Below are 64,250 nucleotides of genomic sequence, written 5' to 3'. Positions count from 1 at the left end.
TGGACACGACTGAGGCACTAAGCACAGCACAGCCGCCAGGTCAGAGTCCACGTTCTGAGGGGGTCTGCTGTTCTCCCAAATACATCCAAGGGTGCTCTCTGAGCCTTGAATTTCTTGGGTTCTTTTCCTTTTTCCATTTTCCTGCGCCTACTGACTCCCCTCCTTCACTCTTCCCAGCCTCTTGGAACTCGTCTCTTTCTGCCTTAGGATGAATGAAATGTCGCCCCTTTTCTTTGTGTATCTGAAGGCTGGGGTTAGTGGAGATTTTAGCACTGCCTAGTAGAGGAGACAAAGTTCACTAGCTCTCCCCAGCTCTGGGGGCCTTCCTGCTGGTCCCTCTCCACCTACTCCTCTTCCTCTGCCATCCGCCCCTTCCCGGCAATCGCTGCTAAGTACCCTACTTAGTCTCCATTTCTTCCAAGTCACCAGGCCTCTCTCTAGTGGTATCTGCACCTGAGGGCTCCAAGACTTCTGGGTGCTTTATTAAAGCAAAGCAATTTAGGTCTCTCAGGCTCAGGCTGGACACACTTAATGGAGCTCAGCGGCCTCACTCCCCAGTCTTCTCAACAGAAAGACGACCCACCTCAGCAAGGAGGTGGATCATGCCATTTCCTAGCAGGCAGAAGTTGTAACTCCTGGGTGTTTTCAACACAAGCCTTTTCCCTTCCTCCAGTGTTGAGAGCATGTAGGACAGAGTCAAGGTGTTATAGAGGCTGGAGACACCTGCACACCCTGCTCCCAGCTCTGCTGACAGCAGAGGAGCCTGTGAATGGCTTGCATCAGGTTTGCTGCTGGATTTATTCCTTACCTTGGTCCTGGGAGAGGCCAGTGGCTTGGCAGTGGTGTGCTCCTCACTAAAGAGAAAACTTGGGTGGCTGAGTGGAGTTAGTGATCCAAAATCTCAGGGCCAACCCTCAGTGACCTTGGGCGAGTCCTAGACAAACAGGACAAACAGAAGCATGGCAGCCTTCCCTTTATAATGACTGCCCTGTTTGCAGGGGGTTGCCCTCGCCCTCGGACACACAGTCAGACCGGCCACCTCTCTGCCTCTGACACGTAGTGTGCACTGGGCGAAGGAGGCGTCAGGGCAGTCTCTTCCCGAGAGCCAAAAGGACAGAATGCAGGGCTGCTTCCAAGTTTGGGTTTTGCTTTTCTTCTTTGTGGCCTTGCTTTCCCCTCACTATTCATAACTCCTTAATGGAAGCCAGGTGGTCCCGCATCCCCATCCACGCTCCCCACCAGCTACCCAAGCAGAATCCAGTCTATTAAGATGTCCAGTTTGGAGAGCCAGTCACTCCCTGCTGGAAACGACCATGTAGTGTGGCTGGACTGGAAGGGCTCAGGTCGAGGGCGATTGTCCTTTCGTGATGCATAATTTAACAGAGTCTCTGAGAGGGGACAGAATTTTAGTCCATCTGATTCCATCTGTGGTACAAATGGCTTAAAAAAAATCAGTAGATTAAGGATTAAGTTAGAGAGTCTTTATGCCTATTGTCATGCATGCTGTTAGTATCAGTTCATTGTACTGTATCATATTTCTTTCCTCGAGAAATAAATACAAGGAAAAATCATTGCATATCAGGGATTGGCAGAAAGGTTACGACTTCTCATGATTTCTGGGTGAAGAAGGGCTCTGTCACCTTTGAGGGGACTCTTGGCTTTTTGGTGGCCCAGCTTTCCCACCCAGAAAACGCTGGAACACTTAAGGCACGGACTACAGCTGCGTCTGTTCAAATCTGTGTACTTTTGGATTTAGATGACATTTTCAGAATCCATGCTTTGACACACTTGGGTGCCCACGGGGGATGTGAAAGGTCCAGAGGGCACTGCCCATCTGTCTTCATTTTGCACAAGTTGTAACTGAGGCCCCGAGGTTCTGTGAACAGGCTTGCACAGGCTGACCCCAGCCTCGGGTCCTGGGACTCCAGGTGCTGGCTCCTTGCCCCACTTCTGCCTTTCTGATCAGAGGGCAAAGCAGATTGTGCATGAGTGCTGAGTGAAAGGTGGGCAGTGTCCTCGTGGTCGAAAGGTGAAGAAGACATAATCAGCTCTGCAATCTCGATTTATGAGGCATAGATCTTTGCTGCCTTCATTCTGTAAAATCGCAGAGGGCCAGCGCTTCCAGCAACAGAGTAAAGAGGATGCTCTGCACTCATCCTCCCCCTCCCTTTACCCAGTGCATCACCCCTTAACGTCCCAGACTCCTCTGGATGGATCTGCCCTTGGACGTTGTCTGAAGGGGAGGGGAGGGGGAAGGAAACGAGAAGGGTTGAGCCCAAGGGGCAGGAGGGAAGGAGGCAAGGGGCAGTGGTGTCCAGGAGAGGGGCAGCCGGGCTGGAAGGAGCCCCATGGGGATGGGCTGCCCTCCTCTGCTCAGATTCCCGGGGAGATGGGGCCTTTGGGGCCAATCTCATCACTCCATGGGGTGGGCAGACCCTACTACGGAGGGTCAGAGGGTGCCCAGCCGAAAAGACCCATTTCCCTACCCAAATACCAACAATACTGGGTAGTTGGTCTAGGAGCTCGAGTCCAGATGGATCTGTTTTTGGATGATTCTCAGGAAGGAAAGACTGAGATTGCCTTCAGGGAGTATGCAGGTCAGGACCATGGACAGCGCCGTGGGGGCAGCGGCACTCGCCCTCCTGGCTTCCCAGAATATGGCAGGCAACGTCGCAAGGGGTCACACTGCAGGGCCACAAAATACTTCACGAGAAACTTCCTCCCAGCTCCCCTGAACCAACAAGCCCACCTGGCAATTAAGTAATAACCTTTACGGTGAGGTCCGGCCAGCTGGGCAGTCGAGAATGCAGGAGAGACGAAGGCTTTCCCCTTGTGGCTTCATTTGTGATGGCAAGGGAGCATCTGAACATCTTCCCAGTGAGGACCAGGGCTCCACCTTCTATCAGAGAAGAGGGAAAAATGATGCTTCAGCACAGTACTCAGTTTCTTTGCTTTTAGAAATTTCAAAGAAAAAAACGTGGACAAATTGACTGCCTGGAGCCATGGTTGAAATGCCCTTCTTTCCTCCAAGGCTCTGAAAAACTAGTAAATATGAGAAACTCTTCGGGGAGCCTCCATAGGCAGATCTGAGGAGATGAGAAGTGGAAAGTGAGGGAGTGTAGCCAGACTGGGAAGGAGAAGCTCTCTATGGCCAAAGGGTTAGTGTGTTCTTTCTTGACGAGGGCCAGAACCAAGGCATCAGGTAAAAAGCAAGAGCTGAACAAGTCATTGAGCCAAAGAAGTTGACTGAACCCGGTCTCTCCTGAAATCAAGAGCCACAGGAAGTAGTGGGAAATGCATAGTCAGGTAGTTCCTGGCAGGATAGAGCAGTGGTTCTGGGAGAACCACTTGTGGGGTACCCTTGCTTGTAATGACCTTCTACCTGTACTCGACAGAGGAGAGCAGAGGTGTGCTTGGTTGCATTTAAGCATTCAGGGACAAGGCAGACCCCCCATCCCAAACCTTTGGGTGCCCTTTCTACTGCTAGATGATGACAGACAGTTTCCAGGACCCCCTGATGGAATGGTGTGCTGATGGTGGGGAAAGGGAACACCCAGAAATTGTTCTTCTGGTTTGTGCCCTTCCACAAGGGCACACCATGGTGCCCATGGCGACAGGTGCTTCCTTAGTGATGAACTCTGGGACCCCAGACTGAGTCACCTCAATGTGTGGGCGGTGAGCAGAGACTTGGGGGTCAGTCATGGTCGAAACCAGGGAGACTTGGGGTACAGGCCTGGGGAAAGAGGTTGACAGAACAGGAAGGCAATGGGGTTATGGCTCTGGTTTAAAAGCCAAAAGTCAAATGGCTCCTGCCAGTGGTTTTCTAGGTTTGGCACAGGAAAATGGTGTGTTTTCCATTTTGTACCAGCTGGCGACTCTTACTTGCCTGGAACATATCTTAGAGTGGTGGAGTTTGACGTCACTTGGGTCATGGATTTCTCTGGGAGCTGACAAAAGTCATATTTGCAGAAAGACAAACATTACACATAATTCCAGTGTGTTTATGGACCCCTTGGCAACAGCCCCCAGCCCCCTTCTCCCTCTGACCCCAGACCCTGATTTAAAAACCACTGTTTTTGTCTGTTTTTCTTTTTACACACCAGAGAGTGTATAGGAATCCTGTAAGGAATTGGCCAGGCACCAAAGTAAAGATGGGAATATTGGGATGTGCCCTGAGGTTATGCCAAAAGGGGATTTTCTGGGTGGAGGGATACAGTGAGCTTTGTGAGCCTCTCCTTCATGGGAAGACTGTTTTCCATAGGACATGTGGCAAGATTCTATTTTTTCCCCAGATTATATTCATCTCTCCATGCACTGTGGCTGGAAGACAATGGGTAGTTGAGACAGAAAGAAGGATACATGTCTTCAATAGCTGCTCCAATATTCTACCACCAATTGGATGCTAGGCTTGGGGATGTGCTAGCTGTGTGGTGAGTGCAGACTGGAGACTCTGTGAATGGCAGTGGCTGGTGCCAACTTAGCAGCAAACTCACTCTGACAAAATGGATGGAAGGTGGATCGCCTCTTCCCAGCCGTGAGGCAGCTGCACATGTGGAGGGAAGATGACACAGCTGAGGGGAGCGCCTGCAAAGTTAGAGGTTTATATGCAAATGCGAAAAGTGTCAGACTGATGACTAGAAAAGATGGACTGTGATAACACAGATAATGCAGAAGGACTGTGGACTTTGATAAGGACTTTGATAGGCAGTCCACAAAGGAAGAGACAGGAGGGGTCCCAGGCTTCTCCAAAGCACTATTAGACCTCCTGACTGCCTGGGGGATCCAATTCGGAAACTCTGTGGGTACATTCTGTTGTAGAGTCTAGTGGTTCACACTTGCGATGAACTTGATCCCAACTGATCCGAAAGAGGCTTTTAGCAGCCCCAGAAGGCAGCACCACAGGAGTTGTCAGGGACTGCAGTTCTCAATGCCTGGGGTCGCTCCCGGTTTCCTGCCTCATTGGACAAGCCTTGTCCCAGGAGAGAATCCTCTGCCCACCTTCTGCAGGTGTGTGGGCGTGCTTTCTAGAATATTCTGTTTTTTAATACCCTCCCCACCCTTGCCAGAGGGTGGGCATGGTCTGCAGACTCTCTTGACGATTCTCATAGAGGCTTAAGCTCCTTTCTGATCTATCCAGTGAAAGGGCTACACACCGACTGCCCAGAACATGCAGCATTTGTACAACGGGACTGTGTATTTGAAATCAGGACTGTTCTGGAAAGTCCAGCATGGTTGGGGGAGGGTCCCACACCTTGGTCCCGGGGGCCCTCCAAATCTCATCCCCCCAGTAGAATGGGCTCTTTTTGACCTGAGTCTCCTGAGTATTTATCTGTGTACTCTCATGAGGCGCTGGGACAAACAACACACGAGACTCCGAAGCTTGCCAGCAGTCGTGGTTGAATGCAGGTTCTCTCCGTGTTGATATTCATTGAATTTCGAGAGGTTGTTCTTTGGGTAAATTATAAAAATGGCCCCTCCTTGCTCTTCCTCTCTTCTCTTCCATAGCCTGTGAACTTTGTGGTTTCTGAAACATTAGCTGGCTTCCTGCAGGAATATTATTTAAGAATAGACAGGAGTTAATGCTGTTCTAAAAAGGGTAACAGTTTAAGACACCACTTAAAAGGGTGCTGAACTACAGAATTTTAGTGTGGCCAGACCATTGGCTTTCTGTGAGACATGATCAAAGTAAGGAGGGCTGGGGGACGGTTCTAGACATGCTGCCCCCAACATCATGGCTGGGCTGGGTTGGCCTCTGGGGCGCTGAGCCCAGCCACGGCCCCCCACATCTGAGACTGGCCAGGTGGGCAGGGCTGCTTAGTCTTCTGGGTGGTCCAGCGAACTCTCATCACGAAGCTGGACCCAGGTCGTGAAAATTCGTGGGGGTGCAGAGAAAGTCAGCTGGGCTGGCTGCTATCCACAAGAAAACTCATTTCCTCATTCATCCATCCAAAATTCTTTTCACTGGCACGCCTTTTGTTTTCTTTCTGTGTTAGGCAACATATTTGTACTTTAATGTGGCATCCCCGGTTATACGGAAATGGTAAAAACCTCATCTCTGCCTTTAAGGTCATGGCTCCTAAACCAGGCAGTCAAGTTGGAGTGGAATTACAAAAGAACACAAAAGCAGGATCCTGGAGAGAAGCGAAGGGGGAGGAGCTCTGAAACCACAGGGTGAGGCCCTTCACCCTGCTGGGCTGGTGGGGGTCGGGACAGGCATCCAGAGAAGGGGGTTTCTGCTTTTGGTCTGGATCCCGCCCAAGCGAGGGCTGGAAAACCTGAGTGGAGGTCACCTTTCCAGCAGAGGGTGCCCACCACTGGGCTGGAGAAGCCTGACTTGGTTGTGATTAGGGCTCGGGGCTTCGATCTGGAAAATTGGAATAGCAGACCTGGAGGACCAGGTTGGAGCATCCAACGCAGGACCTGGGCACCCGGGATACAAGGCAGACGCCTGGCTCTGTGACCTGGGGCCCAAGGGAATCGGTTTGGGAGCTCTGTGCGGGATGAGAAGCCTTGACTGTGTGGTCACCAGGTGGGGGGTGGGGGTGGGGAGTGACCTGCCCTCGGGGATGTGTGGGAGCCTGGGGATCAGTCCTGGGGCTTTAAGGTCAGGACAACCGCCTGGGTGGGTCCAGGCACGGAGCTGTGTGGCCCAGCGACCTAGCCATCGAGTGTGGGCACCCCTCCCTTGTCAGTCTGCAGGCAGGGGACCCTGAAGCTAAGCCTGGCCAGATGGGCAGCGGGGTAGGAAGGGCAAGGCCGGGGCAGGGGTCGGAGGGGGGTCGGGAGGGAGGAGAACTGAAGCGACTCCACCGTTTTCTTCCTGGCGCCTGGCTTGGCTTGGCCCCAGACCGGGGTGAGGTAACAGTGTGCGCAGGGGCCAGCTGCGGCGGGGGTACAGGGCAGCGGGGCTGGGCATGCAGGGGGCCTCAGAGGCCCGCCACGCCGATGCTGCGCAGAGCTGGACGCAGAGCTGGGTGCCATCCGGGTTGAGAGTCGCATGGTATGAAAACCGTCCCCTGCAGACAGACGCTTAGCCCTATGGTGGCTGGTGATAGAGTTGACTTGTCAGGGGAGTTAGCTGATCACAACTCGGACCGGGCTGGACCCTCCATCCTTCTGACGCTAGGCTGTCTGCGACCCGGCTGCTCAGCACAGCGCCTAGGAGGTGACGGGAGTTGACAGACTTTGGGTCCACAATCGTGGGCCCCTCTATCTTGATTCAATCCAACCCAGCCCATTCAGGGAGGACGTTTCTGCCTGTGCCTTGTGCGCCTTGCAGCCTGGGAGCTGATCCAGAGTCTTGATGCAAAGCATTCTAGTTTCCCACTCTGGCTGCCCTTTGATCTGCCTCTGTATTTCTGTCCCTACAAGGCGCTTGGTCCTGGACGGACCACAGCTTGACCCAGTCTGTCTCCGATCCAACTGTGCTCTTGGCTCTAGCTTCATCAGTGGCATGTTTCACAGCCAGCGTTAAATCTCTGCCAGAGGCACATGTGAACGTGTTCAGAGCACAGCCTTGTGTAGCTGGCCTCCGTGAGGAGCTTAGGAGGAACAGAGTTTTAAGGATGATAACTGTGTCTCGAGGTGAGAGTTACAGCTTGGGATCAGAGCACGTTCGTATGAAACCATGGATATGTTTTCTATGTGCAGAAGCACAGACAAAGAGGGGTTAGAGGAGTATCAGGTTCTTGAAGTCTCCATAAAATCTGGCTTATCGGGGCAGGTGAAACTGGTCTGAACTGGCATTTGTCTTCATGTTCTGAGGCTCCAGCAGCCTCTTCCTTGTTGACCACCCTGCAGGGCCATATCTCTGCTGGCCTCATATTACGTGCTTCAGGGTTTTCTGAGTAAACTGGAAACTGTGCCCAATACTCTTGTCACGTGATTGCTCTTTCACCCTTATTCTTTGATGCAACAGCTTTCCTCTTATGGTACCCCAGAAAAGCCCACAGAAATGCTAACTTAAATGAGAAATGCCTTCACTCTCTGATAAGGCCATTCATCCCGTAGTACAAGTATTAAATTTCTCTCCTTTGGCAGTCATGGGCCTTTAGGGTTATTCAACTACTTTGACTAAATATTTATGTGTGTATGTGTATATATATATATATTTCAGCCTAAAAAACCCATGGCAAAAGCAGAGGTTTATAACTGCAGGTTTGCAACTGATTTCACTGCCCTGATTTAAACACATTTTGCTGTACCAATTCAGTAGTAAAAGATAATTCAAGAGATTCGTGAAAAATATTTTTTGGAGGGAAGAGAAGTTAGTGTTTCTTAAATATGTTCAATCCAGCCCCATTCTGCAGATGTGTGCGTCTCCCCAGTGAATACCCTGTGAGGCCTGGACTGTTGGGATGATCCTTGTCTTTTGCTGGCAGCCCCAGGGAATGCCAGAAATAGATAGCACATCTATATTTAAAATGTATCTGGAGTATATTTAGGCTGTAACGGAGACAGGAGAGGAGCTGTTTGTTTCCTGAGATGACTGCCAGCTACTGTTGATGGTACTTTCAGCTCCTGAACACCTCCAGGTGGGCTTTTATTTCCAGGAAATGGTTGGTGTCTTAATCATGATGCCTGACTTTGCCCACGAAAATAGAATTGATATTTGGGCGTCTTCATCTGTGGCTTCTCTCTCAGATGCCGATGGGCCTACTTTATTTGGAAAGGAAGAGGACGGCTGGCCTAGCCCAGTCGGGGCCGCGGCTGAGGACAGTCGGTGAGAGCCGGCTTACTTCTTCCTGGCCGCTGGATGTGAAAGCAGTCCTCCTTTAGAGGGCCGGGTTGCCCTGGGATTTCCGGAGAGGGCTTGTCCTTTGGAAGGGGCGTGATTTCAGAAAGATACACATGTTGAAATTTATGCGCGGAGATGTTTATTTATCGGGCAGGGAGGGGAGGACATTGCCCAAGTGTAAAAGAGAACCTCAACGGCCCCCCAACGCTGCATACAGCGCCCTCCCCTCCCCCCCCCCCCCCCCCCCCCCGCGGCAACATAGGCACGACCCCGCTTGCTCCCACACAGGCAGGTTTTCCCCTCTGTGAGTGAGGAGGGGTTGGTCCAGCTGTAGACGGGGTTGAGGCTCTCCAAGGACACAAGGACTGACGATGGAAGAACAGCCGTGGGCCTTCAATGTGGGCCTACGTGTTTCTCCATCCCCGCTTCAGGCTCCTGCGAGAGGTGCCCACCAGCCCTCCTGGGATGATCGTTTACTGTTGGAATCCGTTCTTATTGCCTGGAGCCCGTACCCTACCGGTTGTTAAATATTTTGAACATCAGCTCGGCCCAGCTCAGAAGGGAACTGGGAAAGGAAGGAAGAGCAGTTTAAAGGATGTGAATGGGTCAGAGGTGACACTCTCAGATGGGAACAGTCCCAGTTGTGACAGCCCTCAGTGGGAGGCGGATAGGATGGTGAGGGGGGAATTGACCGGACAGCCCCGAGCAGGCGTCAGGAGAGTTGAACCTTTAAGCGCCTTTCTGGAAGCGTCCAAAGGTGGAAGACACATTGACACATTGACCCGTGAGACCTAGGGAACAGAATTAGGCTGGAAAGGGAGGTGAGGCCAGGGTTCCGGAGTTCATGGGGACGGTGAGGCTAGGAGGGTGCTGGAGGGGACACAGGGAGCAGAGCTGGAGCGTGAGTGGCTTGCCGCGATCCCGTGGGTCCAGCTGCCCTGGAGGCCCTGTGGGGCGGCAGATGCGGCCCGAGTGCCCAGCCCTCTCAGCTGCGCCCCCCACCCCGCCCCCACTCCTTTCTAGCGCCAATACTGGGGAGCTGGCCCAGACTGGACTGCGTCCTAGGGCTGTGCCCTGGCTGAGAAGCCCGGCCCCGCCCCTTTTGCTCATCACCTCCTCTGCATGGCCCCCATTACTCTGAGCGTTCAGGGTGGACCCCAGTGGAAATGACTTTGTGCACTTTGCTTTGTCAGTGCTGGGAACTCAGAAGGATGAAAGGTCTAACCTGCGTTGGACCAGTGATACCTCAGGTCTTTCACTCTCCTTGCCATCCGCTTTGATGTGTAAAAAAATCCAAGCCTGTGCATGTTTTGCTTTTTCCTATCACATTCACTGCATTACTTGCAGGCAATGTTAAGAGAATTTCTATAAACAATCTGCATTTGACTTTAGGATGTTCTATGTGTTTTTTCCCCCCTGAGCAAAATGAACTGTCTCCTTGCCTTCGGGGGAGTGATATTCTGCTATGTTTTGTTTTGTGATGTCACAGCAACACAAGAGGAAGGTGAGCGGTGCTTAAGTTGAGCTTGGTTAAGATGAGCATTTTCCTGTCCATCAACTGCAAATGGGGAGCTGAAAGGGGACGCTAATTGCAAAGTTCCCTGTTACCACTTATCTTTGGGTGTGCCTTGGGTTGGCAACTTCTGATGGTGTCCTTTGTTAAAAGAAACACTTCATGTTTAATGAGCTATCATATGCTGCTGGTTAAGGCTTTTCAGTTTTTCACGTGTAAGTAGCCAGTTCTCCCAAAAAGATGCTTCAGTGCCTTAGAGGGAAGTAAAGGCTGAAGACACATCCAGGTGTCTGAAGGCTCCTTGAAAGTTGGTTAGTGAGCCTTTGGGGGGAAGGAAAACTAACCTCCTGAACAGGGGTCCAAGTTCATAACACTGGGGCTGAGCATGTGACTTTGAGCAGAGGGTCAGTGCTGAAGACTCTTTGGCATAGCCAAAGAGACGCCCAGTGGAGGCAGGGAGATGGGGAGACAATTGAAGTGAACACTTCACTGTCACCTCGTGTTTATTTTTGTCCTGGTAGAAGTCAACCTCATTCATGAAGAGGCAGAATCTGTGAAATGACCTATGAAAAGAGACTTCTGTCTCTGCACTGGAATCTCAGCTAAAGCCTTAAAGTTGAGGGCAGTGGGCTAAATAAATAACTTCACATTCATTCAGAATTTACCAAAGAGGACTCATCTTTGAACACCTGCACCCATAAACCAGGTCCATCCATCTTATTGGAAGATTGGCATTTATTGTGAATTATTTTGAAGGGATATTTGTAGGAGTAAAGCCAGCTTTGAGTCTTCTCCTCAGGGAAGGGAAAAGAGGAGAAAGTGTCACTTTTTTTTGCTCTCATTCATGAGCCAAATGAAGAAGACTCAATAAAACCACCAGAACTTCTGCTAGACTTCAGTGTTACCTGCTGGAAGGGTGACCATGTCACATTTCCTTGCTGAACGTCGGTTGGGGTTCAGAAACTTGTTATCTTACTTGTCTGAGCACAGAACTCTCTAGAAAGATTGACAGGTGTCCGCTGGAGGAGTCTAGAGGTAGGAAGCTGGCTGGGGGTGGCTTACAGGAGGAGTCTAGAGGTAGGAGGCTGGCTGGGGGTGGCTTACAGGAGTAAGTTCAGTGGCTGAGCAAGCTGTACTTGCACTGATTGCTTTGAGGGGCAAGAACGTATTCCCAAGGCATCAGGCAGACGTGGAAGCAGATCTGGGCTCCAGTTGTCTTGAAGGGATCCTGTCCAAGAAGCCTATTTTCCTGGGTTAGCAGACCCCAGAGATATACTGCCAGGGCAGGACTTAATGGGTCTGGGGTCCTAGGGGCTCAGCCAGGGGGAGAACAGCTTGCTCCAAGGAGGAGCCCTAGCTGTGGTCTTCAGTACACCCTGACCTGCTTGCTGTCTGCAAAATAAAGTCAGCGCTTAGGTGACGGAAGCACATCAAGGCACTGAAACAGCGCCAATTAAGTAAAATTCCTTTGATCTTTTCCTTCTCATCCCTTTTGTACCTGGAGAACCAGAGAGCAGGCACCAGGCGTGTTGAGCTGCTGGGGCAGGAGGTATTGTTGTGAGAGAAGGCCAGGCAATGACCCCTCCACAGGGGCTGATCCCCAAGCCTGAATTCAAGCCTGAGCTGAGTGGAGAAGTTTTAATTGAACGCAAGTTTAAAGCCTTGACTTAGAATGGTCTGGATTAGAGTTTAAAATTTCTGAATATGGGATCAGATTTTAATGGTTGAAACTGACTTGAAAGTGATGGAATCTGACCCAGGCATTGGTAGGGGAAAAAACAATTTCTTGATTGTATCATATACCCAGTTAAACCCTGTATAAAAAAAGAACAAAAACAAAAAACCAAAAAATCCCTGTATTCCAGATGTACAGATGGAGCTTGCTATATTAGCTTACTGTTAGCTACACTGGCTTTATTTTGAAGACCTACCAAGAGAATGGTTAGTTTCAGGTGGGAAATGTCTCTCTCCACCTGGTATTTAAGGGCAGGCAAGAATTTGCCCGAGGGGAACAGACCACAGTGCTTTCTAAGGCAAGAGTATCACAGGGAAGACCCATTCCAGACCACACTACCCTCTCGAGAGCCAGGAGAAGACGCTTTCTGGGATCGACTGACCTTTTTCCAAGATAATTTTCAGCCCTTCTCCATGGACTCACTTGCGGCACCTCCCTCCCTCCCCCCCATCCCCCCGCCTGGCCCCCTTGCTGGCATTAGGATGAAAAATTCAGTGCTTGCCAAGTCTTTTCTTTACAGGAAGGACTCACTTTGAAGGGTCAAAAGGATCAAACTGAGCTCCTATGACAGACAAGAGCCATTGATGCCTTTGGGAACTTTTCTGACACCTTCCACTTAAAATCCCCCAAGAAGAATCCAGAAACTCTCATTATCTGTATTCATATTAAGAATCAGAAGCAGGCAAGGTGTTTTCTCATCAGCGCCAAGAGCATGTTCTTCTCTGAATTCACTTCAGGAACCTCACACTTAAGCACACGCAAACAAGAAATATGGAAGCCTCAACATTATGGAAGCTTCCTCTGTGAAAAATCAATCATTTATGTTAATGGTCCTGGTTGATCTCTCTTCTGTATATTGCTCTCCTTGACCATATCCCAACCTGATGACCATTTTCTTTGGTGTGTGCTGGCAGCTCCATATTAAAGACTCAAGGGAATGTTTTCCAAAGAATAGTAAGGCATTGCTAAGGTCCTCAAGGACTGTTTGTGGGGCTGTTCTTCTTTATTCTTGTCTTTGTAGATGACAAAGCATTGCTTGAGTCATACTTCCTCATTGCAGAGGCAGAGGCAGGAGAAACAGGTGAATAGGGTTTCAGAAGCAGGGATCTTGGGTTCTCTTTCCAATGCTGCCATGGACTTCCAACAAAAGTTGGAAGGCTCAAAGCTGAATTTATTATTAGGTAATTTAAAATCTAAACAGAGAGACCTGTTACATGGAGGGTATTAGAGCCTTTCTGGAAGCTATGTTTATGTTGCCTTTTGTTTCAGAAGAAGACAGGGCTTAAGATCCAAATTCTAGTCCATAAAACCTTTTCCTTAATTTCAAACTCAACCATTAAAATGTGGCTTTTGTTAATTTTACTGTTTTTTCCTCTGTAGCGAGACAGATCTCTCATTACTAATCTCATATTTTAAATTGCTTTTAGACTGAGCTGAACTTTTTTGGGGGTCTGTTTTGATGTTATGAGAAAAGCATGGGAGACATGCTCTGGGCTCCCAAGAGTAAAAAAGGTGGCAACTGGAGGAAGCACAGCAGTGTGTGTCCAGTAAAGACAGTGGAGGAGACCCAGTGGGTATCTTGGAAGTCCCTGGTTTTGTAGGAGCTGTAGCACAAAACTTGTAAAAGCTTTTTATTTTTTTGTAACTGGAATTTCCTACTGAGGATTCAGTTCTGTTTTTCTCTCATCCTGGAGAAAACTCAGACACGGTTCTAAGAGGCTAGGTTGACCAAACTTATACCTAGCTTTGACCTAGTTGATACCCAAAATTTCCATAGCAACTGTCCCAAATTAATAAATCACCATTACTTTTAAATGCAGGAGTCAGGACCATTACTTCCATTTTTTTTAAATTTAAATTTATTTATTTTAATTAGAGGCTAATTACAATATTGTATTGGTTTTGCCATACATCAACATGAATCTGCCACGGGTGTACACGTGTTCCCAATCCTGAACCCCTCTCCCACCTCCCTCCGCATACCATCCCTCTGGGTCATCCCAGTGCACGAACCCCAAGCTTCCTGTATCTGGCATGGAACTTGGATTGGTGATTCATTTCTTATATGATATACATGTTTCAATGCAATTCTCCCAAATCATCCCGCCCCCTCCCTCTCCCACAGAGTCCAAAAGACTGTTCTATACATCTGTGTCTCTTTTGCTGTCTCGCATACAGGGTTATCGTTACCATCTTTCTAAATTCCACATATGTGCATTAGTATACTGTATTGGTGTTTTTCTTTCTGGCTTACTTCATTCTGTATAATCGGCTCCAGTTTCATCCACCTCATTAGAACTGATTCAAATGTATTCTTTTTAATGGCTGAGTAATACTCCATTGTGTGTATGTACCACAGCTTTCTTATCCATTCATCTGCTGGACATCTAGGTTGCTTCCATGTCCTGGCTATTATAAACAGTGCTGCGATGACATTGGGCTACACGTGTCTCTTTCAATTCTGGTTTCCTCGGTGCATCACTTCCATTTTAAGCAATTGACAATGAAGGGGAAGTCAAAACGCAAGGCTGTGGTGAGGTCTTTTGAACAGAGATGTCTCAAATGGCCACAAAGTCAGGGCAAAGGTCCCTGGAGACAGCCGTCAAGCTGGATTCATGCTTAAGCTCCCTCAGTTGCCTTACCAGGATCAGAATCTTGCCCAGCCCTAAAAGTTGCTTGGCCAGAGGATGGCTTTTCTTAGATACTTTTATTCTTCCAGGAGGGTACACACTGCTTGGCATGTCTTTAAATGCTCACTAGAGTGGTCCACTTCAAACAATAGCCTACGCAGATTCACTGCTCTGCTGGCTGTCTGAACTTCAATCGTCCTGCTCTCTGGGAACGTCTTCCCAACAGGTCTGACAGCCGTGAGGATTTGGTGCTGGTTGATGACTTTGCTGGATTCATATTGTGCCCTTCTACTGGCTGTAGCTTGGCTGGTGGCTGAGGCTCCTCTTCTCTTGTTTTAGGGGTCTCTGCCCTCACTAGCCCATGGCTGAACTATGCAGTATGCCTCAGTGTTGCTCATGTCAGAGTAATGACATGTAAGGGACATGTCCAGATGGAAGTAGTTTGTGAACAGTAATTTTTGAGAGCTCAGAAATTTTTCTATCAGATGGTCCTTAGCACTAGGAATCACAAGTCTGCACAAAAGCAGAATTTCAGCTCTTTTGATTATGTACCTTTGAGGCTGTCTCACACAATTCTGAAGCAACCAGTCAGTACAATTAGCCACTCTTTTAGCAGGAAGCACACAAACATAATCATGCCTTAAGTAGTCCAGGGACAGTGTCACTTGTTTTCTGTCAGTGAAGAGGAGGGAGAGATTCAGCGACAGCTCAAGATAACATCTGTTGGCATAGATTTTTAAGATTTTACAATTCAGTGCCGGCAGTTGAACAAATATTTATTGAATTTCTATTACAAGCAAGGAATTAGGCTAAACATTGTGTGAGACTTAAGGATGAATGAAGCAGGATGATAAGATACAGTGAAAGGAAATGATGTCAAAAACTTAAAAAAAAAACTGAATTAACCTGAGAAGGATATATGTATATATATATATATATGAGGGAAAACTGCAGCAGAATTCTTGGATAAAAGCATAAGAATAAATATTCCTTATGAAACTCCTCTGGTTATTCTTGACGCTGAGAGTGTCAATGAAATATCCAAAAGGAGGGGAAGAGCCACAGTGGTTGTGAGAATATCAGGTATCACAGGAGCACCTCAAGTAGGGAAGGAGGCAGGAGCACACTTGTGGCTCAAGTTGGTGGATTGGACAGACATGCCTAACTTTGCTCCCTCCTGAAACACCTGTGATGTTTGTGGAGCCCCAGAGCGAGAGTGTGGAGGGCCATGTCACATGTTTAAATATTGAAAAGTTTATAAATCAAGCTAACTATTGTAGTTTATCCTTCTGCCTTGACAAATACACCCTCATAGTGACAAAATTGAAATGTATTTGTATATTCATGCCAAATAGCCTCGAAGCGCAGTGTCAAAATTCATTTCACTTTTGTCAAAGCCGTGGCTTGCTTTGAGACGAGGCAGTAGTGCACACGTGTGAACACATTTGGCTCTATACTCGGCCTTTGCAAAGAGCCTTTTCTTGGCATCCCTCATGTCTAGGGTGAACACATTAGCAGTGCAACCTGCTGGACTGACCCAGAAAGGAACCCAGGCAGGTCCTAGACATGTTCTGGGGCTACTTGGAAAGGGAATATGGGGGTCTTGTATACCCAGAATGTGATCCCAAAGGGGATGGTTAAAGGCCCTGAGTGAGCATACTGCTTGCTCTTCCCTCTTTGGGATGGGAGATGCTCAGAGTCAGACTCCCTCTTGCCCAGATCTGAGGCAGTACTGATGGGGATGAACCGGAGAAGAGCCCAGAGTAACAAAATTTCTGAAACTGGAAAACAAGATGAATAAGCAGTAACAGATTTAGCAGACACAGGAAGGCTCACTCTTTAACCAACAGCAGGGAAAAGGAGGAATCAACCTGGTTTAACTATGAAATCCCCTGAAAGGTTTGAAATTGAAAGGTTCAGGGACTTCCAGAGGTGATGATCTCCTATAAGAAAGAGGAGTTGTCTAAGAGCTGGTGAGACCCCTGTATTCTTTCTTCTGTTCCATACTTCTGAGATAACTACCCTTCTATCACTCAGGAAATAGACCACCCTTCTTAACTAGAATGGGAAAAAAGTAGGTCTGTGGACCAGCAACAGTCAGGCATCATTGAAGGCAGGATGCCAAACTGAAAAATTCAAAATATGTCTATAGGATGTAGATCCCTGTCTCACCTCCAGGTGTCTACCCCCATTCTGCTTAGGAATACTGGAATCCAGGCCAAAAAAAAAAAGGAGTATTTTGTGTGAAAAATATGATTGAGTCTTCATAGTCAATAGATTCCTTCATGGGGGCAAATCTTCTAGGTAGCCATTTAGTTCTGCATGGGAGCAGACAACCAACAATTAGCAGATGATGGAAAAAGACTTGCAATAGTAAAAGCAAAAAGAAGCCTTCTGGAAAAGAAACCAATTGTGCATGAAAAACTTCAAGCAAATAACATTCTTGAAGAAATTTTTTTTAAGAAAAGATATAGTACTATCCATGGCTGAAAAACAGTCTCCCATAAATTAATATACTAAGACTATAAAAGAGCTTTTGGAAATAAAAACTTAATAGTGAAAAAGAAGATTCAATAATCAGTTAGAAGATGACATTGAAGAAACCTCTTCAGTTCCCTACAAAAGAATCAGAATGATGAGACTCTTCTCAAAGACACACAGATATAGAAAATTGTAAGATACTAGAGCAAAGGCTACAAAATTCTGGAGGAAACCAAAATTTTCAATCAAAAATTTTATACCCAAACATGCTATTAATGTGAGGCTATAAGAAAGCAATTTTCAGACATTGGAGCTCCCCCCCCAATCTTGCCTCTCTATAATGCTTCTCAAGAATTGATTGGAGAATGGGTTCCATTAAAAAAAATTAATCAGAAGACATGGTGTGTCAATGCTATGTGCTCACTGTACCATTTCTTCTTCCCAACACACAGGAAGATTACATATCCCAGCATCCCTTGAGGTTGTATTGGAGCCATGTGAATGAATCCCGGATAGTGGAAGGTGGGAAGAAGGGATGTCACCCCTCCGGGTATGGGAATGTCCAGAATGGTCTTCTGGTCTCTTTCCTTTCAGTGGTTATTACTTTGAGGCTTTGAGTTCTGGGTGGGTTTTTATGGGATGGAGAGCCACTTGATCTGCACTGGACAGACATGAGTGAGAAATAAAAAATTGTGTTGAGCTATTGAGATTTGGATTTTGTCTATTGTAGCAACTAGTATGGCTTTCTCACTCTCAGAGAAAGTGAATGCTAATGTAACACAAACTGTGTGGCATTTGCTCAGTGGCTCAGTGCCCCATGGTGGGCAGCAAAGGAATTAACAGAAATTGAGAAGATGGGGACCCAAGTTATGCAGTGGCAAACATTTGAAAAAGTCACTTGCTGTAATGTGGAATCCAGCAGCCCAAGGAGAACTGGTTGAAAAGAAGTTCAAAGTTGAAAGTGGGTGTGATGGTACCATTCAAGCTTAATAGGTGCCATGTGGTTGTCATTAAATTGGGAGAAAGATGTGGAGGGGAGGAGGAGGCAATGAAATAAGTCTGTATCTAGAAGGCAGGCCTATGCTTAGAAAAGAATTTTGTATATGGTTTGTGTCTATGAATTTGGTCAAAAAACAAGTACATTAAAAACTTTGGCTTTTGATGGAAGGAATTATATTGGCAGTGAGTTGGTGGCTCCGATGGTAAAGAATCTGCCTGCAATGCAGGAGACCTGGGTTTGATCCCACTCCAGTCTTCTTGCCTGGGGAATCCCATGGACAGAGGAGACTGGTGGGCTACAGCCCATGTGGTCACAGAGTCGGACACGACTGAGCACTAACGCTTTTCACTTTCACTTGTTTTAAAAAAAAACCTCAGTTTGTGAACTAAAATAACCCCTGCAGCACAAACTTCACAACCAGAAAAGAGGATTCAAGGGCTCCCAAAGGGACACGCTTGACAACACTCTCATCAGATACGACCAAGGAGACTAAAAATCAAGAGTCTCCCAAAGAGCAGAGAAAAGGGCCACAGAGAATAATTGCTAAAGGAGTTCCTTCCAGAGGCGGAGTCACAGGGCTCCAGCCAGGAACTTCCCTGTCCCCAGGGTTGGGCCCTCCCAGTGTAGGAAATGGAGAGGGCATTGGCACCCTACTCCAGTACCCTTGCCTGGAGAATCCCATGGATGGGGGAGCCTGGTGGGCTGCAGTCCATGGGGTCACTAAGAGTCGGACATGACTGAGCGACTTCACTTTCGCTTTTCACTTTCATGCATTGGAGAAGGAAATGGTGGCTCACTCCAGTGTTCTTGCCTGGAGAATCCCAGGGACGGAGGAGCCTGGTGGGCTGCCGTCTCTGGGGTCACACAGAGTTGGACACGACTGAAGCGACTTAGCAGCAGCAGCTGCAGCAGTGTAGGAATGGATTTCAGAATTGGTAAGGGGCGGTGACAATCTGAGGTCTGCTATTCAACACTTTTGCTAGAAGTACTTTTTGTCTGTAAGCTAAATTTCTAGTTTGTGTTTATACAACTGATGAGTTTTGATTTTAGTTCATTAACAAACCAAGGGGATTGGAACCAATGGAGATTATTGATTGCTTTAGACTGTCTTTAGTACACACATTGGAAGAAAAATAAAATGCCTTGGTGATAAGTTGGGTAGATTTGGCAGACATAATGCTAAATGTTCCATATACCACTTTTTCTGACACATGGAAGACTATGTATCCCAATCCCCCATAGGTTGAGGTCTTATAACTTGAGTTCTGGCCAATGGGAGGTAGTAAACCATTTCCAGGCCTGGCCCTTAACAATCATGCAGCTGTCTCTTCTTCATAGGCAACTTTGGAGACCCTTGTTATGTTATGGATGGCCTACTTAGTGGAGACCAAGCATAAGATGCATGGCTACTACGACTGACGGTGAGAAGCATTCTTACTGTAACAAAATGTAGTATAAAAACTGGGAGATGCAATATGACAGCAAAGCATGCAAAACCCCCAGGATGAATGGAGTGGACCATGGAGTGTCTAGGTCTCCAGTCTAGACAGGACAGGTCTGAAGGCTCTGGGAGAGATTCCCCCAGTGAGGTGAAACTGATGGAATACCCAGTGTGGTGGATACATGCCATAAGGTCCTGCTAGAAAATCTGAAGTTGAGTTACTGATACGAACATGGAAACAAAGGGGTGGAAGGAAGACAATAATTAGCTCCAGGAAAAAACAAGATGGGTTTCAGAAAAGAGAAAAAACAAGTTGCGTTTGCTGCGTGTCTTACTTATCAATAGCATATAGACTCATACTTTTATAAGCAGGGCCGTAACCATGTTGAGCAGGAGGAGATGGGGATGGAGAATGTGTAGGTGTTGGTGGGGGGAGGGGAAGGGAGGAGGAGACTTCGTTATCGTATTAGGAAGCCAATACATTGCCTAAAAGCAAAGCAAAAATAATAATAACAGCACGTTATTCATAGACATGCACGTTTTCCTACTGAAAGACCCATTGCCTAAAAGCAAAGCAATAATAATAATAATGATAACAGCACGTTATTCATAGACATGCACATTTTCCTACTGAAAGACTCAGCTCAAAACAACCATTTCTGACAATTTTAAGCCCAACCAGTTTCAGTGGTGAATTTCTTGTAATAGTTGCCTTGATGGTGGGTGTTCTTTAGCCAAGCTATTAAGAGAAATGAGCCCGGTTGTGGTGGAGGCCTTAAAATGTCCTGACAATCAAATGACTCATGACCCTATTTATCTCCATTGTCCTTTTTGCTTCCTACAATCTCTGATCTTTGCAGCTGGCTCAAAAAAATGATGTCTCTCTCAATCATTTCTTCTCAAATAAACCCCAAATCACAACTATCATTCTTTGCTTGCTCTCTGGACAATGATGTAAAACCAGTCATGGTGTCTCAGCACATACGAATAATTGTTGCTGTAGAAATCTTGCTCCCTGGTTTTCTTTCTTTCTACTTTTATTAAGTTGGGTGAACATATTATGGTGCATGGGTCAAATCTGGCCCGTCACTTCTTCTGGTGTGTGGTCTGCGAGGTGAGAATAGTTTCATATTGACCTCTCCTCATTTCATACATACATGAAGCAAAAACAGTGGCAGTAAGGCCAGAATCAGAGAGACTGAAATAAAAGGGACCCAGAAACTTAGTCTGTAAATGTATAGAGCCAAGTGCTAATCAATTAATTTCTCCAAGACACAGTTTTGTTCACGATTTCCCTCCAGTGTCTAGTGCAGTGCCTGTCACAGAGTCAGTGACAGTAAATGCTCGTTGGTTTAATTGTCATATAGCATCTGGTATACAACAACAGGTTCTTGGCAAATGCGTGCATGAATAAATAACGGGGTGAACAACAAGTAGTTATTCAGTTCAGTCAGTCGAGTCCAGTTCTTTGCAACCCCATGGACTGCAGCATGCCAGGCTTCCCTGTCCATCACCAACTCCCAAAACTTGCTCAAACTCATGTCCATCGAGTCGGTGATGCCATCCAACCACCTCATCCTCTTATCGTCCCCTTCTTCTCCTGCCTTCAATCTTTCCCAGCCTCAGTGTTATTTCCAATGATCAGTTGTTTGCATCAAGTAGCCAAAGTATTGGAACTTCAGGATTGATAGATTCAGGATTGATTTCCTTTAAGATTGACTGGTTTGATCTCCTTGCAGTCCAAGGGACTCTCAAGAGTCTTCTCCAATGCCACAGTTGAAAAGCATCAATTCTTTGGTGCTCAGTTTTTTTTATGGTCCAACTCTCACATCCATACGTGACTACTGGAAAAACTGTAGCTTTGACTATATGGACCTTTGTCAGCAAAGTAATGCCTCTGCTTTTTAATATGCTGTCTAGGTTGGTCATAGCTTGTCTTCCAAGGAAATAGTTATTACTTGTTCCTTATTACATATGCAGAACCATGGGGGATAGAGTAGAAGAAATGGTCCTCAACTCTTAATGATGGTCCTCAACTCTTAACACTTTATGATGATAATGTCAGTAAACAATTATCAGCTGAATTGTGAATTACAGATAAATACTTTTCTAACTGGGCTATCAATGCCCTGGGGTCCTCTTCCCTGTCATCAAGAGAGTTGTCCTTTCCCATTTCCCCCCTTTTATAGCCCATCTCTTGCTTTGTCTAAGAAAGGCATACACTTGGCATTTTCCAGTTCTTACTGTGGTCCTTGGCTCTGGCCTCTAAACACCCCCTCCCCACTCCAGGGCACAGTCGATTTGAGATACTGACTTGAGGGAAGAGTCTTTTAGTTGGAGATGTCAAGAACCTCCCCCAACCCCGATCTTTCTTTCCTTTCCTATCTTGTATATATTTGTGTTGAAGATGAAGCATGGCACTGGAAAGTGTTTTGGCTCTTGCTGGTTGTCCTAAAATACACTGACAGTAGACCATGGGTCTAGTTTTTATTTCATGACCTTCTCTTTCATCCCTTGTTGCGGTCCTTTAATGGACCAGAACCTGGTGGTCTGGAGTCGACAATAAGAAAGTGATAAAAGACCCAGAGGGATGGTATGGGGAGGGAGGAGGGAGGAGGGTTCAGGGTGGGGAACACATGTATACCTGTGGCGGATTCATTTTGATATTTGGCAAAACTAATACAATTATGTAAAGTTTAAAAATAAAATAAAATTAAAAAAAATAATAAAAAATAAACATAAAACATGATACCATAAAAAAAAAAAGAGAGACAGAGAGAGAGAGAGAGACAGAAAGAAAGACAGAAAGACATGGGGACCCAAGCTCTGATGGAGCAAGGGTGCTTTATTAGCAGAAATGCAGGCTTATATATCTGTAGTAAGATGATTACTCAGCTATTACACAGGATGAAATTTTTTCAATAGCCACAACATGGATAGTCTAATACATACAAGGTCGATGACGCTGAAAAGAGTCACTGCATGTCTCATCCTATGATCTCAGTCCTGAGAACTGTGTGCAGCTCTACTCGTTCTCGGAATAGGAACTGATAAGGAACAGAGAATCCTTGAGAAATAGAAAACAGCATGCAGGAATCCTGTTAAATGTTCCCTGACAGTCCCTGACTATTATTGAGAAATGCATAGCTCTTGCGAGTTTGATGAGGTTAAGACAAGTATTGATAAGAAATAAGGAAAACTAAAATTGGGCCTCCCCCTTGGAACCCTCACCATCAACATATTTCACATAAGTGATCCTTTTTACTGGAGAAGGCAATGGCACCCCACTCCAGTACTCTTGCCTGGAAAATCCCATGGATGGAGGAGCCTGGTGGACTGCAGTCCATGGGGTCACTGGGAGTTGGGCACGACTGAGCGACTTCACTTTCACTTTTCACTTTCATGCATTGGAGAAGGAAATGGCAACCCACTCCAGTGTTCTTGCCTGGAGAATCCCAGGGACGGTGGAGCCTGGTGGGCTGCCGTCTCTGGGGTCGCACAGAGTCGGACACGACTGAAGCGACTTAGCAGCATAGCAGCAGCAGCAGCAGAAGCAGATCCTTTTTACCTGTTGTTAATGCTTGTCCCTGTGATGTCTTTACCTAAAAAGAAACACACCTGTGAGGCGCACAAGTAGAATAGGTTTTTGTTCAGTCACCAGGTCATGTCCAACTCTGTAGATAGGTTAAACAAAGATGGTTAATGTGAGAAGTGTAACTGGAACATTTTCAGGAGCTGTTGAAGTTTTAAGTTACCTTGGAAAAGCCTGTAGATAAAAATTTTGTGTGATACTGTATAGTGTAAATCTGCATTATAATCATAATGGTAAATAGACGCTTAAACTACAGAAAATTTTCATCTTACTTCACCTTATGTTTTAATTTTATCTACTTCCTAATATAAAATAGCAACATCATGATGAAAGCATGATGAAAAGTTTATAAACCACAGTGTTTAAAATTTTTTTATTAAAACATTTTTAAAAAATTGAAGTACAGTTGATTTAGGGCTTCTGTGGTACCTCAGCTAGTGAAGAATCCACCTGTGATGCAGGAGACCCCTGGTTCTATTCCTGGGTCTGAAAGATCCCCTGGAAAAGGGATAGGCTACCCACTGCAGTCTTCTTGGGCTTCCCTGGTGGTTCAGATGGTAAAAGAATCCATCTGCAACGTGGGAGACCTGGGTCCGATCCTTGGGTGGGAAAGATTCCCTGGAGGAGAACACGGCAACCCCCTCCAGTATTCTTGCCTGGAGAATACCATGGACAGAGGAGCCTGGCGGGCTACAGTCCAAAGAGTGGGACATGAGTGACTAAGCAGGGCACATATTTAATTTACAAACGCTGTGTTACTTTCAGGTGTACAGCAAAGTGATTCAGCTGTATATGTATATATACACTTTTATATTATTTTCTATTATAGGTTACAAGATACCGAATATAGTTCTGTGTGCTATACAGTAGGTCCTTGTTGTTCATCTGCTTTGTATATAATAGGGTGAATCTATTAATCCTGAACTCATAATTTAGGAGTTTATAACTCCTCTGCCCCTTCCCCTTTGGTAACCGTAAGTTTGTTTTCTATGTTTGTGAGTCTGTTTCTGTTTTGTAACTAAGTTCATTTGTATCAACTTTTTTAGATTCTACATACAAGTGATGTGTGGTATTTCTTTTCTCTGACTTACTGTACTTCGTATGATAATCTCTAGGCCCCTCCATGTTGCTGCCAATGGCATTATTTCATTCTTCCTTACGGCTGAGTAGTATTCCATTGTATATTTGTACCACATCTTCTTTATCCATTTAGATATTTTCAGTGGACATTTAGAATCCCACATAGTCTTTTGTGATTTGTAACTTTATCTGCATAAAACATGTTTGATCACAAAGTCTAAGGAAAGTCCTCTCATGAAATAATTGGTGCTATTTCTTACCCTTCTACATTATTCTTATTTAACTTTTCCTGTAACATGTTTTCAATATTATTTGAGAACATTCAGTTCTTTTATAAAAAGCAAGACAACAAATGGGATAAATAAAACTCATAAGAAGCGTTAAGCATAGTAAGAAAGCTAGTAACTTATGAAATGCAGGCAAAATTGACAGCACGTGCTTGGGATAAAGAATGGCCAAACAGTAGCTTGTGAGACACAGGCAGAGTACATGTGTTGAATATAGATAGTAAGTAACCTGTGAGACAGGTTGAAGATGGGATAGATGAAATGTGTGATGGAACAAATAAGAGGGTTACTTATAGGTTCAAAGACATGGAAAAGCCATCCTAAAGTAAGCTGATGCCACCTCTAAGCATCCTTATATTGGCCATCCATTGGAGGCTCCTGATATGGTCCTATTTTGGGCCCACATGCCCACTGTCTAAGAGGCTTGTGAAGACCCAGGGCTATGGAGCAGGCTAGTTGCCAAGCTGTTTCTATGCCCAGGCTTCCTTGGTCCGAGTCTCTTGGATAAAGCTAGTGTTTGTGTTGGCTCCAGGCACTTTGTCTATAAAGCCCTGTGTTCAAACCTCAGTCGTCAGTGCAGAATGTTGATGCAGGAAACATGGGTGGTGTGGTCATCCCATTGTGTACTGCAAGATACTTGCCCTGTACCCTGAGCATTTGGGTTTTTCTTCTGGGACCCTTTCTTCCATTGAGAAGTATTAAAAATTGCATGTACTACTACATTGGTATAAAGATGAATACAATCCAGGCTGGATGACAGTTTTTTTCTTTCTGGTAAAAGAAGTTTAAACAGTTTTGTGGACTTGTAAAAGCGCCATGGACCCTAGGTACTGAGTCTACAATTCCTGGTGGAAAATTGTGCTGGTTCCATCTGCTTGTGTCCTATCCTACATGTGTTAGCTTACTTCTTCTCTTTCCCTGGCTTCTTGCTGTGCTTTAAATTGATTAAATAACCTGTGTAATTCAAATATTTTGATTTGGTTGGCGAACCTTTTGTGTTCTATAACCTTTGAGAGAGCTTACCTGAGAGCGTAGGTGGAAGTTACCATTGGATCAAGGTAATTGTCTCCTCAACATCCCCCAAAGCCAAACACTGGCATTAGTGCACACACGCATGCACCCAGCTGACTGAATGGCACCCTGCCTTTCATCCTAAGCCTCCTTTTCCAAAAACTGCAATTTTAACCATACATTAACTAGCTGAATACAACAGTATACCTTAACTAGTTGAATACAACAAAAAGATTTATGGTTGATTTTGTAACTTAGAAAAATGTATAGTTTTATGATAATAGATCTGTGTCATTTTAATATTGACAACATTTTACAGTTTATTTTACAGTCTTGTCAACTTACCATCGTGATTTGTATCTTTTTTTTCAGTGGATTTGTGGATTTTATAATTGATTACTTTGGGTAAAGGTCAGAGGTCTTTTTTTTTACCTGATGGTAGGACTAGCTCTGGTAAGTAGGTTATGTGCTAGATATTTTTCATAAATTGAATGAGCCAAATATAAAGCTCCAAGGCTTTGACTATATGCGTGCGTGCTCAGTTGCTTCAGGCATGTCCAGTAGCCCGCCAGGCTCCTCTGTCCATGGGATTCTCCAGACAAGAATACTGGAATGCATTGCCATGCCCTCCTCCAGGGGATCTTCCTGGCCCAGGAATTGAACCTGGTCTCGTACGTCTCCTGCATTGGCAGGGGTTCTTTACCACAAGTGTCACCTGGGAAGCCCTTTGACTACATATATACATATACATATATTCTAAATGTATATCATATATTTATATGCAATCAGGAAAAATATATTGAAATCAACAAATTTATTTTTGTACATTTTCTTTGTATTGAATTAAACGAAATAACTCAAGAACAAATCCCACGTGAAAGTGGCATCAGTCTTGGCCAGAAATGCCCTCTTCTCTGCACTTGGCCGTATCTCCAGCAGTCGGCAGAATGGTCCTCCAAGATGTCTATGCCCCGATCCCTGGAATCTGTGAATTTGTTACATTACATGGTAAAGGCCATTTTGCAGATGTAATTAAGGTAACGGACCTTGAGAGAGCGAGGGTATCCTGAATTGTCCAGGTGGGCCGGATCTAATCACACAAGCCTTTAAAAGCAGTGACTTTTCTCTCGCTGGAGACCGAGGAAGGCGGCAGGAGGAGAAGGCGGGGGTTTTTAAGCACCGGAAGCATTTCACTCCCCGTTGGTGACTCTAAAAATGAAGAGAGCTGATTAAGTTTGTCGAAGCTGAGACAACCTCTTCCTGAGAGCCCCCGAGGATGCAGGGACCTCAGTCGCACTACAAGGAAAAGGAACTGGATTCTACCGACAACCTGAATTGGCCCAGAAGCACATTCTTTCCAGAATCTCCACAGAATTGCGGTGGCTGGCCAACACTTTGATTTTGGCCCTGAGACCCAGGAGGAGAGGAGAAACCAGGTGAGCCCACCCTACCAACAGAACTGTGACTGAATGAACTTTTTGTTGCTTCAGGTCACTAAATGGGTGGTCATTTGTCATGGCAACAATAGACAAGGAGTCTGTGCCCTCCTAGCTTCCAGGACAGCGCTACACCTGCAGCTCTTGTTGACTTTTGATTTTCCTCCCTCTGGAAAAGCAGTCCTTACAGCAAGAAGTGTGACCACTGTGTGTTTCAGTCACACTGGCTTATATATGCATACTTCAGAGATATTGCAGGTTTAGTTCCAGACCACCGCAATAAAGTAAATATTGCAATAAAGCGAGTCACCTGGAGTTTTGGTTTCCCAGTGCATATAAAAGTTATGTTTACACTGTGCAGTAGTCTATAAAGGATACAATAGCACTGTGTCTAAAGAAAACAATGTGCATACCTTAATTTAAAAATATTGCTAAAAAACGCTCTCTGAGTCTTCAGCAAGTCCCAGTTCTTTTGCTGGCGACGGGTTTTGCCTCCATCTTGACTGCTGGCTGATCAGGGTTGTGGTTGCTGAAGGTGGGGTGGGCTGTGGCAGTTTCTTAATGAAGTTTGCTACCTTGATTGACTCTTGTTTTCACAGACGATTTCTCTGTGGTATGCAATGCTCTTTGATAGTGTTTTACCCACAGTAGAACTTCTTTCAAAATTGGAGTCAATCCTTTCAAACTCTGCTGCTGCTTTGTCAACAAAATCTATGTAATATTCTAAATGCTTTGTTGTTTTACAACAAAGATTGCTGCTCAACAAAGAAGATTGTTGTTCAACAATCTTCACACCATCTTTACCAGGGATAGAGTCCGTCTCAAGAAACTGCTTTCTCCTCATCTGTAAAACAAGCCCTCATCCACTGGAGATTTATCATGAGATTGCCGCAATTCAGTCACATCTTCAGGCTCCACTTCTATTCTTGCTATTTGCTCGGTATCTGAAGTTGCTTCCTCTGCAAAGTCATTCACGAGGGTTGGAATCAACTTCTTCCAAATTCCTATTGATGTTGATATTTTGACCTCTTCCCGTGAATTGCAAATGTTTTTAATGTTACCTAGAATGGTGACTCCTTTCTAGAAAGTTTTCAATTTATTTTTCCCAGATCCATCAGAGGAATCACTCTCCATGGCAGCTATAATTGTACAAAATGTATTTCTAAATAAGACTTGAAAGTTGCAGATCTCTTTGAGTTGCAGAATGGATATTGTGTTAGTAGGCATGAAAACATTAATCTCATACATCTTCATTACAGCCCTTGGGTGATCAGGTGCATTGTCAATGAGTAGCAGTACTTTGAAAAATTTGTTTCTGAGCATTAGGTTTCAACGATGGGCTTAAATTATTCAGTAAACCATGTTGTAAACTGATGAGCTGTCATCTGGGCTTTGTCATTCCTTTCATAGAACACAGGTAGAGAGGACTTAGCATAATTTTTAAGGACTCGAGGATTTTCAGAATGGTAAATAAATACAACCTTCAACTGAAAATTGCCAGCTGCATTAGCCTCTAACAAGAGTGTCAGCCTGTTCTTTCAAGCTTTGAAGTTAGGTGTTGAATTCTCTCCAGCTGGATTATATCTTCTTCCATTACAAATCCATTTCATCCACAGTGAAAATCTGTTGCTTAGTGTAGCCACCTTCATTATCTTCCCAATGACTCAGGTGGTAAAGAATCTGCCTGTCATGCAGAAGACCTGGGTTCAATCCCTGAGTCGGGAAGATCCCCTTGAGAAGGAAATGACAACCCACTCCAGAATTGTTGCCTGGAGAATTCCATGGACAGAGGAGACTGGCAGGCGGTAGTCCATGGGTTCACAAAGAGTTGCACACGATTGAACAATGAACACTTTATTATCTTAGCTAAATCTTCTGGATAAGTTGCTGCAGCTTCTACATCAGCACTAAACTGCTAAACCTTTTTTTTTTAATGTTAATGGAGATAGTGTCTTTCCTTAAACCTCTGCTAGCTTTCAAGCTCTCCTTCTGCAGCTTCCTCATTTCTATCCTTCAAGACAAATGAAGAGAGTTAAAGGCCTTGCTCTGGATTCAGTTGAGTTATGTCCAACTCTTTGTGACCCCATGGACTGCAGGACGCCAGGCTTCCCTGTCCATCACGGAGTTTACTCAAACTTGTGTCCATCGAGTTGGTGATGCCGTCCAGCCATCTCATCCTCTGTCGTCCCCTTCTCCTTCTGCCTTCAATCTTGCCCAGCATCAGGGCCTTTTCCAGTGAGTCAGTTCTTGGCATCAGGTGGCCAAAGCATTGGAGCTTCAGCTTCAACATCAGTCCTTCCAATGAATATTCAGGATTGATTTCCTTTAGGATTGACTGGTTTTATCTCCTTGCAGTCCAAGGGACTCTCAAGAGTCTTTTTCAGCACCACAGTTCAAAAGCATCAATTCTTTGGTGCTCAGCTTTCTTTATAGTCCAGCTCTCACATCCATACATGACTACTGGAAAAACCATAGCTTTGACTATATGGACCTTTGTCAGCAAAGTAATGTCTCTGCTTTTTGATAAGTTGTCTAGGTTGGTCATAACTTTTATTCCAAGGAGCAAGCATCTTTTTAACCTCATGGCTGGAGACACCATCTGCAGTGATTTTGGAGCCCGGGAAAATAGTTTCTCACTGTTTCCATTGTTTCCCCATCTATTTGCCATGAAGTGATGCTATGCTCTTTGTTTTTTGAATGTTGAGTTGTAAGCCAACTTTTTCACTCTCCTCTTTCACTTTGATCAAGAGTCTGTTTAGTTCCTCTTTGCTTTATGCCATAAGGGTGGTATCATCTGCATATCTGAGGTTATTGATTTATTTCTCATGGCAATCTTGATTTCAGCTTGTGCTTCAACCAGCCCAGCATTTTTCATGATGTGCTCTGCATATAAGTTAAATAAGCAAAGTGACAATATACAGCCTTGATGTACTCTGTTCCTGATTTGGAACCAGTCTGTTGTTCCATGTCTGGTTCTAACTGTTGCTTCCTGACCTGCATACAGATTTCTCAGGAGGTAGGTCAGGTGGTCTGGTATTCCCATCTCCTTCAGAACTTTCCACAGTTTTTGGTGATCCCCACAGTCAAAGGCTTTGGCATAGTCAATAAAGCAGAAATAGATGTTTTTCTGGAATTCTCTTGATTTTTCTATGATCCAGCAGATGTTGGCAATTTGATCTCTTGTTCCTCTGCCTTTTCTAAATCCAGCTTGAACATCTGGAAGATCATAATTCATGTACTATTGAAGCCTGACTTGGAGAATTTTGAGCATTACTTTGCTAGTGTGTGAGATGAGTGCAATCGTGCGGTAGTTTGAACATGCTTTGGCATCGCCAAAGGGATTGGAATGGGATTGGAAAGAAAACTAACCTTTTCCAGTCCTGTGGCCACTGCTGAGTTTTCCAAATTTGCTGGCATATTGAGTGCAGCACTTTCACAGCATCATCTTTCAGGATTTGAAATAGCTCAACTGGAATTCCATCACCTCCACTAGCTTTGTTCTTCGTGATTCTTCATGATGCTTCCTAAGACCCACTTGACTTCACATTCCAGGCAGTCTGACTCTAGGTGAGGCTTACTAACACAGTTAAATATTGTTGTTTCTCAGGAAATAGATCAGAGGAGAGGGAGTGAGATGGGGGAATGGCAAGTTGGTAGAACAGTCAGAACACATCCAACATTTGTTGATTAAGTTCTCTGCCTTACATGGGTGCAGTTCATGGTGCCCTTCAAACAATTACAATAGTAACATCGAAGATCACTGATCAGAGATCACTGTAACAAATATATTACTGAAAAAGTTTGAAATATTGCAAGCATTACCAAAATGTGACAGAGACATGCAGTGAACAAATGCTGTTGAAAAATAGTGCCAAAAGACTTGCTTGAGACAGGGTTGTCACAAACCTTCAATTTGCAAAGAAATGCAGTATCCGTGAAGCTTAATAAAGTGAAAAACAAAGAAAGAGGTGTGTCTGTGCTGACTATGGTAGTGTTCATTTGAAATAAAACCCAATTCAAAGAGATTAGTTTAAAAATCCTTTATCTACCTATGTATCTACCTACCTACCTGTCATCTATTTAGGTGATCCAGGTGACTCATGGGAGAATCATGGAGAGGCAGCCTGTGTAGATGACCGACTCCAGCAGTGGGAAATGACTCTGCTGACCCTGGACTCAACAATGTAATGGAGGAGGACTAGGTTCTTCATGGTGGAAGGGAAGAATGAAGCCCCGCATTAAGCAACTTAAGCTCCTGGCAGGTTACACATATCCAGATTTCAGAAGAATTTTCAAGAGGTCTTTGCTTCAGGTTTGGCTCTCCCTCTTGAATCCATTGCTTCATGATGGGATGGAGGATTTGTGAGTGTTCCCTGTTCTATCTAGCTCTTCCCAGGATTCTCTATGGTACCAAGTCCTACATCCTGGGTCTAGTGGGAAGTCTCCCAAGTTCAGTCCTCATGCTGGATATTGTCTTAGCCTTTGTGCTTTTTAGATTGTATGTCCCCTCCCAATAACTTCCATTTAGTTTCTGGTCCTAGGATCCTGCATCAGGATTCCAGGATTCTTCTAAGCATGACTTCTGGATAGTCATCCAGTTACCCCTGATTCTTTTCTGTAAGAAAATGAAGTGTTGGTAGTGAATGCATGGGGAACAAGGGGTGAGCACTTCAGATCCTTTGGTTAGAACCCAGAGGCAAACAGCCCTTCGATATTGCCAGCACAAACCTCATAATTCCAATGAATTATGCTCAGAGAATCTTTTATTCCCCTACCATCTTGAGCTGAATTGCCAAAAGCTGTATTGTCCTTGGCTTCCCAGGTGGTGCAGTGGTTAAAAAAAATCTGCCTGCCAGTGCAAGAGATGCAGGAGACGTGGGTTTGATTGCTGGATCAAGAAGATCCCCTGGAGGAGGAAATGACACCCACTCCAGTATTCTTGCCTGGAAAATTCCATGGACAGAGGAGCCTGGCGGGCTACAGTCCATGAGGTCAAATGGAGGTTTTTGGTAGCCTTGAATAGTGTGGGACTAGAGACAGGCCCTCGTTTGACTTACTGGACAATATCCTAGAGCCCTGTAGGAGTAGGGGTTCAGAGACTGAGAGAACAGGGCTGCAGTAGCAGCTGTGCTTAGGGGTCTACAACCCTTACCCCAGTGCAGAAAGGCTGAGGAAACTGACAAATGGCTTCACAGGTCATGGCTCTTGGGCACTCAGGGACATGGTGATAACCATCTCAGATTCAATGGGTGTATCTACAGGTACTTCAGTGAGCCCCTTCATGGGTCACTGCCCCTTGGTGAAGGGGCTTGCATAACTCAGTGAAGCCATGAGCCGTGCTGTGTGGGGACACCCAAAGGTCATAGTGGAGAGTTCTGACAAAATGTGATCCACTGGAGGAGTGAATGGCAAACCACTCCAGTATACTTGCCATGAGAACCCCATGAACTGTATAAAAAGACAAGGCGACGTGACACTGAAAGATGAGCCCTCCGAGTTAGAAGGTGTCTAGTATGCTACTGAGGAGGAGTGGAGGAGAACTACTAATAGCTCCAGAAAGAATGAAGCAGCTGGGCCAAAGAGGAAGTGACGCTTTAGCTGTGGATGTGTCTGGTGATGAAAGTAAAATCCGATGCCGTAAAGAACAATATTGCATAGAAACCTGGAATGTTAGGTCCATGAATCAAGATAAATTGGATGTGATCAAGCAAGAGATGGCAAGAGTAAACATCGACATCTTAGGAATCAGTGAACTAAAATGGACAGGAATGGGCGAATTTAATTCAGATGACCATTATATCTACTACCGTGGGCAAGAATCTCATAGAAGAAATGGAGTAGCCCTCATAGTCAACAAAAGACCCTGAATTGCAGTACTTGGGTACAATCTCAAAAATGAGAATGATCTCAGTTCATTTTCAAAGCAAACCATTCAGCATCACAGTCATTCAAGTTTACGCCCCAACCACTGAAGCTGAAGAGTTTAGAAAACCAGAGATCAAATTTGAACCAGAGATCAAATTGCCAACATTTGCTGGATCACAGAGAAAGCAAGAGAATTCCAGAAAAACATCTACCTCTGTTTCATTGAGTACACTAAAGCCTTTGACTGTGTGGATCATAATAAACTGTGGAAAACTCTTAAAGAGATGGGAATACCAAACCATCTTCCTTGTCTCCTGAGAAACCTGTATACTGGTTAAGAAGCAACAGAAGCCTGTATGGAAAAACTGGTTTAGGATTGAGAAAGGAGTATGACAAGACTGTTTATTGTCATGCTGTTAACTTATACACAGAACACATCATGAGAAATGCCAGGCTGGATGAGTGACAGGCTGCAATCAAGACTACTGGGAGAAGCATCAACAACCTAGATGATACCATTCTAATGGCAGAAGGCAAAGTGGAACTAATAATCTCTTGATGAGGGTGAAAGAAGAGAGTGAAAAAGCTGGCTTTAACTAAATAAATAAAAAAAAAAAAAGCAAAGATTATGGCCTCTGGCCCCATCACTTCATGGCAAATAGGGGAAAAGGTGGAAGCACTGACAGTTTTCCTCTCCCTTGGCTCTAAAATCACTGTGGATGGTGACTGCAGCCTTGAAATTAGAAGACAGTTGCTTCTTGGAAGGAAAGCTATGACAAACCTCGACAGCGTGTTAAAAAGCAAAGACATCATTTTGCCAACAAAGGTCCATAGAGTCAAGGCTGTGGTCTTTCTAGTAGTCACATACAGTTGTGAGAGCTGGACCATAAAGAAGGCAGGGTACTGAAGAATTGATACTTTTGAACTGTGATATTGGAGAAGACAATTGAGAGTCCCTTGGACTGCAAGGAGATCAAACCAGTCCATCCTAAAGAAAATCAACCCTGAATACTCATTGAAAGGACTGATGCTGAAGCTGAAGCTCCAATACTTTGGTTACCTGATGTGAACAGCTGACTCATTGGAAAAGACCCTGATGCTGGGGAAGACTGAAGGCAGAAGGAGAGGGCAACAGGGGATGAGATGGCTGGATGGCATCACCAATGCAATGAACATGAACTCAGGCAAACTCTGGGAGATGGTGAAGGACAGGGAGGCCTGGTATGCTGCAGTCCATGGGATTGCAAACAGTGGACACAACTGGGCAACTGAAAAACTTCAGTGAGAACTCTGTTTTCATTTATGGCTATGACACTCGGGTCCCCTGAAAACAGGATGTGTGTGTGTGTGTGTGTGTGTGTGTGTGTATGTGGGTTGAACATGCCCCCACACATGGGTGCTCATGCAGTTAACGTTGGGAAGTCAAGATGGGGAGTGTGAGAGACATTTTTCAGAATTAGTGTCTTTTTCATGAATATTCTTTTTACTCTAGGAACAGCCCTTGATATTTTACAGTTGATTTCTCAATAGCCACACAAATACTAAATAATGCTGTGCCTTTGGCTGTAACTGACTAAGTCAGGAATTGGGTGCCTGATCAATGTCACATCAACCTGAATCCTTCCCTAGTATCTTTCTGACTGGACTTTAGTAGGAAAAAAAGGCTTTCTATTATGGGGGAAGGAGGCATGAAATGAAATATTTAGGAACTGTTGGATGTCCTATTTTCTGTCATATGGAAGAAATCATCTACCTTGGAAGGAAATAGACTGTGAGAAGCAAAGGCAAGACCCAGAGTCCAGGAATTGCTCATTTTCAATTGCTCTTGCATTCCAGCTGAACCTCTGACCTTGCCATTGGATTGTTCAATCCCTTAATAATGTAAGTTACCCCAGTATTCTTTCAATAAATCTTGCTGGATTTCTAGGAGTCCTGACTAATACAGTTGACACAGTCAATAGTCCATACAACTATAATTGTTCCATATGTGGTACAGATGACAGGAAGAATCAAATGACAGGAAGTCAGGAGTTAGAGAGATCCTTAGGGAAAGGGCAGGTAAGATGAGATGATTGACTAAAACTTTGACTTAGATGGATGGGGAGGAGCCTTTTGCTGCATAATATTCCAAGCCAGGATAATAGAATGTGTAAAAAGGCAATGGTCCCAATTCCAAAGATATAGTTGAGAGACAAAGAGTAGTTGGAGACGAGAGAGTGTAAGAAGAGATAGGGTTGAAGAGGAACTTCACTGTTGAGGACTTTGAATACCAAGCTAAGAAGTTTGTGCTTTATTGTAACTATTATTGTTGTTTAGTCATTAAGTCATGTCTGATTCTTTGTGACCCTTTGGACGATAGCCCTCCAGGCTCTTCTGTCCATGGGATTTCCTGGGTGAGAATACTGAGTGGGTTGCCATTTCCTCCTCCAGGGGATTTTTCTGACTCAGGGATCGAACCCCTGTCTCTTGAGTCTCCTGCACTGGCAGGCAGATTCTTTACCACTGAGACACCTGGGAAGCCCCAAGGAGACTAAAATTTTTCAACATGAAAGTGGTATTACTAAAGTAGTATTTTAGAAATTTTGACATGGTAATGTGTAAGGTGAATTAAAGGAAGTAGGAAGTATATATGAACTGGATATATGAGTTGGAAGACAACTGCAGTCATCCTGACATGAGTGACAAGAACCTGGATCAGAGTGTTAGAAATGGAAATGGAGTGTCTTATTCATCTCTTCATCCTTCATATTACTTAGCAGAGTAGACTGATCATCTTGTAGGCACTCATCAAATTCTTGTTAATACATAAGGAATTTGTGGGGATTTTCTCCCCGGGACTTGGAAACGACGAACCTGAAAGAACAAAACTCGGACAGTCTCTTGCAAGGACTGGCAAGTTTATTTCTGCAGTCGAGCCTTTTTATAGAAGCAGGAACAAAGAGCTTAGAGTATATGGCCAGCAGAGCACGTACGGGGTTAAGACATAATCAGTAAAAAATATTTCAAGGACAGCGTGTTCTAAATGACCCAGGTGTTTATCCCATGACCCGTTTTCCCAAGCAACATCCTTAATATTTATTATTAAATCTTGGCACTGAGCATAGCTAAAGGCAGGAGATGTTTTTCAGCCCGCAGTATGCAAAGCTGGGGTACTTCTGGCCCTTCGCCATTTTCCCAAGGACCTTCTCCTTCCAGGCTATTTTGCACTCTGCTTCCCAACATATCCTCCTTTTGTTTTTAATCTAAGTACGGCAGCTGCTAGTCGGACTCTGTTATGGGAGGCATGGAGTCTTGAGTATAGACATCTGTATCCTATAAGCAATGACAGAAAAAGTAGGGTGATTAATACATATATAAAAATGTTGCTTCCTGAAAACCAAGTTCTAGGGTCTAGGGACGATAGGGTTTTAGTTAAAGTATCATAAAATTGAGTGCTGTACAATTCCTTAGGTACCTCAACTTGAAAATTAGCAATTTGTTGTTTCAACAGATTGATGTCTAAACTTGAGTTATCTGTGAGATCCTGCAAAGGCGCTTTAACTTTATCCCAAGGATACTCAGTGCCATTGTAGGGCATGTTAGACAAAAAGAAGTAAAATTCCAGTGACAATGTATACGTGTTTGAAAATTCAGTTGCTGCACTTGATCTCCTAAGTGGATTACCACAGTTTGTAACTCATTAATTCAGGTTTGTAATTGCTAATCCATTTGAGCTTGTCGAGTCCAAAGATCATGAGAGTCTTTGTGCCATGCAATGATAAAATCAAGATTTTGTATAGAATTATGTAAAGCCATACCAGACAAAGTTCCTACAGTCACAATGGAAATAAGGCTTAAGATGCCTGCAATAATCCACCCAATGATGTGCTTAGATCGCCTAAGTCCAGTTTTCAACAATACAGAAAGAAATACAGAATCAGTCCAAGGTTCAGTTAAGTTTACAGGAAGCCATAACTCAGATCTTTGTTTAACTAGCGCAATGCTAACATTGTGATATGAAATGGTGTGATTAAGGCAGGTATACAATGCACATGCAGTACAATTGACAATCTTGACGGATAAGTCAATATCAAAATGCCTTACAATAAACAAGTACGGAAGGCGAACACATGATTGAATATAGCCAGTACTGTTGTATAGGAAGGTATAATTAGAAGGACGAAACACACCCATAGTCCCATAAACACTAAAGAAGTGCTCTAAGGCTGCTGGAATTTTCCAAATGTGCCACTGCTCTGGCCCCACAATGGGGACGACAATCCTGGGTCGTGGGGGTGATAAGCCCCCATTATACCAATTCAGCGATATGTCCTTATCAGTCCAGAAACTTGTCTTAGATTTATGAAAGCCTTCAATGCTTGATCTATTAAACCAGGAGCAGTTATGATGTTCCTCCTGCTCTTCAGAACAGTTTACAAACAACCCATGAGGTCCCCAGTCAACAAATTTAAATGTGTGATTAGTATGATTTTGCTGAATTATAGAAACTTTCCCAAATTGGCCTCGACAGTCAGACCAATGTAACGGTTGTATCTCCTGTTTTCTTCTCCAAGATACAGTATGACATGGAGGTTCCTCTGGTTGAAAAAGCGAGTTCGAATAGTTGGCTGTCTGGCCTGGATAATGTCGCTTGGAGCCATTAAGTAAGAAAGATGCCTTAGCAAACATTCCCAGACACAAAGCAGTCTCATTGTTGGCAGAGTATGCTCACCACTGTGGGAAGATAGTCATGCAAAGGGGATGAGATCCAAAAGAGATAGGCAAGGTTTTGAATCCCACGGAAATGTTGATTGGCTTTCCCTCATCTTCTTCATGGATTGGTCGCTTTATGGACCAGGGACTTGGAAAATGCATGCTATCATTGGTAAAGATCATAGGGGCTTTATCTACCCAATCCACTATGGAGAGAAGTGGTGGGTTGGGTATGGATGCCCAATAAACATATTCTGCACTTACCCCAGAGGAACAGGAAAGAACAGCTAACATTGCCAAAAACAGCTTATCTGGAGTCATAGGAGTTCCAGTGCTCTTCAGTGTTTGCTCAGCCTGACGAGTCATGTTTTTCACTTGAGCCCATGGCAGGTAAGGATTCAGACCATGGCGTTTCCTCATTGGCTCCTCCAAGGTCATTGACGAGACCTTTCATGTCAGCTTTGTCACTTGCTGAGGGAGTCTGGTCTTGGGGTCCTTCTCGGTAACGGACATGGCGAAGGGGAACCCAGATTTCCTCTCCATCTGCAATGACAAGACCATAACCCTTGCCTAGGAGTCGTAAGATTCCTGGCAGCCACTGATTAAATTGCTTATACCATATTGGTGTATTGATTTCTAATTTGCTGTTTTTGTCTTCTGCAAAATGTCTATCTGCACGAGTGTCAGAATTATTTTTTGTTAGGTTTAAAAAATTTAGGGAATAAAGAGTTAAAGATAATAATAATCGAGGGTTCATAGGATAAGAAGTGTATCTCCTCTTCTAAATTCCCCCTTTCTGTTTTAATAAGTGAGTTTTTAGGGTGCGGTGGGTTCTTTCAATAATGGCTTGACCTTGGGGATTATAGGGTATTCCTGTAATATGTGTGATGTTCCATTCTGATAAAAATGAATGAAATGAGTGCAAGATAAATGTAGGTCCATTGTCTGTTTTCAGGACTGAAGGAATCCCCATAATGGGGAAGGTGAGTAAAAGTGCGGAAATGGCATGTTTGCTGGATTCTGAAGAGATAGGTATTGCCCAGGTAAAGCCGGAAAATGTATCTACTGAGACAAAAAGCAAAGAAAACTTTCTTGGGGAGCAGTGTGAAGTCAGATTGCCAAAGGGAATTAGTTTGTTGCCCCTGGGGGTTAACTCCTGAAATCATAGTTCGTAAGTGCAGAGGAGCATAGATGTCACAAGTTTTAATAATGTGCCTTGCTTCAGTGAGGGGAATATGGTATTTAGAGTGCAGTCTGTTAGCATTGGTATGAAGATTAGCATGTTCGTCATTGGTAGATGTAAAGACGGGAGTTATGAGCCTGTCAATGGCATCATTTCTTGCAACCAGAGGGCCAGGTAAACCTGAATGAGCACGTATATGTGCAATAAAGAAAGGTTCTATACGTGAGCGAATTAAGGCTTGAGTCTGTGAAAAAAGAGTATATAATTCTTCATCTAGGTTGTATAAAAAGGAGGTAAATTGGGAAAAAGGGAAGCAAGGTATTTGGAATCAGTATATATGTTGAAGGATAATGGTTGAAGCGACAAAAGAACATATAAAGCATACAATTCAATTCTTTGTACTGAAGAATAGGTAGTGGGTAATTTCTCTTTGATATCAGGGCCGACAATCCCTGCTATGCTTTTCTTGTTGCCATCCATGAAATAGGTGGGTGCATTGGAAATAGGCTGGGATGCAATGATATTAGTTACAATGAATTTAGTACATTGTAGAAAGTCCCATAATTTTCCTTTTGGCAAATGAAATGAGATAACATTTTGAAAACCACTTAATGCCATTTGCATGGTCAGGTTATATTGTAAGACAATTTGCAATTCCTTTTTTGTCAAGGGGACATGTATTGCATATGGATCAAATCCAGTCAAAGTTTGTACATGGCTTCTCCCTGGCACGATTAATTGCCCTATTTTCTCAATATATGATATGATTTTTTTAGACTGTTTAGTGTGTAAATATACCCATTCTATTGGGCTGTGTTGAGCTGTAATTGCGGTGGGCGAATGTTCAGTGGGGAATATATATAAAGAAACTGGTTGATCATGATCTAGCCAAGTTGAGAAAGATTGTTGAATGTGTTCCTCCACTAAGGCTAGCTCTTCTCTGGCCTCTTTGTTAGCTGCCTAGGGCTATTAGGGTTAAGGGATCCCTCTAAAATTTTAAATAGATTTTGTAAGATATAGGTAGGGATGCCGACAGATGGCCGTAGCCAATTAATATCTCCTAGCAGTTTTTGAAAATCATTCAGCGTGCATAGAGACTGCATAGAAATTTGAGTTTTTTGAGGTTTGATTTTAGATTCTTCCATAACATGTCCTAAATAATTAAAGGGTGCTTTCAATTGAATTTTATCTGGTGCAACAAGCAAGCCATGATTTTGAAGAGTAGTAGCAACTTCATTATATAACTGTTGTAAACAGAGTTCAGATCCCATGGAGAGAAGTATATCATCCATGTAATGAATAATGAAAGCAGTAGGATACTTGTCTCTAAGGGGTTGTAATAAAGCAGATATGAGATATTGGCAAATTGTAGGAGAGTTCATCATTCCCTGAGGTAGCACCTTCCATTGAAATCTTTTAACAGGAGCCATGTGATTTATAGAAGGAACTGAAAAAGCAAAACGTTTTCTATCTTTAGGATGCAAAGGTATAGTAAAAAAGCAATCTTGTAAAATAATAATTATAGATTAGCCTTTTGGTACCATGGAAGGGGAGGGTAATCTGGGTTGTAAGGGCCCCAAAGGTAACATGGTATTGTTAACATTTCTTAAATCTATCAACATTCGCCATTTTCCTGATTTCTTTTTTTATTACAAAAACAGGGGCATTCCATGGGGAAAATGAAGGTTCTATATGAGCTTTTTGTAATTGTTCATTTATTAATTGGGTAAGAGCTGCCAATTTTTCTTTAGTTAGGGGCCATTGAGGTGTCCATATTGGGGTATCAGATTCCCAATTGAGAGGCAGCGGTGTTAACTCAATGGCCCCCATTAAAAAGGTTCATTTAAAGAAATTGTGGCTTTTGTTTGTTCAAGAAAATCCCGCCCCCATAAATTGATAGGGATATGGGTAATCATTATGGTTTATTATAAGCTACAATTTGATTAGGGCCATACATTTGTAAATAGGATGCATTGACAAAAGTTTGTGTGGCATCAGCTTTGCTTATTCCCAGTAGTCTAGAAGGAGCTATAACTTTACCCCAATCAAGGGGCCATTCTTTAGCTCTAATGATTGAAATGTTAGCTCCAGTATCTAGCATATTTGTGAAATTTTTTCCCCGTATGCGTAAAGTGAGCATGGGTTTCTGATGTTCCTTTAATAAGGTGGATAGTGCAGCAGTAAGGTTGGTACTATCAAAGCCTCCCTGCCAAACTTTATCAGATGCCTTCATTGGTTTGATATATGGTAAAAGTAATAATTGTGCAAAACGTTCCCCTTTTTGTAAGTATCTATTTCCTATTTTCACAACATTTACCATAACATGTATTTCCCCTTCATAATCTTCGTCCATAACACAGGTCAATATCATTAAACCTCTCATTGTGCAGCTACTACATCCCCAAATCAGTCCCATTCTCCCGGATGGAATCGGGCCGTAATATCCAGTGGGAATTTTGTGGGGGTTGTATAATTCTATTAATTCCATGTCATAAGGACTAGGTATATCAATGCAAGCACTCTTAGATGTAGCTGCTTGTAGCATCTTAACGTTGGGTCCTCCTTTTGTAGTGGGGCTAGAGGATGGTCCTTTATTAGTTTCCCTGTTGTTTTTGTTGTGCACCGGGGGTCAAGGTGTTTCCATCCTTATCAAATTTAGAATGACATTCATTCAGCCAGTGGAACCCCTTTTTACATCTTGGACATATTCCTGGGGGTCTCTTCTTATTAGAAGTAGTATTATTTTTTCTGGCCTGTGTTGGTAGGAGGCATTGTTTTTTCATATGGCCGGGCTTCCCACAGTTAAAACATTTGGCATTAGTAGCTTTCTGTACATTAAAGGTTTCTAATGCCGCCAATTTTGTTCTATGGGACATAGATCCAATATCCCTACATGCTTTCAAATATTCCATAAGAGAGCCAGTCTCTCGAATTGGTCTGAGCATGGATTGACATTCCTCATTAGTGTTTTCAAAAGCAAGTTGTTTTAAAATAATATTTTGTAAAGTCACATCCTTAATAGATTTTTCAATTGCATCCTTTAATTTTCCTATAAATTGAGAATATTCCTCCTCATGTCCTTGAATAGTCTTAACAAATGAACCATCAGAGTTCACGCTATCAACCTTTGCCCATGCCCTGCAGGCAGTTTCTTTAATGAAATGCAACACATGAGGGGTAATATTAGCTAATTGCGCAATCATATCGGCCATGGCTCTTGTTCCAGTGAGTATGTCATAGGTTAAATTGGCAGGGTTATCATGAGATTGCTGGTCAATCATCATTTGTTGGGCCTCATCATTAACCCATATTTGCCATTGAAGTAATTGTTGAGGATTTTGAACCATCTTTGTTATTTGAAAAAAATCATATGGCATCCAATGATCAGCCCATCCTCTAAGGAATTCTACACAGTAAGGAGAAGTAGGTCCATACAGAGTGCATGCTTTTAAAGCTAGACAACATGCCAAAATCTAGATTAGCCCAAGTATTTTGGTCTTGGGTAGGTTGATTAAACTGTATTGGGAAAGCAAAAGCGCAAGCAGGCATCTCCCGAGGAGGAGTGAAATGATTAGTACAAGCAAAGTTAGCAACTGCTGTTACAGGCAGAGCAGAAGGAAAAACCTCAGATTTGGGCTGTCCATTGAATGAAATGACCTCCGTTCTAAGTGGCTTCAGTTTTGATACATCCTGTATATATATGTCTCTAAGTTGTTTTTCTAAGGATTGTGTCTGATTGAGCATAACATTCTTATATTTCAAAGCATCTTGCATATCTTGTTCCTTAAGCTCATATTCATGTAAAGACTGAATAGTCTTTACTTCCAAATCAACGTTATGCCCTTCAATTTGTTCTATGATAGCCCGTATGAGTGACCATGTAACCCTTGCCAATATGCTTGCAAAACATTACTTTTAACCCTTTTCTATATGTCTAGATTGAGTGTCCCCTCTTCCGGGAACCATGGATTATGTTCCAATAGTATATGATAGCAGTCATTCAACTGATCTCTTGAAACATTAACACCGTTTTGTTTAAAAAAAATGATGCATTATAGAAATAAAAGGAATCTTATTGCTATGTTGTCCCATCCTGCAGGGGCTCGTCGCTTTGTTCAGCCTTCCTTTCAAGTCCCTGTTCAGGCGCCACTTGTGGATATTTTCTCCCCGGGACTTGGAAACGATGAACCTGAAAGAACAAAACTCGGACAGTCTCTTGCAAGGACTGACAAATTTATTTCACAGTCAAGCCTTTTTATAGAAGCAGGAACAAAGAGCTTAGAGTATATGGCCAGCAGAGCACGTATGGGGTTAAGACATAATCAGTAAAAAATATTTCAAGGACAGTGTGTTCTAAATGACCCAGGTGTTTATCCCATGACCTGTTTTCCCAAGCAACATCCTTAATATTTATTATTAAATCTTGGCGCCGAGCATAGCTAAAGGCAGGAGATGTTTTTCAGCCCGCAGTATGCAAAGCTGGGGTACTTCTGGCCCTTCGCCATTTTCCCAAGGACCTTCTCCTTCCAGGCTATTTTGCACTGCACTTCACAACAGAATTCAAGTCTAGTAATGTTATATTCATGTCATCAACATCTTATTTTAGAATTTTTATTACAATTTAAAAATAAACTATATTGTTGAATTATTGAAGACAGTGAATATCAGTTGTCATTGAAATCCAATATAACCTCGTAAATACGTATGTTTCTTTGTTGTTCCTTTTAAGTCACACAAAAAAACATCCATTGCTGGAGTAAGGTTTGTTGATGTGTTTATTAGAAACTTACTTTCTTATATCTTTAAAATCTATGTAGACTATTCTGTTTATTACTTCATAAGAAAATAGAATATCCTCAGCCACTTACAGTGTTAATTGGTTTTCTATCAACGAAGAATACTACTTATGAGCTTGATGAAAATACATGAAGCTTTCTTTTTCCTTATAACTTATCTTTTGAGAAAATGGCCAGAGCAAAGACCATTAGTAATCATGACAGAAAATAGAACATGAAGATGCCTTATGGCTTCCCTGGTGGCTCAGATAGTAAAGAATGTGATGTGCCTGCAGTGTGGCAGACCTGGTTTCATTCTCTTGGTTGGGAAAATCCCCTGGAGGAGGGTGTGGCAACCCAGTCCAGTATTCTTGCCTGGAGAATCCCCATGGATAGAGAAGCCTGACAGGCTACAGTTCATGGGGTTGAACAGAGTCCGGCACTACTGAGAGACTAAGCACACAGTCAGTGGATCTCATATTTTGCATACTATGCTTTTGACACTCTATTATTCTATCTCCTTTTATTAGTAGAACACCATGCCACCCCCTACTATGCATCTCTTCATGACTTTACATTCAGTGATGTCATACTGGTAGCTTGAAATCCTGGTGGGAGTGGTGGAAGTATTTACATATCAGACATTGATAAACACTATAAATAAATTCCGTTGATTGTTTATTCTGTTGTATGGCATGTGGATCTGTGATCTGTTTTTGTAAACTAGAACTTCCTAGAATACATCCACTTATTTGCATATTGCTTATGCCTGCTTTCATACTACAATGGGAATGTTGAGTAGTTGCAACAGAAGCTTTATGACCCACAAGCCTGAAATATGTGCTATGTGTCCTGTTAAGAAAAAGTTTGCTGATCCTTAGTCTAGACTTTAAAAGTGATGGAGAAAAATGTTAATAATCAAGATTAAACTTAAAAGTGTGTTGTGCTTATGGCTTGTCCTTGATGAAATGACTGACGTTCTGATGTATGTCTTCATTCTTTCACACTTTACTCTTGAATATAATGAAAATATTATTCCACATTGGAACTACATTCGATCATTCATAATATTGGTTATCTATGGAGACAAGAGGTCAGTCAAACTCAAGGAGAACATTCTGTGGGAATCAATTGCTGTGTGGAATTCATGATAAAAAAAAAAGTAGTCACAAAAACATATACTGTTATATTCCATTTCTGTGAAATGTTGAGCATAGGCAAATTCATAGAGACAGAAAGTATAAAGCTTTTCCATTTAGTGGTGTTTCTAGATTTGTTCACACAGTTCAGTCATCACCATGATATAATTTTAGAACATTTTCAATGCTGCCAAAAGAAATTCCATACATATTAGTAGTTATTCTCATTCCCCATTCACTTTACCTAAGAGCTAGGCAACCAGTGATGTTTTAGTGTATTCACAGAGCTATATAATGCTCTATAAATATTGCACACTTTATTATTACTTGTAAAACATGACATATTTTTGTAGTTTATAGTAAAGATTCAGTGTATAAGATACATATTTCTTTTTTAAAAAAGGTTCATCGTTGATACTACAAAGCTACAGTAATCAAAACAACATGGTATCAGCACAGAAACAGACATATAGATCAATGGAACAGACTAGGAAGCCCAGAAATAAACCCACACACCTACAGTCAATCTTTGACACAGGAAGCAAGAATATACAATGGATAAAAGACAGTTTCTTCAAATGGTGTTGGGAAAGTTGGACAGTTGCATGCAAAGTCAGAGCACACCCTCACACTATATACAATAAACTCAAAATGGCTTAAAGGCTTAAACATAAGATGACATCATAGAACTCCAATAAGAGGGGCTTCCTTGGTGGCTCATTGGTGAAGAATCTGCCTGCCAAAGCAAGAGACATGGATCCTTGGTCCGGGAAGATCCCATGTGCCTCAGAGCAACTAATAAGCCTGTGCACCACAAGTATTGGGCTTGTGCTCTAGAGCTCACAAGCAAGAATTACTGAACTATGTGCCACAAATCCTGAAGCCAGGTTCCCTAGAGCCTGTGCTCCACGACAAGAGAAGCCCCTGCAATAAGAAACCTGTGCACAGCAGTTAGAGAGTAGCCCCCGCTAACTGCAATTAGAGAAAACCCTGTACAGCAACAAAGGCCCAGCACAGCCAAGTAAATAGAAACAAAATTATATATACATAATAAAAAAAACTAGAACACAAGCAAAACATTCTTCAGCATAAATTGTACCAATATTTTCTTAGACAATAGAAATAATAGCAAGACAATAGAAATAAAAGCAAAAATAAACAAATGGGACTTAATCAAACTTACAAGCTTTTGCACAGCAAAGGAAACCATAAAACAGACAACATAAGGACTAGGAGAAAATATTTGCAAATGATGCAACCAACAGGGCTTAATTTCCAAAATATGCAACCAATGCATTTAACTCTAACAAAAAGACAAATGACTCAGTCAAAAATGGGCAGGAGACCCAAACAGATGTTTCTCCAAGGAAGATGTAGAGATAGTCAAGAGACACATGAAAAGATGCTCAATGTTGATAGTTATTGGAGAAATGCAAACCAAGACTACAATTAGTCTTGTAGCAAAACAAGACTCACACCAGAGAGAATGGCCATCATCAAAAAGCTCACAAATAAATGCTAGAGAGAGTGTGGAGAAAAATGAACCCTCCTACACTGTTGGACAGTTGTTATTTGTGAATTTTTAAATAATGGCTATTCTGATTGGTGTGAGGAGACAGCTCATTGTAGTCTTGATTTGCATTTCTCTAATAATTAGCGATGTTGAGCATCTTTTCACATTCCTCTTAGCCGTCTCTACGTCCCAGGCAGCTCATTGGTAAAGAATCCACCTGCCAAGCAGGAGATTCAGATTTGATCCCTGGGTCAGGAAGGTCCCCAGAGAAGGAAATGGCAACCCACTCCAGTATTCTTGCCTAGTATATCCCATGGACAGTGGAACCTGGCGGGCTACAGTCCATGGGGTCAGAGGAGCCTGGAGGGCTACAGTCCCTGGGGTTGCAAACAGTCCTACACGTATTATTGACTAAACAGCAATAGCAGCATAACTGTTGGAACATACATTGGTGCAGCCAGTATGTAAAACAGCATTGAGCTTCCTCAAAAAGCTAGAGTTGCCATTATGATCCAGCAGTCCCACTTCTGAACATATATATCTGGTCAAAACTATCATTTAGAGAGACACATGCACCCCTATGTTCATAGCAAAAGTATTCACAACAGCCAAGACATGGGACAACCTGTGTTAATTTCAGACATCCTGAGAGTTCTTCACTGGTGAAGGGAGAGTTGGGGAGAAGTAGTGTCCTGCCCTGTCAGTGGTTTCTTGAAATGATGTCGTAGGTGGCTCTGAGGTTACCTCACCCTCCTACCTCATTGGGATTGCTGCCCTTTCAGTCTGGTGAAAATCCCATGCTTAGTCTTTATGGCACTAAATGTTCACTGTGCCCTGCTGGTGGCTGGGGGCCTTGGAAGGTGGTAGAAACTTAGAATGAGAAGCACCAAGTGAAAATAGAGAAAAGAGAAGCTGCATTTTCCAGTCCCGAACTGAACCAGGGTAATGCAAACGCCTACACTTTTATGTCATTTACTAATTAGACACCTGCGGGAAATATGCAGCAAATACCAGTGGAATGAAGAACCTGGGTGGAAGCTACTCTGGATGCTCTAATGTGCCAGGTCTAGGAATGTGCCAGAGGCTTTGTTGTTGGTCAGTTGTTAAGTCGTGTCTGACTCTTTGAGACTTCGTGGACTGCACCACACCAGACTTCACTGTCCTTCACTGTCTTCCAGAGTTGGCTCAAACTCATTTCCATTGAGTTGATAATACCATCCAACAATTTTATCCTCTGTTTTCCCCTTCTCCTCCCGCCTTCAATCTTTCCCAGCATCAGGATCTTTTCCAAAGTCAGTTCTTTGAATCAGGTGGCCTAAGTATTGGAGCTTCAGCTTCAGCATCAGTCCTTTCAATGAATGTTCAGGATTGATTTCCTTTAGGATGGACTGGTTTAATTTCCTTGCAGTCCAAGGGACTCTCAAGAGTCTTCTCTGGCACCACAGTTTGAAAGCATCGATTCTTCAGTGTTCAACCTTCATAGTCTAACTTTCACATCTGTATATAACTATGGGAAATCCTTTTAAATTGCTTTCGCGGAGTCAAAATACAGACTATCTCTTCCAGTTTATGACTAGTGGTGGATTTCATTATTCATGGACTAGCAAAGCCCCGAATCCTGAAAAAGGTAACAGAACCAGTACACATAAATTCTGCTCCATTTGGAGCCCGAGAAAGATGACTGATGGGCAGGCCGGCTGCTCTGGGCTGTCACTCCTGCAGCCTAACCTCTGCATTCGGATACTGAACAGGCCTTGTGCAATCTGAGTGAGGCTCCTGATGAATTTTTTTTTTATTCTGAATAATCAAATTTTGAGAATGTGGAACAGGAAAGTGCTGTCACATTGCATTAAGTTAGCACTGTGACTTCCATGGAAATTGTCAGGTAGCTTGATTGCCATGGCCCAATCATTTACAAGCATAACTTAGTTCACTTAGAGTTAAAAGAATGAATAAGTAATAAAATGTCCTATTTGGGGTTGTTGAAGGCAAGCAAAAAAAAAAAAAAACAAACAAAAAAAAACCACAAAAAACACAAACCTATAGTGAATCCAGTGATTCACAGGAGTTGTGGGGCCTGGCTGCTAGGATTAGAATGGATACCCAAAGCCTGTAATGCTAGATGAATGTTCATGATTTCTTTCAATTATCCTATGCTTTATAGCCCATGCAGGAGCTGTGCACTTCTCTAATTGTGAGAGAAATGCAAATCAAAACAACAGTGAGCTTCGGCCTCACACCAGTCAGGATGGCAATCACCAAAACACCTACAAGCAATAAATGCTGAAGAGGCTCTGGTGAAAAGGGAACTCCCCTGCACTGTTGGTGGGAATGTAAACCGGTACAGCCACTTTGGAGAACAGTGTGGAGGTTCCTCAAAAAACCAAAAATGGAGCTACCACATAGATTCTCCTTAGGTTATTGAGAAAATAATTTGAAGGCCGCTTTAAGCATATTCCTGTCTTTTTTCTTTCTAATTTTAAAAGAAGATTTTGTCATGTTATCTTCAACTGGATAGTAAAATTCACGAGGTGATGAATGTTTTCTTTCTCCTTAAGTGATCCCAGTTATTCAATGGATTTCACTGAAGATAGACATATGGTCTTGCAACAATCACCCCATCAGTCTGAAAGATGGTTATAAAGAATGAATTGGATAATCTTGAGACAAAAGGCAAGAACAGTGCTCTTGATTTTTATCTTGCAAATCGTAGAGTTCATAATTTATGTTTCCTGAGTGTTTCTGTGGACCATTCTTTCCTTCTATAAACTGTGAGGTGAGCACTAACACCACCATCCATTTTGTTTTATCAGATCCAGGGTTAGGGAGGAATTCTAAAGAAAATCAGTCCTGAATATTCATTGGAAGGACTGATGCTGAAGTGGCCACCAGATGCGAAGAACTAACTCATTGGAAAAGACCCTGATGCTGGGAAGGATTGAAGGTGGGAGGAGAAGGGGATGACAGAGGATGAGATGGTTGGATGGCATCACCGACTCAATGGACACGAGTTTGAGCAAACTCCGGAGGTTGGTGATGGACCGGGAAGCCTGGTGTGCTGCAGTCCATGGGGTCACAAAGAGTCAGACACGACTGAGTGACTGAACTGACTGACTGACTGACTGAGGGAGGAATCAGCCACTCGTTCAGCTTTTCATGGGTCTTGAGCTCCAGGAAGATGAGGAAGTCCTCCCCAGAGCATTCACATACTCCAGGACTGCCTTTCCAGCTCCATGATGTGCCATGGCCCTCTTCTCATCTATGACACGTTTGACTTTCCTGAGTGATCACGAAATTCCTTACCAGTTTTAACAGATTATGATTCATTTCTGCTTTTTCCAGTGTAGTTTTCAGGGATGTTTTTGTCTTACGTAGAATCCCTTGGCAGCTTATCCAAAGTTGAGATAGGCAAACCTACATCGACAGGCTTGGATTTTTACTGATATGGGGAGTGTCCCCAGGTGGTGCTAGTGGTGAAGAGCATCCCCCGAAGCAGAAGACTTGAGAGATGTGGGTTCCATCCCTGGGTTGGGAAGAGCCCTGGAGAAAGCCATGGCAACCCACTCCAGTATTCTTGCCTGGGAAATCCCATGGACACAGGAGCCTGGTGGGCTATCATCTGGGGTTACAAAGAGTGGGATGTGACTGAAGCGATTGAGCATGGAGAGTGTCTAGGATAATACCAATAAGTAAAAATGAGCAAATAACATGTGAAGTTTGATTCCAATTCTCTACCTATTTTTTTTTTTTTCCTGCTACTTGTAGAAGTGTGACGTTGGGAAAGTTGATTATCCTCTGTGAGCCTGTTTCCTTAAATGTGCACAACAATGTGTACCTGGCAAGGATGATGTGAGGACTAACCGTCATGCACTTGAAGGTCTTTTACAAATTTTGACAAGTCACCCTCATATTAATTTGCTAGAGCTTCCATCACAAAGTATCACAGACTGAGTGGCTTAAATAACAGAAATTTATCTCCTTACAGTCCTGGAGGCTAGAAGCTTGTGATCAAGGTGCTGGCAGAGTTGGCCTCTCCCGAGGCCTGTTTCCTTGGCTTCCCTGTGTCATCACGTGGTCTTCTTTCTGTGAGTGTCTGTGTCCCAACTTCCTCTGCTAAGGACACCAGTCATTTATTGGATTAGGTCTGCCCTGTGTGTGCACATGTGCTCAGTCACGTCTGATTCTTTGTGACCCCAGGGACTGTAGCCCACCAGGCTCCTCTGTCCATGGGATTCTCCAGGCAAAGATACTGGAGTGGGCTGCCATTTCCTACTCCAGGGGATCTTCCCAACCCAGAGATTGAACCCAAGTCTCTTCTGCCTTCTGCATTGGCAGGCAGATTTTTCTTTTTTTAACCACTGGTGCCACCTGGAAGGTCCACTGCTGCTGCTGTTGCTGCTAAGTCACTTCAGTCATGTCCGACTCTGTGCGGCCCCATAGACAGCAGCCCACCAGGCTCCCCCTGGGATTCTCCAGGCAAGAACACTGGAGTGGGTTGCCATTTCCTTGTCCAATGCATGAAAGTGAAAAATGAAAGTGAAGTTGCTCAGTCATGTCCGACTCTTCGCGACCCCATGGACTGCAGCCCACCAGGTTCCCCCATCCATGGGATTTTCCAGGCAAACTGGAGTGCGGTGCCATCGCCTTCTCCAGGGAGGTCCACTAACAACCTCATTTTGCCTTAATTACCTCTTCAAAGACTGTCTCCAAATACAGTCATGGTCTGAGGAACTACGGGTTAGGACCTCAACACAGGAATTTTGAGAGACACAAGTCAGCCCATAAACATACCTCCTGCACAGCTGACAGCCCATTCCCACCAGGCTCTGTACTGATCATCCAACTCTCATAGAAACTAATTCCCTCTGTCTGGAATGTCAGACCTGCCTCCTTGACAGGTCCAGCCCTTCCTTCCTGAAGCTCAGCTCAAATGTAGGAATCTTTAGGAAGTGTTTTGATTCTAATCATAAGGAATTCATCCTTGCCTCTAGACCCCAGGGCTCTCTGCTTGCATCTGTAACAGAGCAACAATTTTACATAATTCTGCATAACATACATAGTTTACATAATCCTACAGGCTTAGGGCAGGTTCTGGCAGGTGTTCAAGAAATAACCTGGAGAACTGCACTGAATGCCAGTTAATTAAACCAACACTTTCCCTTCGTCTGACTTAGTTGAGAAATACCTTCATTTAACCGTTGACAGAGGATTCTGAGGGCAACAGAGATGAGAGGAGCTCAGCAGTCCATTAAGACAGGATAAATCAGCTTGTTTATCTTCCTTCCTGTGTATTTTATATTTAAAAAACCTATTTTAGGATATGTTGGAGGCAGCCTAATATTTTTAGATGGTAACACAAATGTAAAATAAGTTTCCTGATTTATAGATATCCTTTGAATTTTTAATCAATATGAGAAAAGCTTTTCTACTGAGGAAGTCCAGAATATCACATGGGGGTGATTATTTAAACTGCTTGTGTAGGAGGATAAACACTTCAAAAAGTCTGCTGTGAAAATGTGCACAGATTATCTAAACAGGGCTATGTTTCAAGATGTAAGGCATGTACATACTCATATTTTATTTTGTGCCAACAACTTAGTTGAAAATGGATGCCCTAAGGATAGTTGGGATTATGGCACAACTCAGTGAGTTGGTTACCTGGAATCTTCCTCGATTAAAGGATTTTCTCTTTCTCACAGCACCTCGATTCCAAACAAGTAGGGTTTGATGAAGTCTTTCAGCTCAGAATGTGCCTCGCACACTTCCCTTTTCCAGGCTCACTGCCTGTACAAATCTGGAGCAACACCACACTCATTAAGAGATGCCTTTCTGTTGATAGCTCAAGTCATGGAGGATTTCACACATCTGTGCACAGTCTAGAGATTTCTGTACTTTATTGCTGTTACATTAGAGATCACCTTTTTTTTTTTTTAAACTGACTGTTGCTAATGTATAACTTGAAAAAATTATGTGTTACTTATATTTTGTGCAAGTTCAGTAAAGGATTTCTGAATGGATGAATAAATGAACTGAAAACTGAGACCTTGTCCAGAAAACTTCCAAGTCTTTAAAATGTTTGGAAGCCATTTAATTTCTCCTGTCTTTCTTCCTTGATGTCATCACTCACTTAGTCTTCAAGCAAAGGCACTCGGGAGCTGCAGTTGACACCTCTTCTCTCATGTCTTCTGTGAGTAAGTCCTACAGCTTCTCTCAAATGTTCTCTCTGCTCCATTCCCTCTGCCTCAGCTTAGACGGTCTCCCTTCATCTACACAGCAGCATCTCATGGAATTGTGACAACACAGGTTTGACTGCATGTGACCGAGACCTAAAGTTAAGTTCAGTTCAATTCAATCACTCAGTCGTGTCCGACTCTTTGTGACTCAATGGACTGCAGCACACTAGGCCTCCCTGTCCATCACCAACTCCTGGAGTTTACTCAAACTCATGTCTATTGAGTCGGTGATGCCATCCAACCATCTCATCCTTTGTCATCCCCTTTTCCTCCTGCCTTCAGTCTTTCCCAGCATCAGGGTCTTTTCCAATGAATCAACTCTTTGCATGAGGTGGCCAAAGTATTGGAGTTTCAGCTTCAGCATCAGTCCTTCCAATGAACACCCAGGACTGATCTCCTTTAGGATGGACTGGTTGGACCTTCTTGCAGTCCAAGGGACTCTCAAGAGTCTTCTCCAACACCACAGTTCAAAAGCATCAATTCTTTGGCACTCAGCTTTCTTTATAGTCCACCTCTCACATCCATACATGACTACTGGAAAAACCATAGCTTTGACTAGACGGACCTTTGTTGGCAAAAGACCTAAGTACCAGTGGCTTAAAACACAAGACAGGAGGGTTTTTCTCTGTCGTGTAAAAATCCAGGCTGGTCTGCAGCCTCTTCTTCTTCAGAAGCTCAGATTCCTTCTGCTAGGGAATTCCTCCTCCTTCTGGTGGTGCTCTCATCTACATGGTCCAAGATGGCTTGCCGCCATCCCTGAATTCCAGGAAGAAAGAAGGGGGATATGAGAAATGAGAGGGTATTTTTAACCTTTCCTTCAACTAGGAACCCAGAGTTTCCCATGTAATTTAGAATCACATCCCACTGAGCAGGATTAGTTATATGGCCCCACTTCATTGCAAGGAGTTAACTAGGAAATGTAGTCTTCATTCTGGGCAGCCTATGTCCAGGTAAACATTCAACCCCTATGTAAGAAGAGAGAATGGATATTGGATGGATATTGGCGAACAGCTTACAGTCTTGACCTCGTCGCCTAACTTGCTTTCCTGCTTCCTGCCTCCTAAATTGCTCCTTTTACTCAACTCATGCCAGAAGCAATCTGGCCACATCTCTTTCTGCTCAAAAAGCATGCACCAAGCTCTTGACTGGCTGGACATAAACTCTTAGTTCTCAACATGGACTGAACAGTCTTCATGATCTGGTTCCTGTCCACCTCAGCTCCTATTTCTGTCCTCTTTGCACCTTATTCTCCAACACTGAACTCTGTTGTTTTTCCATGAGTAACATAGTGTCTCATGCCTCAGTGCCTTTGAACCTACTATTTCTTTGAAAATCAAACTCAGGAGTCACTTCTTTTAGGAAATATTTTCTGTTACTCTCTCTGCTCCCAGCCTTAATCAAGAGACTTCATTGGACACTCTTTATACCTCATACCTGTATTTACCCATTCCATTTTTTGGTTTTAATATATTATATAATCACTTATTTCCTCTTCTATACCACGAGCATGATCAGATTCACCTTTATATCCTCAGAATTCAGCTCAATGCTTGCCACAGAGCAGATAAATAACTATGTATTTACTCTTGATTGAATGAATGAATGAACAAGTGACAGAAGTGATATGACCTCAGTACCTGCTTAGAGCTTTTAACCTTTTAGATGGTGTTCTCTTTTAATAAAAACTCTTTGTGAGCCCTTACTCTGTTTGAGGTACATTTACTTTGTTTGTGTAAGAGTATTAGCCTAGTTGGGCTTCCCAGGTGGTACTAATGGTAAAGAACCCGCTTGCAAATGCAGGAGACATAAGAGACGTTGGTTTGGTTCCTGGGTTGGGAAGAGCTTCTGGAGGAAGGCAAAGCAACCCACTCCAGTATTCTTGCCTGGAGAATCCCATGGACAGAGGAGCCTGGCGGGGTACAATCCATGAGGTCGCAGAGTCAGACACAACCAAAGTGACTTAGCATGCACACATGTATTAGCATAGTTATCTAACTTAACCTTTATGGATAGCCCTGTGAGACAGTCATTATGATTCTCATTCTACAGGTGGGAAAACGAGGCATGGAGACTTAGTTTAAATAACCCATCTCATCTCTTAATTGTATTGATTGTAGGGAAGGTGTTGCGTGGAAAAGAGTGGAGGGGAGTTTTGCCTTGGGTGGTAGGTATCCTGTAGGTATATTGAAGTGGTAGTTATTGGGCCCTTGTCCAAATCTATAATTTATTAGCTTGAGTGATCAGCTTTTCTTTCCTTTTCTGGGCTTCAGTTTTCTCATCTGTAATAGGAAGGATTGGCTTGAAGATCCCTAAGTTTCCTTCCAAATCTAAAAATCAGTGGTTTTCTTACTTCTCTAATACAGAAAAGTGAAATATAACCCTCCTCCACACCAATATGCTGCATTCACACAGCTGTGCTTTTGCTAAAAATGGACACTTTCTAAATGTTAAGAGTACATGGTAGAGAATAGTCAGTTTAGATCAAAAAACCCCAACTCTGGTAAAGGATTAACACAAAAGCCCTGGATCCCACTCAACAGAAAATCTCCCCAGAATGGAATATGTATAATGGCATTGCTTTGACTGGAGGTTTTTTTTTTAGACTGCATCCAGACATATTTAGTCACCAAGCACATTTTGGATCTAGGAGGAGTGCAGTTGAAACATCAGAAATGCACCCTGGTTTCTCTCTATGCCATGAGTCCACAACGTATGGAATTCTACACGACTCCTGTGTGTGATGACAAAGTTTGTGCAGGTCTTTTCCCTCATTGAGCTATCCTGGAAACTGGAAGAGTCTGTTAAACAATCTCGCTTCTTCTGCACCAGGGTTCTGAAACAACTAAGTTCACTTCAGTTCAGTCACTCAGTCGTGTCCGACCCTTTGCGACCCCATAGAACCACAGCACGCCAGGCCTCCCTGTTCATCACCAACTCCTGGAGTTCACTGAGACTCACGTCCATCAAGTCAGTGATGCCATTCAGCCATCTCATCCTCTGTCGTCCGCTTCTCCTCGTGCCCCCAATCCCCCCCAGCATCAAAGTCTCTTCCAGTGAGTCAACACTTTGCATGAGGTGGCCAAAGTACTGGAGTTTCAGCTTTAGCATCATTCCTTCCAAAGAAATCCCAGGGCTGATCTCCTTCAGAATGGACTGGTTGGATCTCCTTGCAGTCCAAGGGACTCTTAAGAGTCTTCTCCAACAGTTTAAAAGCATCGATTCTTCAGCACTCAGCCTTCACAGTCCAACTCTCACATCCGTACATGACCACAGGAAAAACCATAGCCTTGACTAGATGGACATTTGTTGGCAAAGTAATGTCTCTGCTTTTGAATATGCTATCTAGGTTGGTCATAACTTTCCTTCCAAGGAGTAAGCGTCTTTTAATTTCATGGCTGCAGTCACCATCTGCAGTGATTTTGGAGCCCCCCAAAATAAAGTCTGACACTGTTACGGAATGAAGCAGGGCAAAGACTAAAGAGTTTTGCCAAGAAAATGCACTGGTCATAGCAAACACCCTCTTCCAACAACACAAGAGAAGACTCTATACATGGACATCACCAGATGGTCAACACTGAAATCAGATTGATTATATTATTTGAGCCAAAGATGGAGAAGCTCTATACAGTCAGCAAAAGCAAGACCAGGAGCTGACTGTGGCTCAGACCATGAACTCCTTATTGCCAAATTCAGACTTAAATTGAAGAAAGTAGGGAAAACCACTAGACCATTCAGGTATGACCTAAATCAAATCCCTTATGATTATACAGTGGAAGTGAGAAATAGATTTAAGGGCCTAGATCTGATAGATAGAGTGCCTGATGAACTATGGAATGAGGTTCGTGACATTGTACAGGAGACAGGGATCAAGACCATCCCCATGGAAAAGAAATGCAAAAAAGCAAAATGGCTGTCTGGGGAGGCCTTACAAATAGCTGTGAAAAGAAGAGAAGAGAAAAGCAAAGGAGAAAAGGAGAGATATAAGCATCTGAATGCAGAGTTCCAAAGAATATCAAGAAGAGATAAGATAGCCTTCCTCAGTGATCAGTGCAAAGAAATAGAGGAAAACAACAGAATGGGAAAGACTAGAGATCTCTTCAAGAAAATTAGAGATACCAAGGGATGCAAAGATGGGCTCGATAAAGGACAGAAACAACTAAAAACAAGGCCATTTTTCATCGGGGGAGATAAATATATCACCTTTGTGGTGATAACAGTGATACTGGAGGACACAGTTTCTGTTGGTGGTCAAGGCGACTTTCTAATCCTGAAGCCTAGAGTCAGACGGACATCCACCAGCCCTGCTAGATGAAGAGAAGCCTTTTGCCCAACAAGGGATGAACGAAGCATTCAGTTTCTCCACACAAACTCACTATGGCGCTGGTTACCCCCTCAATCTCTTCTTCCCTTCCCTGATGGTAATACAGTCCCCATCTTTCAGTGGGGCCTGGTGGCTCCTCAGAATAAAGATGACATTCCCCAATCTCTCTTGCAACTAGGTGTGGCCATTTGACTCTGCTCAAGGACGTGGGAGTAAAAGGACAGGTTTGTGCCTCATTCTAGGATGAATGAGGGTCTGCATTCTTCCCACTAGGTTTCCTCTTCCCTTCCAGCAAGAGTGTCCATGTGGACCAAGAAATGGAAACTGAATTCTGAGGATGGGACCCCGGGGACATCATTCCAGAGCTGGACTGGCTCACCTCAGACTTTATTTATGGGAGAGAGATGACCTGTATCTTGTTTAATTATTATTCAGTCCTGGAGGATAGTTGGGTTTCCTGTTACTTCAGGCTAAGCCCAGTACTGACTGATACACTCTCCAATCAGATGCATCATTCCACCTCCTCAGGCCCTGGCAGTTTATTTAATTCTCATAACAGTCCTACAAGGTAAGTAGTAGTACTATCCCCATGATAAACTCCTCCACAGATGATGTAACAGAGGCCCAGAGAGGTCAGGTAACTTGCTCCAGATGACAGTGCTCAGGAGTGATGGAGCATGGATGCAACCCTAGGCAGGCTAGCTCTTCTGCATTCCCTCACTACACCAGGCAGTTTCCTAGGAGGAACAAGTACAGAGACCCTCCTGTGTTACCTCAAGTGAAGGATGTTTATGTTGGGATAGATGGAGAGGCCGGAGAAATAAAGGCTATCTCAGTGGTCACCTGAGATGCCCTGGCTTGTGCTTACCCCTTCAGCAGGGTCGAATCCATCATTCCTAGACTATTTTCCCATCACTGTGGGGATTCCATCACTGCCTTTCAGTATCTGCCCTGCTTCTGCCCTCCTATCACATTCAACCACCAGCGGTTTCAACTCAGTTTCTTTCTACCCCATGGTATCTTCTTATGCATGTCCTCCACTGCCTTTGGCTTCTGCATTTTCCCCTCTACATATACACATTTCTCTCAGGTGGCACTAGTGGTAAAGAACCTACCTGCTAATGCAGGAAATAAGAGATGCGGGTTTGAACCCTGGATTGGGAACAGCCCCTAGAGAGGGAAATGGCAACCTACTCCAGTAATCTTGCCTGGAGAATCCCATGGACAGAGGAACCTGGTGGGCTACCATCCATAGGGTTGCAGAGAGTCTGACACTACTAAAGTGACTGAGCATGCCTGCCTTATTGTCCACCAACAATATTGTCTTCTCCATACAAACAATTGGTGGGATCAGCCAGTTCCCACCAAGGGTAAGTCCTGCTTACTTGTCGGACTGTTATGAGAATTAAGTAAACTGTCAGTTGTGAAGCTCTTAAACCAGGATTTGGCCTATAGCAAGAGGTATGCAATCATTTGCCGAGTGAATAACTTGTCAGAAGGGGAACTCTTCTCTCCCCGCTAACCCTCCCTTCCGTGTGGAGGGACATCAATCAGTGTAGCACTCCGGGCTGCTCCCTGCCTCTTGACCTCGCCTCCCCTCACTCAGGACCTGAGGAGATGGAACGACGCATCTGATTGGACAGTGTATCAGTCAGAACTGGGCTCAGTCTGAAGCGACAGGAACCCCAAAATATCCTCCAGAACTGAATGACCAGTTGGGTTAAGCTTTTGTACCAGTCCCTGTCTCTGGATGGTCAGAGCCTTCTAACCCACCAGTCCATCCCTCCTCCCCAGCCCAGGTCACCAAGAGTGCTGTAGGCTGAGCCACACCTTTCAAGAACTCTCTGCCATACAGATCCTCTTTCAGTTACTTTGAGCAAGACACATGCCCAGCAAGGGAGTTTGGGCATGTTGTCCTTGCTGTTTTCTCTTTGTTATCCGTTTTTCTTTATATCCTATGAAGGAAGCCAAAAACATAAACACAGAATTCAATGTTTGCCCCTTCTTTTCCTATGCTGCTATTTGTAAGGCCTCCCCAGACAGCCATTTTGCTTTTTTTTTGCATTTCTTTTCTATGGGAATGATCTTGATCCCTGTCTCCTGTACAATGTCACGAACCTCATTCCATAGTTCATCAGGCACTCTATCTATCAGATCTAGGCCCTTAAATCTATTTCTCACTTCCACTGTATAATCATAAGGGATTTGATTTAGGTCATACCTGATGGTCTGGTGGTTTCCCCTACTTTCTTCAATTTAAGTCTGAATTTGGCAATAAGGAGTTCATGGTCTGAGCCACAGTCAGCTCCTGGTCTTGTTTTTGCTGACTGTATAGAGCTTCTCCATCTTTGGCTGCAAAGAATATAATCAATCTGATTTCAGTGTTGACCATCTGGTGATGTCCATGTATAGAGGCTTCTCTTGTGTTGTTGGAAGAGGGTGTTTGCTATGACCAGTGCATTTTCTTGGCAAAACTCTATTAGTCTTTGCCCTGCTTCATTCCGTATTCCAAGGCCAAATTTGCCTGTTACTCCAGGTGTTTCTTGACTTCCTACTTTTGCATTCCAGTCCCCTATAATGAAAAGGACATCTTTTTTGGGTGTTAGTTCTAAAAGGTCTTGTAGGTCTTCATAGAACCGTTCAACTTCAGCTTCTTCAGCGTTACTGGTTGGGGCATAGACTTGGATTACTGTGATATTGAATGGTTTGCCTTGGAAACGAACAGAGGTCATTAAGGAAAGATATAAACATCTGAATGCAGAGTTCCAAAGAATAGCAAGAAGAGATAAGAAAGCCTTCTTCAGTGATCAATGCAAAGAAATAGTGGAAAACAACAGAATGGGAAAGACTAGGGATCTCTTCAAGAAAATCTGAGATACCAAAGGAACATTTCATGCAAAGATGGGCTCGATAAAGGACAAATGGTATGGACCTAACAGAAGCAGAAGATATTAAGAAGAGATGGCAAGAATACACAGAAGAACTGTACAAAAAAGATCTTCACGACCCAGATAATCATGATGGTGTGATCACTGACCTAGAACCAGACATCCTGGAATGTGAAGTCAAGTGGGCCTTAGAAAGCATCACTATGAACAAAGCTAGTGGAGGTGATGGAATTCCAGTTGAGCTATTACGAATCCTGAAAGATGATGCTGAAAGTGCTGCACTCAATATGCCAGCAAATTTGGAAAACTCAGCAGTGGCCACAGGACTGGAAAAGGTCAGTTTTCATTCCAATCCCAAAGAAAGGCAATGCCAAAGAATGCTCAAACTACTGAACAATTGCACTCATCTCACACCCTAGCAAAGTAATGCTCAAAATTCTCCAAGCCAGGCTTCAGCAATATGTGAACCCTGAACTTCCTGATATTCAAGCTGGTTTTAGAAAAGGCAGAGGAACCAGAGATCAAATTGCCAACATCCACTGGATCATGGACAAAGCAGGAGAATTCCAGAAAAACATCTATTTCTGCTTTATTGACTATGCCAAAGCCTTTGACTGTGTGGATCACAATAAACTGTGGAAAATTCTGAAAGAGATGAGAATACCAGACCACCTGATCTGCCTCTTGAGAAATTTGTATGCAGGTCAGGAAGCAACAGTTAGAACTGGACATGGACCAACAGACTGGTTCCAAATAGGAAAAGGAGTTCGTCAAGGCTGTATATTGTCACCCTGTTTATTTAACTTCTATGCAGAGTACATCATGAGAAACGCTGGACTGGAAGAAACACAAGCTGGAATCAAGATTGCCGGGAGAAATATCAATAACCTCAGATATGCAGATGACACCACCCTTATGGCAGAAAGTGAAGAGGAACTCAAAAGCCTCTTGATGAAAGTGAAAGTGGAGGGTGAAAAAGTTGGCTTAAAGCTCAACATTCAGAAAACGAAGATCATGGCATCTGGTCCCACCACTTCATGGGTAATAGATGGGGAAACAGTGGAAACAGTGTCAGACTTTATTTTTCTGGGCTCCAAAATCGCTACAGATGGTAACTGCAGCCATGAAATTAAAAGACGCTTACTCCTTGGAAGGAAAGTTATGACCAACCTAGATAGCATATTGAAAAGCAGAGACATTACTTTGCCAACCAAGGTTCGTCTAGTCAAGGCTATGGTTTTTCCTGTGGTCATGTATGGATGTGAGAGTTGGTCTGTGAAGAAGGCTGAGCGCTGAAGAATTGATGCTTTTGAACTGTGGTGTTGGAGAAGACTCTTGAGAGTCCCTTGGACTGCAAGGAGATACAACCAGTCCATTCTGAAGGAGATCAGCCTTGGGATTTCTTTGGAAGGAATGATGCTAAAGCTGAAACTCCAGTACTTTGGCCACCTCATGCGAAGGGTTGATTCATTGGAAAAGACCCTGATGCTGGGAGGGACTGGGGGCAGGAGGAGAAGGGGACGACAGAGGATGAGATGGCTGGATGGTATCACTGACTCGATGGATGTGAGTCTCAGTGAACTCCGGGAGTTGGTGTTGGACAGAGAGGGCTGCCGTGCTGTGATTCATGGGGTCACAAAGAGTCGGACACGACTGAGCGACTGATCTGATCTGATCTGATCTCCCTATGCTGCTACTGCTAAGTCACTTCAGTTGTGTCCGACTCTGTGCGACCCCACAGACGGCAGCCCACCAGGCTCCCCTGTCCCTGGGATTCTCCAGGCAAGAACACTAGAGTGGGTTGCCATTTCCTTCTCCAATGGACAGATCAGATCAGATCAGTCGCTCAGTCGTGTCCGAATCTTTGTGACCCCATGAATCTCAGCATGCCTGGCCTCCCTGTCCATCACCAACTCCCGGAGTTCACTGAGACTCACGTCCATCGAGTCAGTGATGCCATCCAGCCATCTCATCCTCTGTCGTCCCCTTCTCCTCCTGCCCCCAATCCCTCCCAGCATCAGAGTCTTTTCCAATGAGTCAACTCTTTGCATGAGGTGGCCAAAGTACTGGAGTTTCAGCTTTAGCATCAGTCCTTCCAAAGAAATCCCAAGGCTGATCTCCTTCAGAATGGACTGGTTGGATCTCCTTGCAGTCCAAGGGACTCTCAAGAGTCTTCTCCAACACCACAGTTCCAAAGCATCAATTCTTCAGCACTCAGCCTTCTTCACAGTCCAACTCTCACATCCATACATGACCACAGGAAAAACCATAGCCTTGACTAGATGGACCTTTGTTGGCAAAGTAATGTCTCTGCTTTTGAATATGCTATCTAGGTTGGTCATAACTTTCCTTCCAAGGAGTAAGCGTCTTTTAATTTCATGGCTGCAGTCACCATCTGCAGTGATTTTGGAGCCCAGAAAAATAAAGTCTGACACTGTTTCCACTGTTTCCTCATCTATTTCCCATGAAGTGATGGGACCGGATGCCATGATCTTTGTTTTCTGAATGTTGAGCTTTAAGCCAACTTTCTCACTCTCCTTTTTCACTTTCATCAAGAGGCTTTTGAGTTCCTCTTCACTTTCTGCCATAAGGGTGGTGTCATCTGCATATCTGAGGTTATTGATATTTCTCCCGGCAATCTTGATTCCAGCTTGTGTTTCTTCCAGTCCAGCGTTTCTCATGATGTACTCTGCATAGAAGTTAAATAAACAGGGTGACAATATACAGCCTTGATGAACTCCTTTTCCTATTTGGAACCAGTCTGTTGGTCCATGTCCAGTTCTAACTGTTGCTTCCTGACCTGCATACAAATTTCTCAAGAGGCAGATCAGGTGGTCTGGTATTCTCATCTCTTTCAGAATTTTCCACAGTTTATTGTGATCCACACAGTCAAAGGCTTTGGCATAGTCAATAAAACAGAAATAGATGCTTTTCTGGAACTCTCTTGCTTTTTCCAGAGGAACATCAAAATAACATGGAATGAGCTTTGGACATGCACTGAAGATATCTTCCAAGTGTCACTACTCCATCTAGTCCAACTGATGCTTTTGGCTTCTTTATTGATTATTGGCCAGACTATCATCAATGGCAGTCTTTGAATCAGTGACCATCCTAGATTAATCTGCTATGAACAGAGTAGTTGGTTATGAAGAATTAGGGGGACTATAGTCCTGGCTGTCTCTCCAGGCACCACAGACTCTTCTCTAAGAATAGTAACAGCAGACAAGGCGTGACTAGGAAGGTTTGGCATGAGGAAAAAATGGGTAGATCCATTCAAAGTTTCATAGATTATGTAGAGTTTAACACAGCTGCTGTCTTCTGAACTCTTCTTAGGGACTCCAGGTGTTTAGGACTTGAATTAAGAGTGGAAATAAGCACTGGACTGGAGAGTCTAACCTGAGCTCCCTGTCCAAGGAAGTGAGCAAGTTCTGGACCTCCTGTCCTTTCTTTCCTTTCCTCCTCCTCTTCCATTTTTATTGCAGGTGTACAGAAATGGGCTCCAAAATCACTGCTGCCATGAAGTTAAAAGATGGTTACTCCTTGGAAGAAAAGTTAAGACCAACTTAGACAGCATATTAAAAAGAAGAGACCTTTTGCCAACAAAGGCCCATGTAAACCATTAGTCAAAACTATGGTTTTTCCAGTAGTCATGTATGGATGTGAGAGTTGGACCACAACGAAGGCTGAGCACCAAAGAATTGATGCTTTTGAACTGTGGTGTTGGAGAAGACTCTTGAGAGTCCCTGCAAGGAGATCCAACCAGTCCATTCTAAAGGAAATCAGTCCTAAATAGTCATTGGAAGGACTGATGCTGAAGCTTAAACTCCAGTACTTTGGCCACCTGATGCGAAGAGTTGACTCATCAGAAAAGATCCTGATGCTGGGAAAGATTGAAGGCAGGATGACAAGGTGATAACAGAGGACAAAATGGTTGGATGGTATCACCAACTCAATGGACATGAGTTTGAGCAAGCTCAAGGAGATGGTGAAGGACAGGAAGGCCAGATGTGCTGCAGTCCATGGGATTGCAAAGATTCAGACACAACTGAGTGACTGAACAACAAAACAGAAATGAGTTCATTATAATCCTTGGCTCACGACATATTCTTATTATTAATTTGAAAACGGCTTGCTCTTACTATTTACCTCATCGGGATTTTTAAAGGATTAAATGAATTAAATATAGATAACACAGAGAACAGTGTCCAGCACATAATGAACACTGTGGTAGTGTTGTTTGACCGGGGTTTCTGGGTCCTGCTGGATGTTAGGGCGGCATTCTACAAATCAACTTTGGAGAGCGTCACTTTTACCTATGCTCATACGCGTATATCATTTTATCTCGACTCGTTTCTGACCAGTCAAAATGAGTTATTTTTTTTTCCTTCACAGATAACTTTTTTCTTGAGTGGTGAATTAGTGGCTGATGGAAAAATATTAACTCAGTTAATATACATGGAAATGTGCATATAATTATATCATAATAATACATCACGTAATAATATATCACACGATGCATAATTCTATCTCTAAGCTCTCCTCCAGCCTTAATAGGCTGTGATTCTATAAAGGATGCTGAATTATTTATTGCAGCCTGCCTGAAGTTTGACAAGAAGTCATGATGGAACTTAAATTACACTGCTTTGTTGAGTCTGAAATCACATTCCGAGGTAATAGTTACTGGCTAAGTAAAATGGA

At 43.6% G+C, this 64,250-nt stretch overlaps 1 long non-coding RNA gene across 1 annotated transcript; it reads left to right on the top strand.

The window, feature by feature from the left end:
- Positions 1 to 26,635: 26,635 nt before the first annotated feature.
- LOC129621894 (uncharacterized) lies at positions 26,636 to 44,404 on the top strand. The gene is made up of 3 exons (XR_008699808.1): positions 26,636 to 26,943; positions 31,028 to 31,255; positions 42,783 to 44,404. It is a non-coding gene; the product is annotated as an uncharacterized LOC129621894 (long non-coding RNA).
- The last annotated feature ends 19,846 nt before the right edge of the window (positions 44,405 to 64,250 follow it).

This window comes from Bubalus kerabau, chromosome 10 (genome assembly GCF_029407905.1).
Source record: "Bubalus kerabau isolate K-KA32 ecotype Philippines breed swamp buffalo chromosome 10, PCC_UOA_SB_1v2, whole genome shotgun sequence".
NCBI lineage: Eukaryota > Metazoa > Chordata > Mammalia > Artiodactyla > Bovidae > Bubalus > Bubalus kerabau.
Note: the sequence above shows the minus strand (reverse complement) of the source record. Positions and strands in the feature narration are given on the sequence as shown.